The 70,770-nt window shown below is 37.1% G+C and overlaps 9 protein-coding genes and 1 long non-coding RNA gene across 15 annotated transcripts in view; 6 read left to right on the top strand and 4 right to left on the bottom strand.

The window, feature by feature from the left end:
• Positions 1–2,760: 2,760 nt before the first annotated feature.
• Positions 2,761–16,855, top strand: LOC128265382 (probable serine/threonine-protein kinase DDB_G0282963). The gene is given in 10 exon segments (XM_053001356.1): positions 2,761–3,106; positions 5,072–7,616; positions 7,619–9,721; positions 13,849–13,985; positions 14,051–14,224; positions 15,398–15,552; positions 15,618–15,765; positions 16,138–16,317; positions 16,386–16,526; positions 16,589–16,855. Coding segments are annotated over 9 exon segments (5,556 nt in total). The 5' UTR covers positions 2,761–3,106; positions 5,072–5,248; the 3' UTR covers positions 16,739–16,855.
• Positions 10,353–13,594, top strand: LOC128265384 (uncharacterized). The gene is made up of 3 exons (XR_008268856.1): positions 10,353–10,811; positions 12,819–12,920; positions 13,559–13,594. It is a non-coding gene; the product is annotated as an uncharacterized LOC128265384 (long non-coding RNA).
• Positions 16,856–18,706: 1,851 nt separating the features above from the next.
• LOC128265383 (uncharacterized) lies at positions 18,707–19,642 on the top strand. The gene has a single exon (XM_053001357.1). It carries the CDS (start codon positions 18,861–18,863, stop codon positions 19,455–19,457), a length of 597 nt encoding a protein of 198 aa, XP_052857317.1. The 5' UTR covers positions 18,707–18,860; the 3' UTR covers positions 19,458–19,642.
• Positions 19,643–20,743: 1,101 nt separating this feature from the next.
• Positions 20,744–22,609, bottom strand: LOC128265387 (uncharacterized). 4 transcript variants are annotated; one of them, XM_053001367.1, is made up of 3 exons: positions 22,454–22,609; positions 21,640–21,952; positions 20,744–21,315 (listed from the first exon to the last, which is right to left on the bottom strand). In XM_053001367.1, exons 1-3 carry the CDS (start codon positions 22,457–22,459, stop codon positions 20,933–20,935), a joined length of 702 nt encoding a protein of 233 aa, XP_052857327.1. In that variant the 5' UTR covers positions 22,460–22,609; the 3' UTR covers positions 20,744–20,932. The 4 variants fall into 4 exon arrangements, with proteins under 4 accessions (XP_052857327.1, XP_052857326.1, XP_052857325.1 ...); XM_053001366.1 differs by having other exon boundaries at positions 20,744–21,295; positions 21,596–21,952; XM_053001365.1 differs by having other exon boundaries at positions 20,744–21,295; positions 21,404–21,952.
• Positions 22,610–24,521: 1,912 nt separating this feature from the next.
• On the bottom strand, positions 24,522–28,644 carry LOC128265391 (ras-related protein Rab-40C). 2 transcript variants are annotated; one of them, XM_053001375.1, is made up of 5 exons: positions 28,406–28,644; positions 27,186–27,322; positions 26,910–27,103; positions 26,206–26,428; positions 24,522–25,330 (listed from the first exon to the last, which is right to left on the bottom strand). In XM_053001375.1, exons 2-5 carry the CDS (start codon positions 27,316–27,318, stop codon positions 25,113–25,115), a joined length of 768 nt encoding a protein of 255 aa, XP_052857335.1. In that variant the 5' UTR covers positions 27,319–27,322; positions 28,406–28,644; the 3' UTR covers positions 24,522–25,112. The 2 variants fall into 2 exon arrangements, with proteins under 2 accessions (XP_052857335.1, XP_052857334.1); XM_053001374.1 differs by having other exon boundaries at positions 26,910–27,133.
• A 628-nt stretch (positions 28,645–29,272) lies between these two features.
• Positions 29,273–46,427, top strand: LOC128265385 (serine/threonine-protein kinase phg2). Its single transcript, XM_053001359.1, is given in 7 exon segments — positions 29,273–30,002; positions 30,005–30,255; positions 31,312–31,565; positions 42,557–42,766; positions 42,837–42,919; positions 44,233–44,348; positions 44,429–46,427. Coding segments are annotated over 7 exon segments (1,575 nt in total). The 5' UTR covers positions 29,273–29,662; the 3' UTR covers positions 44,750–46,427.
• A 10,508-nt stretch (positions 46,428–56,935) lies between these two features.
• LOC128265381 (uncharacterized) lies at positions 56,936–59,897 on the top strand. The gene is made up of 4 exons (XM_053001355.1): positions 56,936–57,074; positions 57,924–58,138; positions 58,600–58,779; positions 59,190–59,897. The coding sequence occupies exons 1-4, from the start codon at positions 57,063–57,065 to the stop codon at positions 59,464–59,466; spliced, it is 684 nt and encodes a 227-aa protein (XP_052857315.1). The 5' UTR covers positions 56,936–57,062; the 3' UTR covers positions 59,467–59,897.
• Positions 59,898–60,610: 713 nt separating this feature from the next.
• On the bottom strand, positions 60,611–63,966 carry LOC128265377 (larval serum protein 1 beta chain). The gene is made up of 2 exons (XM_053001351.1): positions 63,672–63,966; positions 60,611–62,879 (listed from the first exon to the last, which is right to left on the bottom strand). Exons 1-2 carry the CDS (start codon positions 63,879–63,881, stop codon positions 60,720–60,722), a joined length of 2,370 nt encoding a protein of 789 aa, XP_052857311.1. The 5' UTR covers positions 63,882–63,966; the 3' UTR covers positions 60,611–60,719.
• A 77-nt stretch (positions 63,967–64,043) lies between these two features.
• On the bottom strand, positions 64,044–66,994 carry LOC128265378 (tectonic-like complex member Mks1). The gene is made up of 2 exons (XM_053001352.1): positions 64,756–66,994; positions 64,044–64,209 (listed from the first exon to the last, which is right to left on the bottom strand). The coding sequence occupies exon 1, from the start codon at positions 66,910–66,912 to the stop codon at positions 64,819–64,821; it is 2,094 nt and encodes a 697-aa protein (XP_052857312.1). The 5' UTR covers positions 66,913–66,994; the 3' UTR covers positions 64,044–64,209; positions 64,756–64,818.
• An 887-nt stretch (positions 66,995–67,881) lies between these two features.
• The window catches only part of LOC128265379 (homeobox protein 13), a 22,946-nt gene continuing 20,057 nt past the window's right edge, over positions 67,882–70,770 (top strand). For both annotated transcript variants that reach the window (XM_053001353.1, XM_053001354.1), the window contains exon 1: positions 67,882–68,256. In XM_053001353.1, coding sequence (XP_052857313.1) covers positions 68,236–68,256 — 21 coding nt within the window. In that variant the 5' untranslated portion in view covers positions 67,882–68,235. The remainder of the gene's footprint in view (positions 68,257–70,770) is intronic.

The raw sequence follows: 70,770 nt of genomic DNA on the forward strand, positions 1-70,770 counted from the left end.
GTATTTTATATATTACAACCCGACTCTAGACTCATATTTCTTAGTTGATTTCTGAATTTCAATCTTTTAATTATTTGATAAACAAGAAAAAATGTATCATCAGTTTTTCTACAGTCGACGAGGAAATTGTCAATTAAAATAAACTCTTCCAAAATCGTAAATGTTTCGTTATGTTAATTAATAAACACGACCCATTTAATGTTTCGGTAAAGTTCTCAAAATTCTGTAAAAATACCCAACTTTTTTAAAAAGCCAACAGTGCGTATAAGTAACACAGCTACAAATTGTAATTTTATGACATTTCTGATCTGCTGGAAGTGCAATTAAAAAAAAACTCGCTGAAAATGTGTGTAATTTATTTAATCGTGTCGTAATTTTGTCAAGAAAAACGAGTACCATACATTTTGCAGGTGCATGAAATTCTGCAATATCTTCCTTTTTTTTATTTTGCGAACAAAGGAAAAAATACTTTCACTCGCTGTGTGTGCGATCAAAGCGGAAATAATGCGAAAGCCAGATTAAGCTGAAATCGCTATGTATAATAGACGGTTAGACAGATTGCCAGACTGCATTAGAAATCAATTTATTGCGACTTAGCCAACACAAGACGTGAGAAAACGAGAAAAAAAAAACATGGCGTCTTGAATAAGACGAAAATAGCAGATATTCCGCAATGATCGACTGACTGAATACCCCACAATCTGTATAGCACCAAAGAAGAAGTTTTTTATTGCTGAGTACATGTATAGGTTAATTATTTAATGGAAAATGCATTAAATTTATAAATACACATGCTCGACTATTTATGAGATGAAAACTTTTTTTTAATTCTGGTAACTAATTTTGTTCAATGATTTTGTCTAAATAAAAAATGAACTTTAAAATTTTTAAAATAATAGCTTCGATTGAGAACATAAATAATTACAATAAAATCATTATGGCTTATGCTCGAATAGTTATTTCTTCGACACAACATTAAAATTTAACCACCCGTTATGCATTAAAAACAATGTGTTTTTTAAGTGAAAGACTGTGGCCATGGCTCGGCACTTTTGCAACTGACAGGACAGGAATGCAGTCGCAAAAATATCGCACAGAAATATATATTCCCCCCGTTCACTACAAATCGCGAAGATTAAGTACTGAGGCGGCCAAAAAAAAACAAAAATTTAGAAGAAGAATGAAGAAAAAAGAGCATGTTGCAGTTCTATTTCTAGTTGTTTGGCGCTTTCCAACATTTTCTTCTTCTTGCCACGGGGTCTATAAATGTACTTTGCGGAACCGAAAAGCGTCACCATTAGCATTAGCATGTACGATTTCGAGTGCTTTGGTATGGGCTACCTCTCATGTGAGATACATCCTACGTGCGGCATTTCTGGCATTTGTTTTCGATTTCCTCGCATCGGGGGGATGGACAAATTTAGCCAAACATCTTGATAGCAGGTGCTACCAACAGGCAGATTGATGATCGCCAAGGAGAATCTTTATCCGGCTGCTAAAAGTCCATGTTGGCGAACATGTCAACCAATATATTTGACATTCTTTGAAACCGAATTTTATGTATAATTGTTTCAGTTCTCATTGGTTTTCGTTGCAGTTACAGATTACATTTGTTTATTTCCTTTTTTTTTATTTTAAAATATTCAGAAATGATTGTCATACTTAAATGTTGATCTGAAATAATTTTATGTTTTATTTAGCCATTTTTGTGTCTTGTTATACAGTATTTGTTTTCTTTATCTCTATTTAATGTTTTAGTTTTCATTATGATCATTGTAAAGATGTATACAAATCTTAAATACTTTTGATACCCTTTATTTTGTTTTTACTTCTTTAATGTATATTTTATAAAAATAAGTTTTAATTACTTGTCTTTATTCATCACTTTGTCTAATCTAGAGCATTCGGATTTGTTAGACCTAACTCGTCGCATAAATGAACACTTTGATGTTTGATTACACTTGCCTAATTTGTTTAATTTATGAGTTATACACATTTTAGTGACAATTAATTGGTCACACATTTTATGACAGCATTGCCACATTTCTCGTTCCCTCTTTCTGTCTACTTTATTGGGCCTCCCAATTGAGTTATTTTTTTCCTCGGTTTGAATTGTATTTATTTGCTTGCGAAAAGTTTACTGTTTTACTTACCATTTGCCTTATTATTGCATTTAAGTAGGTTTGTAAAAATGGATCTTTAAATTTATTACACACTTGCCATTTCCTTTATTTTCTATGTATTTGCATATTGTTTTTAATGGCATTTGTGTCATATCTAAAGGAAGAATTTGTTTGTTCTTTCTAGGGAGTTAGACTTTGAATTTGTTTAATGTATTTTACAACAAACTTTATTTAAGTTAATTCTTCCACTACACAAAGATCTCAGTACCTCTGCTTGATTTGCATATTTCCACCTTACCCTGTGTTTAATGTCTTGTAAAAATGGTCTAATGATAGATCTTACTTTTTTTGTAGCGAACAAGTGAGAAATATTTTCCCAACACTTATTTTAGTTAATTGTTTCGCATATTTTATGACAGTCCGTTTTTCTCTATTCTCTCAATTTTCCTGATTTATCTCCCAAATGAGTTTTCCGCTCTTTCGCGTTTTTCGCTTTTACTTTCGATGTGCAAAAACGATGAACAGTATTTTCAAACACGTCAAAAGTGTTTTTGATGCTTTTTCGAAATTCGAAAAACCGCTCGTCTTCGTGTGAAATTTATGGCACTAAATGTGAGTGTGTGAGTGTGTGTGTGTTGAAAATTCTGAGGGGCATATTTCGAAATTGGCAGACACGTTGAGATAATTGAATGAAGAGGAAGATGGTGATCTGGGCCTGTGCCTCAACACGGATACAGATGCAGAAAACACAAGATACAGATACAAGATATACGCAGATACTGCTGCCAAGTTAGCCTCTCTCTCACACAGATGGACTTCGAATTTTCCCGTGAAAATCGACGTGTGTGTGTGCTTGTGTGTTTGTGAGTTCAGGAATCGGAATTGAAAAATTTCTGCGCTGCCTTTCACATTTCAGTAGTTTCCGTTAATGCGTTCGCCACGTCGAGTTAGCTCCTTATTTTTTTTCTGTCGCGCTTTTGACGGTACAAAACCATAACAAACTTAATATTACACCAGAAAGTATTCAAAAAAAGGAATATTCACAACAATAAAAATCACGCACCTTGCGTTTGAAGTGGCTAATAATATAATAATATAATTATAAAACGGTACACGGTACACAACAAAAAAAAATACAAAGCTGTCAGCAATTTATGCGTGGAAAAGCGCTAAGGAAAATCGCAGACAACGACTCGTGAGCGCTTACGTCATGCGAAAAAATTTATCTCCTACATCGGATTATATATCTATTTCTATATGGCACATGTGGGCAAAGGCAAATGCCAATAATAAACATATATCGAGCGAGAAAAGTCCATTGAAATAATTGAAAAGCCATCGATTCCAGCTGACCTTCAACCAATGACAATTCAATTTTAATTCGCTTCCAAGGGTTCTATTTCCGGACTTACACAAATGGATAGGATTTTTTGAAATTATAACAATTCGCTGGAACATCTTCGTTTATATATTTGAATAAACAATTCGTGTTGCTTTCAGTTTTCAAAGCAATATAAATGACTATCAATCTATTTTATGTACGATTTTATTTTCCATCAAAGTTTAGATCTTTCGGGCTAATACCATTAATTTGTTTAATAGAGTGCTGCAATATTGAACAAATTAGTTATTTAGAAAGAGCTTTCTTTTTAAAACAATTCTGAAAAACTGATAATTTAAATTTGGACATACGTTTTAGAAAGTTGTGTAAAGGCATATTTATTTCCCTTATTTAATCAATTTATTTCCCAATCAAAATGAAACGATTTAATATTTTTCCTTAATAAGAAAAAATACTATTGTTCGCACAAAAGAACTTTCTCAATAGTTTTGAATTGATCAATATTTTAAATAACAACTCAATTCACAGACAGTATTTTTTAATCAGCATTAATTTCAATTATTTCCTTAATCGAATTGAAAGTATTTAATAAATTTCCCATTTTTAATTGATTAAAATAAACGCGGAAATCTGCAAGACATTTGGCTATTTTGATTTCTTTTCGATCGGACTGTTCGCTCGATCATGGTAAATTAAACCTTTGGGCCAATTAGGCTATAATTAATGTGACTTCGGTATTGCCAAATGCTGGCGCATTATGACAACCGTTTTGAAATCTCTAAAAATTGTATAATTAAACTGCGGCAGTGTCGGAGGGCGATATATGTAAATCCGTATATGTGTACACTATACATACATATATGCGGCAGCCCCGAAAATACATATTTCAAGCAAGCGTTAACCTGTGAAGAATCAACTGAAGTGCCATCGAATTTATGGGCGAATCTTTGCCCGTTCCCAATCTAAATTTATCACGTTGCCCAAGCGAGTGTGGGATTAGCCTTGTTAAATACCGCACTTGCAATTAAATTGAGTTATTGACACGGGCCAAACGGCCAAAACAGAGCAACATTAAGTTAGCTTAGCCGGAAATCGAATTGGAACTATAACGATCGGCAATTGGATCGGTTTATTTAGTTAACGATAGACAAATGGCCGGGAAGTACAGTGCGTTTCGCAACTGACAAATCGGTATCCAGGTGCAATTTATAATCTTGCCCAATAATTAACAATATCTAGAATTTTGATATAAGGTTAACATGCTACTTTCCCCCACTTAAAATTGAATGAAACGTTTTTTATCTCGTAATATTATTGCAATATTTATTTTGTTATTTGCCTTAAATCACTTGTTACAATTTTTTTAATGACACAATAATATATATCTTTTGGACAAATATTAATATCAAATATGATTAAACAGTTCTAAATAAATAATTTTGATTAAGATTGTCATTAAACTAATTAATTAGCAATAAAGATGCACTATCGATAACAAATATATGAAGGAAAAACAATATGATATAGTTTGATAGAATTATTGTTTTGAAACCAACTGCGACTGTGCCATTTAGAAATATATATATATGTGCCCATCTAAAAACAGCGTAATTAGGATTAAAATATGAGCGCCTAAACGAACCGAAGGAAATAATAAGGCTAAGAGCAGCGGAAAAGCGCCGGAAATAGGAAAACAAAAAACGAAAAGAACCATTTTGTTCGTGTGTTGTGTGACGATAACTTTTTTTTTTGTTTGGTTTTGTTTGTGAGTGCCTGCGCCAAGATGCCCCTGTATTCGGACTCGACGAACTATTACTATAGTGGCGGCAGCAGCCAGCTGTATTCGCCGTACTACAGCTCCGGTTTGGGCCTCAATACGGGCCTGGGTCTGGGCTCCTCGGCCGGATCGAGCTACACATCCAGCTACAATCGCTCGTATCCGGCCAGCTATATGGTGCCCTTGAGTCCCTCCTCGCCGCGATCGCCCAGTAGCTATTCCAGCGGCAGTTCCGCTGGAAGTAGTTCACTTCACGGCCTGGGCTCTAGATACCAACCGAAGTTGACCACGATCACGGAGGCGGGCAGGCACAGTGGTCACAGCAGCCTGATGCCCCTGACCAGAATCAATTCGCCGAAATACAGTAGCTCCTCGGTGACCACGCCCAGTTATAGTTCAACGGGTACCAGTAGTCGGTATATACCGGCTAGACCGATTGCCATCAATACGGCGGATATCGATGTGAGTTCCTCTCGTTATCGACGGGGTGGTGTAACACCCAGGGAGGAAAAGGAAAGGGAAAAGGAACAGGTGGTCATGGAGGAGGTGGTACCAAAGCAGCAGCAGCAGGAGGAGAAACCATCAGCCAAGGAAACCCAGTCGGAAATGGGCGATCCCAATGCCGAGAGTCGACCCCATCGCAGGTCAACCATCAAGAGAAATCGACCCGTGGTCAGACTGTCAACCATACGAAGACGTAGCAAGGATCGCAGTGCCGAGAGTCCCAAAAAGGAACCGGTGCAGGAACATCAATTCCGCGACTTGCCACCCGCCGCGGAGCCCAGTTTGAGTTGGCGCCAAAAATTGGCCGAAGAATTGGCCGCTTTTCCGGCCACAAGCAATAAAAAGTCACCGGGCGAATTGCTACGCGAAAGATTCTACATAAGAGATGAAAAGGAGGAGCAGCCCAGTTTCAACCAGGCCAGAATTCAGCAGCTAACTCAACCACAAAGTGCTCAGAAAACGCAGGAAGTTGAGATAGATCCCAAGAGGGAAAGGGCGGAAAAGGAGAAGAAGATGGAGGAGCAGGACAAGGAGGACTCGGATAAACAGGAACAGGAGGATCTGGAGGAAATGCAGGAGACCATTCGCAGATTGAGCCTGGTGCAATGTCCCACATTTCATGACATTTGCGAGGATATCTCGTCGGATAAAATCGATGATGATCTAAATGCCGGTGAGCTGAGGCGTCGAGCTTCCATCATTCAAGAACAGGAACAGGAAATACTGAATAAGTTGCAGAAATCGAACTCGGGAACCTTTCAGTTGATCCATCTGGAGCGAAGATCCAGTCACGACAGCACCACCACAAACGATGACGAACTCAAGGAAAGATCCAAAAGACGTTCGAAGAAAAGCAAGAAATTGCGCCACAAAATCACCGCCATGGTGGAGATTGAAAACGCGCCTCAAGTCCAGCCAGTGGATCATATGCCCAGTGTTTTGGAGTTGAACGAAGAATCCCTACTGGTGCAGCCTTTGGTTTCCGTATCCGGTTCCGGTTCGAGTTCCACCCCAAGTCCCAGTCCTAAGCCGAAGTTCACCGTGAATGTGGAGACGGTGGAGGAGCATCACCAGATACACAAGGTCTTCAAGTTGCCCAAGAAAAAGACAGTGCCCAAGGAGGAGAATCAGGAGGATCAGTCGTCGCTGCCCGAGGGATTCATGCGGGCAGCTCCCAAAACGACCAAGACATCGCCCCTAAAGAAGGCCAATAACAATAAAGAGAAACATGTGAGTGAGGCGCAGATTTTCACCTTTGATGAGGCAGTCATAGAGCAACAGAATCATCTGGCTAAGCAGCAACAGCAGCAACAGCAAAAACTGCAACAGAAACAGCAACAACAACCCAAGCCAGAGGCCAAAGTCGAGGGCGTGGCCACGCCCAAGCCAATACGTAAGGCTATCCAAAAATCGGAAAGCGGTGAGGACTTTTGGTCGCAAATTGGATCCAGGGAAACGCTCTACATGAGCAATCGCAAGAAGGTCTTCAATGAGCAGCTCCTGGAGGAGGAAGCGCCCAAATCGCCCACAACGCCCAAGGAAGTTAAAACAGAAATAAAGACACCGACCACACCCAAACTCAAGTCCGAAATTCTCATTGAGCTGAAGACAACGCCATCAACGGTGACATCAACAACAACTGGTGGCAAAACAGCAATACAAAAGGTACCCTCAATACCACTTACACCAACGGTAAAGAAAGCAGAAACAAGCGATAATTTAAACAATAGTCGTACTGATTCACCACAAGTTACACCAACAATAGTCACAGTAGATGACATCAAGTCGAAACCAACAATGACAGCAATATCTAAGAATGACTTGCCAAACTTAATAAAAACCGAGGAAGCCAAGGCAACAACAGCAACTAAACGACAGCTGCAGTGCCGACCAAAGTTTCACCAAAAACACCACAAAGTAAGGTAGGAACGCCACCAAAAACTAAGGAGGCAGCACTACAGCTAAAAGTGGAACAACCAACAAGGAAGGCAGCAGCACCGCAATCAAAACCAGATACACCAACAACGCCTTCACCTTCGACACCAAAAATCATTGCGGAAAAAGTTACAAAAGCTTCACCAACAAATAAAGTTGAAACACCAGTAAAAGATTCACCAATGACACCGCAAATAAAAGTCGAAACACCAACAAAAGATTCACCACAAGTACCACAAGTTAAGGCAGCTGCATCGACAACCCCACAAACAAAAGTTGATACTCCAACAACGCCGCAAATCAAAGCAGCAACATCACAGGCAAAAATTGACACACCAGCAACACCGCAAACAAAGCCTGACATGCAAGCAACATCACAAGCCAAAGCAGCAACAGATGAAGTCAAATCAATACCAGCAACATCAAAGACAACAGCAGCACCAAAGACAACAACAGCAAAGATTAACCTGACAACACCGACAGCAACAACAACAACTGTTGCTGGGGCTACGCAATCTGGCAACGCCGTAGCCATGACAACAGCAACAGCAACATCAACAGCAGCAACAGCAACAGGCAAATCAAAATTGAACGAAACAGCAGGGCCAAAAATAAATAGCGGGCAGCCGGCCAAGTCACCTGAACAACAACAGGCAACGGCAGCGGCAGCCGCAGTCGAAACGAAAATAAATAAAACAACGCACAAGGAACAACAGCAACGGGAGCAGCATCAGCAGCAGCAGCAGCAGCAACTGTTCGACACGGCAGCAACAACATTGGTGCCACAAACGGAAACCAAAACGAAATTGACGGAAGCCGCTGCTGAGCAATCACCAACGGCCAAGTCAAAGGTGCAATCACCGAAAACGACAAAGCCAAAAAGTGCCGGCAAAACAAATGTTGGCAAAAAGAAAGCTGCAACGCCAGCAGCAACAGCAGCAGCAACAGCAACAGAAAATGTAACAGATTTGTCTGAGAGCAATGTGACCCCAATCAATGCCGGCCAATTTATATGCCTGGCCCCCACAAAGGCGGCCAAAACATCGCCGAACAAGCAACAAGCATTGCAATTGCAAGTGCAACAGCAACATGAGCAGCAACAGCAACAGCAGCAACAGCGGCAACAGGCCACAAATGCGTCATCGCCGGCGGCAACAGGCGATGCAACCACAACGCCCACAACGATAACAATTGGTGTTGCTGATGTTAATGTTGCTGCTGCTGCTGCTGCTGCTGCCACTGCTGCTGCGATCAACAGCAACAACAGCTGCGGCGAAGGCGTCGGCAATAATTTATCAAAGTTTGCAACAGTATCGAATTTGGCACAGTATCTGCGAGACGTTGATGCCGATCTAGAAGAGGACTATATACCCTCGTCGGCGGAAAATAGCCAAGACGACGACAGCGACGGCAATAGCGACAGTTCCGACGATTATTCCAGTGTTGACGGTTGTGCCAATTTGAGCGCCAGCATGAAGAAGAAGCAGCGCAAGGAGAAGAAGAAGCAGAAGGCGAAAGCCGCCGCCGCCGCCGCAGCGCCGCGCTTCGATCCGCACAAGAAGATCAAAATCGACACGACCAACAAGTGTTATGTGAAGGAGGAGGCGCCGCGCTATCCGCTGGTGGCCACGCCACGCCCACTGTGGAAGCGGGAGAAGATCGTCTACTCGGACGAGAACACGGACGATGAGAGCGGCAGCGAGGAGGGCAGCGGCGGCTCCCTGGAGGAGGAGGAGAGCGACGACGAGAGCGGCGGCGAGGAGTGCAGCTCCACGAGCAGCAGCGCCAGTTCCGAGGATCTCGAGCGGACCAGGGACACGCCCTCCAATGCCGGCGCCGCCTCTGCGCGAAAAGCGGACTCCGGCTCGCTAACGGTGGTCGACTCGCCCAGTTCCGCCGGCTCGAATGCCGGAACACTAAGCGTTTCCGGCGGTGGCACATCCGCCGGCAGCTCACCCTCCATCATCCGGATGAGCACGTGCAGCAACGATTCCGGCTTCGAAGGCGGCACCGCGCCCTCCAGTCCCAAGAAGATGCTAGGTAAGGCCTCCGCATCCCGATTTTCGCGATTTGCGCAATTTTCGCGATCTCCACAAAAAGACAGCGGACAGATCAGTACAATACACCGAGAAAAATCACTGCAATCATAACTTTCTTATATCAAAAAGAATGTATTTGTTCAAAATCAATAACTTTAACCAGTTTCCTATAATATACAATTTTAAAAAGTCTTTTAAAAGCCTATTTAATAGTTGTTTTTTTTATAAAATAATCTTTTTTTTTCATCGAAAACTTAAAGTGTTTTTAAAAACAAAAATGGTTTAAAAAAAAACATATATTTAGGCCTTTGTAAAAAAAAAATTTTATAAATTTGAATTAGTAATATGTTAAATATATAATTATAATAAACTGGTAGATTTTAAAATTGTCAACGACTTAATTCATTATTTTCAATAATTAAAATTTCATTTAAAGTATCAGCATTTGAGATCAATTGCAAAACGGCTTAATTAAACGCCATATTCTTTAAAAAGATTCAAATATTGATATTATTAATTGAATATGATTTACATTCAAATATAAAGTTTTAAGTCAACTGTCATAATTACAACCTGTTGGCTTTTAAATGAATTCTATCTTGAGACTTGAATCTTATTTTTTGTGCCATTATTTTGAAAGTAATTGTATCGTTTTTTCTCTGTGTACATCCAAACATTCCCCTTCCCCGTTTTTCCCAATGTTCACTTGAGTGCGGCACGTGTCCGGATCAAAAAAAAAGAGCTTTCGACTTACTGACTATGCCAGGCATTTCGGAATGCTTTCGTTTTCACAAAAACACCGATCTACAGATATGAGATATAAGATATAGATAGCAGCTAGCCTCAGGCATGCAAACAATTCGGGGAAAATGAAAAATAGAGGCACAGAGAAGTAAACATAGTCATAACGATCAATAGCTAGTATATCATCCGGGCAAAACGATGGCCCGGCTATAAGAATATACTTTCGGCTAGTCGGTGGCATAGTAATGCATCCGAACTCAAAGCGTTAACTAGGAAGTGAAAATACTCGAAATCATTGTTCGCTGAACAATGAGACGGGTTCAACGACCTGCAGCTGGAGGAAAATTGTGAGTTATTGAATAAGCGCTGGAAATGCGCAATTTTTCACTTTTTTTTGTTTTTGTGGGACATTGTTTTTGGGTTACTAGAATTTGTGGATGTGATTTTCGATGGCAGTTTATGAAAACAAAAGTGCGAACTGTTGAATATAATGGAAATTGAATTGTGAATTGGTGACACTTATTTAATTTTACCAATTTATATAGTTTTCTTTTTTTTTACATTTTGTCAACTGTTTCAATCTTAATTTTACCGTTATATTTTTATATCTTGCAAAATTTGGGAATTGAGTTTCTTTATAATGTTGTATAGTGAAAGTTAAGAACCGACTTATAAAATTATACAGGTGTAATATAATTTTTTAAGTCGGTTTTAATGAAAAATCAATATTATATCCTTTACGTCAATCAAATTTTTGTGTCATATCTCTCTTTCTATACGTTCTAGATATATCACATAGAAAAGGGATATTTATGAATTCACAATCTTGTTTATTGGCTTTTATTTGGCATTGTTACTCATGTTGTGCGATAGTGAATATTGCAAATCGACTTCCTATTTCTTTCGCTCGACTCGTGTTTTATGTAATTTTTCGCCGAGAATTTTATCGTTGATTACTGTTCCGTTGTGTTTGGTGTTTCCTTGATGTTTTTGCGAGAATTTGCTAGAGATCCGCTGCCAGAAGCGGCAAAAAGAATAAAGAGTAGGAATCGACAAGTTGGCATTTTACTTTTAGCCAGAACAACAAATGAAAACAAATTGTTTAGGTCATCGTCGTGTCTGTCTCAACAAAGAGAAAAAGCTTTAGTATACGGCTAGGGAATATACGATATATTCGGCTATATCTGCACAGATACTATATGTATTTAGACATTCCCCTGCAGTTGATTTAATCATACAAAACAACGCAGTTATGGACTATAGTCAATTCCCAGATTATATAAAAATTCTCTTCAACAGCGTGTACAATTCAATTTGTTTTGAGTTTATTTTCACCACACTGCGTATACGTGATATCCGGGCATCCGCCTTATTTATTGGAAATTCAATCAAAGTAGGAAAAAACAATTGCGAACTCGCATTGTTTATGCTTCCTACCCGAAATAATCAGCGGAAATTCATGTCTGTAAACCAATTTAGGTGCACTGAGAACAATAATCAGTTGGATGGGCTTATCGGAACAATCGGAATCAGAGTTTTAAAATTTTGGATGCCAATTTATTCTTGCAATTTATGTTCCGGGTTTTGAGTATTTATTTAACATTCTTATATATGTTGAGATCGTCTATTTTATTTAAATCCTATTTTTAAGCTTATTTCTCATATTTTTTCCTTGGGAAATATGCATTTTGTGAAAGATATTATAAAGATAAACCCTTATAACCAAAGTTCTTTAAAAACCAATAATGATTTTTGTCTTCAATTATTTTGGTTAAAATCATTTTCAAAATAAGCGATTACAATTTTTTGCCATTATCATCAATTTAACTTTTAATTAAACACTTGAGCCAAAAAAAGACAGATTTTTTAAACTCTTGAGAATAACAAGCAGTTTCTTAATTTATACAAACAAAATAAATAAATAATATAAATAAGCTAAATTTGTATAGGATTAATTTTGCACAATTGATTAAAACGTAATGTAAATATTCGTATATCTCAACATAATCTTGAAGTTGCTTTAATTGCCTACTACTCCTAGTTATTTATGATTTCTTCGGATTGCACATGTCAAGTATTATCCAAAATATAAGTCATGTTCTTTAAACACAAATGAGTTTAATTTCCAAACGCTTTCGCTAGTATATACTCAAGCTGAAAACATTTTGCTCGAGCCAAAAAAGCGTGTAGCCAATAAATCGCAACAGTTGATTGGGTAACCCTCGCAGCCTGCCGCAACAAAATTTAATAACAATTTGTTTGCAATCAATTCCCCCTCCAATGCGATGCCACAAATGCGTGGGCCCATCCACACATTCACGCCCAAAATCGAATCGAAACACGCGGCGAACCAGAATGTGACGTGAATTGTCACAAGAAATGCGAGCGGCTCACGGCCAATTTATGTGGTGTCAATCAGAAACTCATCGTCGAGGCACTCAACCACGTGAAGCGAGGTAAAAACCAGACAAACTGCACAAATCACAGGCGGAATGGGTAGATTGGAGGCCAAATAATATTCATAATTTGTGCCTCGAATTTATGGGTCTGATTTTGCTCGAACGGAATTTAGAATGCGTTTGTTGCTAATTAAATGTGGTGAGGATATAAGAAGAACTCTTCAACATATGCATTTTTAGGATTTTTAAAATATAACAATTAGTATAAGATTAGAAAACTCCATTGAGCATAAAAATCGATGTGTTTATTTGAAAGTCTTTCAATGAAATATAAACTATTGTCTTAGCAATTTTTTCAATCATTCTTCTTATAATTAGTATGTGTAAAAAAATATTTTATCGGAATTTAAGTTAAAAAATAATAATACTTATTTAGAAAATTTGCATCAATCAGCAATATTATTTAAAATCATGTAAAGAACTAGAGTAAATTCGTACTTTTAAATAGTTAGTCAAGAACGAAAAGTCTTTAAGGAAATATCATTAAAAATCAGTTAAGAAACATAGTAAATTCTTACATTTAAATATACAGCAATGACCAATAAATCTCTAAGCAAAATCAGACCCAAACAGGATATTTTCATGAAGATCATGAAAATGTGGTAGACCGTGACTAATGTATTCAAACAAATTAGGAGCCCGAGAAGCCCGTGACTCACCCAGTACACCGCCCAGTTTGAATCCAGCCTACAAGATCGAGGCCAGCGAAGATCATGGTATGCCGAAAATAAATGACATACTACATAAGCCCCCACATATTTAGCCCTAAATTCCACTCAAGTGACTATCGGAAACGACTCATCAACGAACGCATACTCTTCTAATATATATACTTAACGAGTTTAACTAACATTAATCGTTCTATTTCATGACTTTCTCTATCTATTTCTCTACCTCAACGAATCTTGCTGTCTCGATTGCACAGAAACATCATATACATATTCACAATTCCAAAAATCCGGACGTTTCACTGCGCCAGCAACAGTAATACCTAGATTTAAGAATTATTCGGTAGATGATTTCCACTTTCTGGCCGTTCTCGGCAAGGGAAGTTTCGGCAAGGTGAGTTTAGTGTCTTTGCTTTCCTATTCATTGGACTAATCTATTTAAATATCGACTTTAATCAGGTTCTGCTGGCTGAGCTGCGTGATACGACGTACTACTATGCCATTAAGTGCCTGAAAAAGGATGTCGTCCTGGAGGACGATGATGTGGACTCGACGCTAATTGAACGCAAGGTCCTGGCCCTGGGCACCAAACATCCCTATCTGTGTCATCTGTTTTGCACCTTCCAAACGGAGGTAAGTTTTTAACTATAAATATTTAAAATATAATTTATATGTATCTATTTATGTTCGCACTTAAATTTTAAATTTAAGTTTTGGATTGCATATATCTTAACCATTAATTACAGTTTTTAACCAAGTCTTGTGTTATTTGAATTTTAAATAGTAGCTACCGGTATATAAATTGTTTGTTTATACTTCATGACTCAAAAATGTTGGATTCTTTTAAATAAAAAGACTTCTTGGGTAAAGACAAATTATTTGAAATTTGAGTCATTTGCTTAGTACCTTTGAGAAGGGTCAACATAGGTCAATGACCCCTAAGTAAACACAACAATTGTGTATTAATATTGATATTTTACACAACCAACAATTAGTTTGATCTTAATAATCAGCTACGTGTAGTATAACAAATCTTAATATTAAAAATTACTTTTGATAAGAAATTCTCCAGTTAATAATATTTAAAACAAAAAACACTTGAAACACTTGAAACACTCTTATAGATAGATATTTAGTTTTCATTTAGAGGCAATCCTCAGGTGGGGGTCACCACTCGAAGGTGTGTCTGCTCTCTTGATCGATATTTATCATATAGAACAATCGATCGGCTGGCTATTTTTAGCCAGAGGAAAGGTAAAACGTGCTATATTTAGTGCACTGGGGTCTGGCCATCGATTGGGGCACACGACGTCGATCGGACATCATGTAGATCAGGGTGCCTGTCCGTCCGTTTTGTGTTCTCTCAATCCCAATTTTGCATCTGCTTCTGTTGCAGAACAGCAAAATCAGCAAAAGCAGCAAAATCAGCAACTGCAGTCGTCTTGCATTGACACCGATTAGAAGGTATTTTAATTATTTATGACTTTGGGGGACGATCTCTCAATCTCTCGCTTATTCTCGCTATAAGTCTCTCGCCTATTCTCGATCTAAATCGCTCGCTATATTTTTGTATACTTGTTTTTATATTAAATCGATGGCTATATTTTTTGATTCTAAATCGAATTCTAAATCGTTGGATATTTTTTTCGTGTATTATTCATTATTTCGTTTGCTATATTTTTAATATTTTAAATATTGTCGTTTTATTTTTTGTATATCTTTTGATTCTATATCAATTGCTTATTTATTGTACACTTGTTCTTATGTTAAATCATTTGTATATATTTTGATTCTGTTCTTCCACAGAGCCACTTGTTCTTTGTTATGGAGTATCTGAATGGCGGCGATCTCATGTTCCACATCCAGGAGAGCGGACGTTTCTCCGAAGAACGGGCCAGATTTTATGGCGCCGAAATAATCTCGGGCCTCAAGTTCCTGCACAAAAAGGGCATTATCTATAGGTGGGCATTGTCTTTGAACTATGAGGCATTTTTTTTAACATATTAATCATTTGAATTACCATAAGGGATCTCAAACTGGATAATGTCCTACTGGATTTTGAGGGACATGTTCGAATTGCCGATTTTGGCATGTGCAAATTGCAAATCTATTTGGACAAAACAGCCGATAGCTTTTGCGGCACACCCGATTATATGGCGCCCGAAATCATTAAGGTAATTATATTTTCACTTCAAATAAGAGATTTAGTTTTAATCAAAATAACAATTCAAAAAAAAGCCATAAGCTCATATATAATTTTCGGTATTAATCTCGATGGGAATATATTAAATAATTTCCTAACAACTTATCGAATATATAAAAATAATTTAAATTAATAAATTAAAATTAAATGCTGCCTAGTTTGTTAAATATGTAAACTCGTACTTTCATTTGTTATTTTAATGACTAGTCAAATTATAAAGAACAAACAATTAAAAGAAATTAAAGAGTCATGATTTGTGACATAAATAATTTTCTAAATACCTTAATTTCCGTTTGCAACATCTCTAAACATATTTATTAATATTTTCCTTCCTCATATTCAGGGTGAAAAGTACAATCAGAATGTGGATTGGTGGTCGTTTGGTGTGCTGCTTTACGAAATGCTGATCGGACAGTCACCATTTAGTGGCTGCGACGAGGACGAGCTCTTTTGGTCCATTTGCAATGAAATTCCATGGTTCCCAGTCTATATTTCCGCCGAGGCCACAGGGATACTCAAAGGGGTAATATCAAATAAATTGAAACAATTAAAAACTAGATGAAATATATATATTAAACTCTGTATGGGTAGTTGCTGGAGAAGGACTATACGAAGCGTATTGGTTCGCAGTATAGCCCAGCTGGTGATATAGCCGATCACTTATTCTTCCGCCCGATCGACTGGGGATTACTGGAAAAGCGGCTTATCGAGCCGCCCTTCAAGCCGCAAGTGGTAAGTGCTGAGAGGGCGATTTACTTGTAGGATCCTATTGATCTTGATCTGTTTTCCCAAAGAAACACCCCTTGGATACGCAATATTTCGATAGGGTCTTCACCAGGGAAAGGGTTCGTCTCACTCCCATCGATAAGGAGATACTGGCCTCCATGGATCAGAAGCAGTTCCATGGCTTCACCTACACAAATCCTCACATCACTTTGGACTAAAGCTTAATCAATAACCTAACTTATTATTTAAAGCAACAGTATTTGTATATGTAAATATATATTATGGAAAAAAAACAGAGGACTAACGACCAAAGAATGTTAAAAACAAAACAAAAATCGGAATTTTAATCATTTAGAGTTAAGCTTGATAAGCCCTTTCAAATTTTGAGCGTAATTCTAGTCAGTTAGCTTTACTTTTATGTCTAAGTCTAATTGTACAGATATCCCTCCTCTTATTTACCTATATATACCTATGCATATGAATCTTTTTTTTTTGCAAATTATTTGTTCTTAATTTAAGTGCTTAAGCAAAGGTCTACGTCTATGAGAAATAAAATAAAATAAAATAAAATAAAAAATACAAAATTGAATGAATTTGTGAATGAAAACAATTTGTCAAGCAGCTGGGATTGTGATTTAGCTACCGTTAGCTGGGGTTTCCAGTGATAACGAATTCGTACAGTGCGTTTCGGAAGAGTAAAGCCATTTTCCAAATCAATATTTAAAAGGAAAATAATATATGATATGATATTTGATATGATATATGATTGAAAAATATTTTTGTTTTTAAGTTTTACAAATAAGTTCACTTATATTCGTGTATTCTGATAATTGAAAACAAAACAAATTTATCATACAATTTTAATTCCTTTGTTAAGGCATACCCAAATTTTATATATATAGTTGTACCTTTTATTATTTTTTTTTTATTTATACTTTGCTGTTGACTTTCTGCTTTTGTTTCCTACATCTATGGCACGCACTGTACCGAACTGCCCATATGCAAATGTGGAGCAGTGAGAGTGATCAGTGGAGCATTTCGAGCGCTTGAATTGTCAACTGCAAAAGCCGGCTCGAGGGAAAATTCTGATCCACGCTTCTCCAGCTTGCTAATCTCCATCTGCATAGAGAGTTTATTTTCCTTTCAATGCGGGTGTCTTTTGTCTAAATGCTAATGAGCCGGAGATGTGTGTGTTTAGTTGGGTTTTTTTTTTTGTTTGGGTCACCGGTGGCAGCGAGAGTGGACGGGTTATGTTTTAATGGCCACCGTAATGGGCTAACTCTCGACGCGTGAACCAGTTTGATGTCAATTCAGAAAAGGCATTCAAAGAATTATTCTCATTTACTCTAGCATAAATCAGCTACAAGCCAACACTCACAGCACACACGCTGACTCACTTGATGTTTTAATAAGTTTGTGTTGCCCGCAACATAATAGAGGAAATAATAGAAGAAAGAGCCACAACAAGAGGCCCCCAAACAATAAACGTCCAGGCCTGGCCAGTTATGTTTTTATTTTCAACTCAAAGTGTTGGACATATATGACATAGTGGTTGGGGCACGGTGTATTATAAAAGTATTTAGAAATACATTTTAGAAGAAATATATATTTTTTAAAATCCTGATTTAATATTTACTGATTACACTTGATAAATCAATTGATATGCATTGAAAAATATTTTGAAAAAAATGTAACAGTTTTAAGCATGGGCCAACATTTTGTAGAGTAGAATATAGCTATTTGGTGGATAATTTATACGTTTTTCTTATATTTTAGTTAAGTTGAAGTGACTTAAATATTTTTTATTTTAATTGTTTAAATAATTATAATTTAAACAAAACTTGAAAAATTGTTTAGTAAGATTGCACTTCTTATACGCCAAAAATTTCCTTTTTTTTTTTTACTTGTTAAAAATTTGCTTTAAACTACTTTCAAAGTTCTTATTAATTTTATTTTTCTGAATTGAAAAATCTTTTGAAAGCTAAATAATATCCTTTTAAAGGATTCTATGCTTATATATACGTTTTCATTTATTTTATATTTTCACCAATTTAAGCAAATTTATTTCTGATGCACATAACTTTTGCCCCACTGTGCGTGTACCGTACGGTATTTTCTCTAATTAATTCGCTTTTACGAGCGCAGTCAGCTGGCTTTGGCTTGAACCGATCCGACAATCCGTGTCTCTGAAGTCCGTTCAGTTGGTGCAACACGGGCCTAGAACGCGCTGCTCTTTAGCTCCAGTCTCGTCAAAATAATAACCATTTGTTTGTTTTTTTATTTAAGTGCTTCAATTAAATAGTGATCCTCGTGTGAAATGCGCTAACAACTGCCAGGAAAATGCACTATATTTTCATGATGAGCCTTTTTGGCCTTTTGATTTTGAGTCTTTTCGGCCTGACTGACAGTTATGGCCACCAACCGGTGCTGAGAAATATTATTAAAGTGCGGGCCAGTGGCTTCATGCCCTTCGAATCGGATTTACTGCTGCCTCTGAATATTCTCCGGCAATTGCAGGATCGATCGTCACGGTTTATTGGCCAGAGACCAAAACCCGTTGCCAGGCCAAAGGTCAAGCAGCAAGTACGATTGGAAAGAGCCCACCCACTGAGGGGGGCCAAGGGCGTCCAGTTGTACAATCTCATCGATGACGATGGTGAATTGCTGCTCAATCTCAAGGTGCATCAGGATCCCAAGGGAATGGCCCCACCAGGAATTTATCAAGGAATCGCGCCAGAGGCTAAATACCAAAGTAAATATCAGGACTACGACACACCTTGGATACCCTCGAAATGGAGACCCACCAGCGAATTTCCCCTGGGCGTGACCTCCTCCTCGCCACGCCCACTGCCTCTGCATCAATATGTGGGCCAAAGCAATCGCATCGAACAAAATACGGGGAAAAGACGGCGACAGGACATGTGGCCACATAAATAAAAATTAAAATTCAACGGGAGCTAATTCCAAAAAAGAGATCCATTGCTAACCATAAATTATTTATTAAGTTGTTTAAATTTAAAAACAACAGAGCACATAGAGCACACTCATGGAGAAAAATGTATTCATGATTTGAAATTGTACCTGATATTTATCTAAATCAAGATATTATTATCAAAATGATTCAAAAAGTTTATTAATTATAATACAAATATTAAATGTTTCAAATGAGATTAAAATGCTTATACTAAACATCATAAACAACAAAAATATAATAGAACTTTATAAGTTATTAATTTTTTTTTTAAATATATTTTGTTGTATTAAAAAAAGCATCAAATCGTTATACATTTTACCATCTAAAAGGAAAAACGTTTAATAAAGTTCGATGTCAAATAATATTTTGTATATAATGTTCAAATCGTTGTGCTGCTGTTCTCTGTATACAAACATACAAAAAAAAATCAACATATATCATAAGATAAATATTAAGCAACATCATTTGAAATAATCCGCAAAATACGAAACATATACAAAATACAACACGAAATAATCCATAAGACACAACATCACACTACAACGTGTTCCACAAGACACAAAACAAATTTCGTAGCTTAAAAATAAACTTTAAGATACACAAAATAAATCCATTGGATACGAAGTATGCTCATGAAACACATAAGCTCGGCGATGAACAGGTCGTTGAGCTACCGCTAAATTGGATGACTATGGTTATGGTAATGTTTGGACGATCGATCGGGCTGAAAGTGAAATTGAAGCCCGAATCGAAAGTGGAATAATAGGTAAAATGCTTATTCACACAGCTTAACGAACCGTGAATCGAGGGAATAAGAATGAATAGCGAACGCAGGCATAAAGAATGTAGTTTTAAATTCAGTTTCGAAACCATGGGAAACGATTGACGGCACGTTAATTTGTTATTTTAATCAAAAACAGAAAAGGAAGTCAACTTTTGGGAGTCGAATTTAAAGGTATGGGATTTCATCGATCGATTTTTATAAAATCTTTAAATTATAGGTGATTGTCATAACAATAAGAACTTATTCCAAATCGTAGAAAGCAGTCAAATTCTAATTTACTTATCTTTACTATGAAAAAAATACGAAGTTATGCAAATTATTTACATCCTTGGTACATCAAGATTTTTTTTTTAAGTTGGCAAATATAACCCTTAGGGATTATTTTTCTGTTATCACTACATGGTCATTAAACTGTTTTTTTTTTTTCTGTGAGCAATCCCAGACGACAAACAAAAAGTCAAACAATTTATAATTTACAGATGGTATATTTGTTCAACGAGTGAGGTAATATGGGTACAACATTAAAAAAAAATGGGTAGGAAAAAAAAGGAGGCCTAAAACTAATTAACAAGACTCAAGGATCAGTATGGCTCGAATCGAGTGGAATCAAATCGAATCAAATCGAATCAAATCGAATCAAATCGAATTTCCAACTCACTTCCAGCTGGAGGATGGGGGCAGATATCCGGGCTGTGGAGCGGACACGGGGGGCAGGTACTCATTGCTGGGCGGCAGGTACTCGTTGCTGGGGGCGTGGCCGCCCTCCTCGTGAATGACCTGGATGGTCTTGACCTCTTCGAATCCACCGTGCGAGTGACCGTGATCGTGAGCGTGAGCGTGAGCGTAACCGTGATCGTGACCGCCGTGGCTGTGACCGCCCTCCTCGTGGATGACCTTGATGGTCTTCACCTCCTGGTGGCCACCATGTCCGTGCGAATGGCCGGAGAAGCCACCGGCATAACCGCCGCCGCCGCCCAGGGCGTGTCCCTCCTCATGGATGACCTTCACGGTCTTGACCTCTTGGTGAACTCCGTGACCTCCGTGACCGCCGGAGTACCCGCCATGTCCGCCAGAGTAGCCGCCATGACCGCCAGCCTCCTGGTGGATCACTTTCACAGTCTTGACCTCCTGGTGACCTCCATGACCGCCAGAGTAACCGCCATGTCCATGGCCGCCATGGCCGCCCTCCTCGTGGATGACCTTGACCAATTTCACCTCCTGATGGCCACCATGTCCGTGTCCATGGCCGGAGAAGCCACCGCCGCCAGCATGACCATGTCCATGTGCCTCCTCGTGGATGACCTTAACGACCTTCACCTCCTGGTGACCACCGCCGGAATAGCCACCATGACCGCCATGACCGCCGGAATAGCCACCATGACCGCCATGACCGCCAGCCTCCTGTTGGATGACCTTAACGACCTTCACCTCCTGGTGGCCGCCGCCAGAGTAGCCTCCATGGCCGCCAGAATAGCCATGACCGCCGCCGCCAGAGTAGCCGCCACCCTCCTGGTGGATGACCTGGATGGTCTTCACCTCCTGGTGGCCACCGGCGCCTCCGCCTCCGATGCCATAGCTGTAGCCACCGCCACCGCCACCACCACCACCGCCGGATCCACCGATGAAGCCAGCCGATGAGGTGGCAACCAAAGCAGCCAGGAGACACACAAAGATCTGGACCAAATAACAAAAATTGTAACCATTCAAAAAGTCTGTTGTGTTGAAAATATGCTTAAAAAATCATTTGGAAAAGTCTTTTGTTTAATTTTAGATAATATTGCAAAGTCAAAACTTTGATATTGGGATTTTTATATTGCGTTATAGCTTCGATTTTAAGATTTGTAAAATTTGATTTAGTTTTGATTTTATGATTTTTATAATTTGTTAAGGCTTTAATTCAATTGATTGATTTTAAAACCATTTGGATAACAAATAAAATGTTTTAAACTTAAATAACTTTGACTTTGATAGATAACATTTCTTAATTTAGTGACTTTAAGATAAACGATTTTATAAATTTGAAAATAAAATATTTAATTAAAGAAATATCCATTGTAGGACTAATTTTAGAATAGTATTAAAAAAAACCTTTTGAATTTAATTATGTTTTTTTTAAGGTAAAAAAAAACATTTTTGAAACTGAATATTCTTTTCACTACTGTTCGGAAGACTCACCTTCATTTTTGGAAGTTTCTTGCTTGGGGTTTGAAAACTGGGAACTTCACGTAGCTGAAGAGGAAGCTGGATGCCAACTGATGATCCACTCCAAGCGATGCACAGCTTTTATAGCAGCCGGATTGCGCTGTGTTCCATCTTCGCTGAACTTGCTTTCGTCATCGGGCTCCACTATTTTGACCAGCAACCGAAAATCTGTCCATCTGCTGGCAGTCCAACAACAAAAAACCCGTCGACGGCTGGTAAATGCAAATGAGTCCGGTGGAAAAAAAAATGTAAAAAGCAGTTCCATAATTGGACCAGCCGCCGAAATTAATCCGCCGGGCATGAACGAATCGCTTGATGGTGGTGACCCCGCCCACCGCCCCCCCTCCCGCCGGTCAACTAATTAATGGGTTAGGTCAGTTCAGGTCGGATCGGGTGGGATTAACGCTTTCCCAATGCAGGCTTACATGGGAGAACCAAAATTTTCCATAGCTGCCTTTTCAACATGTATGTATAAGGTATCCGAACTCATTTTATTTAATCAAATTAAAATAATTTGTTAAACGGTAAATACTTAGTTTAAAAAATGTAAGTAATGTCGGATGTAAGCTGTTTACTGCACTTGCAAAATAAATAATAAAAATATTTAAGAATTGGAACTTATGACTTAATAGCAACAAACATTATCTTTAAATATATCTCATATTTAAAAGTGTATTTAATGTGCATAAAAATACTTTTTTATTATTCCAAAAGCTCTCTATTTCATTAGTTTCATTAGTTACTTTTAGTTTAATTAAGTTATTTGATTATTAGGAACAGCTTATCTGTAGGTTTTTTTAGTATCGCCACAAAAGTTGTTCTCGAATAAAGAAAACACCTAATAACGTTCCAATTTTAACTTTTAAATGTAGTTATTACTTATAATTAAATTTCAATATTGATAAAACAAATTGTTAGTAAAATAATTATGACCCATTTAAAAAAAAACTTATCAATTTGCCAAAACCATAAAACAGAAACACAAAAACAAAATGCCACAATAAAAAAAGTGAATCGAAATGTATGCAAATTTGTGCAATAATTTCTCTGTCATTTCGCATTAAATCCTCAGCTGTTCCAATCGAAATTTGAAAATACGTTATAAGTATAACGATTCCACTGCCCCCAAGAGCCCCGCCCCCTTTCGATTGGCCAACCCGGGAGTTGTGTAAAGCAAAATGCCAAATAACCGAAACCGGGGAAGAAATAGATGTCGAAAAAGAAGCCGCAAAATGTTTTAGCTTAAAGGGCGAACCAAAGGAAAGGCAATTTGAATCATTTAAATAATGTTACAATATCAAATTGGGTTTGCAGCGGACCGATTAATCACATCCGACAGGGGACAACCCCGACCAGATGTGGAAAACGAAACAAATTGATTGGGGGCAAAAAGGTTCCAGCTGACGAAGTTTCAAATACTGTGGAAATAAATGTAATATTTTCCGAAATAGTTAAAGATGGAGGAAGAACTTGTCCAAAATATATATACAAATATCTATCTGAAGACCGAACTAAACTAAAGCTTAGCTCTGTCTCTTGAATGATGATTTTATTTAATTTATAAATATAAATTTCTTCATAGATAAGAATGTTATAGAGCTCATATACCTTACGGAGAAATAATTTACCCTTAGATAAGAGAATATATTATTTATTTTTTATCTGTTATACCACTTAATCAATAACAACAAATTCAAAATGCTTTTGCGTTAGATAAGATCTAACTAATTTTAGTACTTAAATCTTTTAAATGATCAAAATCATTTAAGAAACCAATTCTTTTAGTGGGGATTTTTATATAAATTATAGTAAACATTTAGCTAACAATTTATGTAAGCCAATTAATCAAATTCTGTTTAAATCATTTAATGCCATTAGAGTAGAAATTCCCTGCCGAATTGCATAATTTTATAGAAACTTAATTCCAAAAACGAAGCAAACTTTCACCTATTTAAATTGCCTCAATTTCAAAACCTAAATAGAAAGAGACAGGTCATCCAGACAGGAATCAGAAAGGGATGGAACATAAATGAAGACACAGTTTTCTAGTTTTTCATTATGAATTATCTTTATCAATTCGCATTTGTGTGTGCTTCTCTTGCTGAATTATCCTCAATTACAATACATCTCTAAGAATATTTTAAGCCGATGGTAAACAAACAAAAAAAATTTTAATTTTTATCCATATAAAAATCGATTTTCAATTGCTGTTTTTTTTTTTTATCTTTTTCTTTTTGTTATGTTGATGTGTTTGATGCTTTAAATATTAGAATTATACAAACATAATAATATTAACAACATTAGAGTAATGCAAAAGAGAGAAGTAGGGGACAAGGAATTTGGGGTGGGGGCGGAGGTGTGTGTTAAGAATTAAATAAATTTAAGCTTTACTGTGTAAAAAGTAAACATTGTTGGCCACAAATATCAATGTCAATGAAACAAATAAAATAAAATAACCAAAGGGGTGGGGCTTCAATGTGGGTGAGTTTGGTGTTTGGTGTGTGATTTGTGGTGTGTGTTTGTGTGTGTATGTGTGTTAGCCTAGAGTACATAAGTAGAGCTCAATTAAAGTTAATGTCGGTTGGGGGGCGTGGCGACGTAGGCGGCTCGGCGGCGGCCTACAAGGCAACGATCACGCGATCGCACAGCTATTCCGGCTGCCGCTCGTCGGCGTCTTGCAGCGGTTCTTGCTCTTGGAGCTCTGGGTCAGCGAGTTGAAGCACTGCGAGGTGGTCAGCGCGTATGACTTGAGCGTTGACTTCACCGACGGCGGCAGCGGCAGCGAGTCGATCGCATACACGCTCGTCCTCCGCACGATCGTCCTGCAGCACAGCTCCTGCAGGGACAGCACTGCAAAAAGATTCCATTTGGGTTAGTTAACACATTCTACAGATGAATGTTTCTGGAGGAAAAATGGTGCGATTTACGTTTTCTAATACAGTTTAACTTCTAACAAACAATTTAAAAATAAATAGAAATAATACCTCTCTAATGTGTTTTCAAAATCTCTATACTTATTGCCATGTGGAATCGACTAACATTTAAACTAAAAGGTTTTTAAAGCTATCTTAGACCATATTAAAATGCAAATGAACAACATTTTTGTACATCTTTTAAACACACAAAACAGACAATTGTCGGCCACTCCCTGAATTTAAAAAAACATATAAACTCCCAAAAAAATATACAAAATCTTAAGTGACAGTTGTTTAATTGGTTTTTTGTAGCTTTTATCTACATCCATAGCACAATTAATAAAAATTCCGCATAATATACCGCTTAAAATTGGCATCCGACTGCCAAAATAAGATAAATGATTGAAATGACATAATGAACTTAATCAAAGCTGACCTAAACTAAGTAATTATAAAAGCGTCATCTTTTGCAATTTAACTAAAATAGTTTAATAGTCTTGTCGAATTTAATAAAAATCAACCAAACCTAAACCAATTAACCAATGAAGCCTTGGGCGATAGCAAATATGAGTTTGCCAAATTTGTAAACGTTTATGAAAATCTTATGAAGAGGTTGGTTTTATAGCAACGTACAAAGAATTTTTATATATAATTTTCCGAACACACATGTTTCTTAAAAAGCAATTTATTCTGAAGTATTTTGTTCAATCCAACTAATACAATCGCTTTCCAAACCTATTAACTCTATCCACTCCAATAGCACTATTTCCCCTCCGGTCAAAGATTTATATATATATATTAGATAATTACCCTTATTGCTGCGCCAAATGTGCTCCATTCCATTGCGGTGCAACGCCATGCGCGCCAATTCGCAGAAGGACTCGCGGATGTTGAAGTCGCAGAGAGGCGATATCTCGAAGCAGGACATGTTGTTGCGGCTGGCGTAGGTCTCGGCCTGTTTGGCCGCCACCTGTCGCTTGAAGGCCAAATGCAGGCGATTTCCCACCAGCACCTTCGGGATGCCGGGAGCATGCTGAAAACGCAAAACAAATAAAATGTATTAAAATGTTTTTTAAGCTTTCAAGGAAAATAACCATATTAGACAAAATGTAAACTATGTTCAAGAATACAAAGCAAGAATTTCTGTTTATGCTTACAAAATTAGCCAAATTATTTCTTTCAGGGTTTTGAGATCTCTCGTAACCATTTATTGATGCAAATGGTAACGATTTTTCGTAACCATATTATTTAGGCTTACAGTAAGCATAAGAATAAGTTATTTATGTAACAGTATAACAATACATTCTTGGAAAGATTAAGTACCTTGAAACGCTAGTAATTTAAAGGATATATCGACCATAGGTCGTTATTTCAATAAATTAATATTAACAAAAATACTTCTGTGAGCAATTTGTAAGATACTTTATGTCTAAAGTTTAAGTGCTTTGGCAATGCTTTGGTGAGCCTGTTTATGTCAGTAAATGCAAATCTCCTCCCATTCAACCTCAACTGACCTCGTCGACCTCCTTGAGCCAGCGATCGATGCCGTCGAAGCTCCACTTGTTGGTGATGTCGTAGACGAGGATGATGCCCTGGGCGCCGCGCGAATAGGAGCGGATGATTGTGCAGAAGCGCCCTTGGCCAGAGGTGTCCCACAACTGCAGCTTCACCCGTTTGCCCTCCAGCAGGATGGTGGTTGTCTTGTAGGCTACCGTTTGGAGGATATGGGAGGTGCAGTCTATTAGGTTGGAGTGCAGTGGTTGTCGATCGCCGGAAGTGCCACTACTCACCGTTCCCGCTGCAAAAGGGACTCTCTGTGGAGGGGTCCTCGAGGTTCGAGAGGATCTCGTGCTTGCCCACATCGCTGTCGCCCACCAGCAGAACCTTCAGCAAATAGTCGTAGTCCTTGGTCATGGTTCCCATGTGGCTGCAATTAAGGTAAGGTTTTTATATAATTATAGTTTTATTGAGGAATATTTAAGAAAACTATTAGTAAAACACACGGGAAGTATTATTGTTTAATGTATCCTCTTATTTATGTTATTTCTTTAAAATTCAAAATTTGGTATTGAACGATGAGAAGGAATGAGTGGATCAAAAACCAACCGATTGCCTTAAAAATCCTTAGAACATTTTATGAGAAATTCGAAATTCTGATGGGCTTCTAACTAGATATACAGATATATTTCCAACCAAAGAACAAATAAGTGCTTTTAAAAACTAGCTAAGAATTGTATAGTTGTATATTATGTGTAGACCCTAAGTAATTCGACACCACTGATAACTGCTTCGAAAAACCGACTTGTTCTGTGGGACCGCAAATAAAAACAAGAAACCTCAAAGAGTGTAGTCATAAAATGACACTTTATTTCTTTTTTACGTAATTCAAACTGCAATTAGTCGTGGGCTAGGGTTTTGTGGACAAAGTGGTTGTGGTTCTTAAACTTTTTTCTTTGCATTTTTACTAACCGGGCTAACCGGTATGCAGAGTCAAAACCTCGAACCGGCAATATTTGTTCGTTCTATTTTCTGTTAACCCAGTAATCTATTTATGTGAGTCATGCAGCCGAAAATTATAAACATTTCACTTATTTTCAGACTTTTGCACTTGTTATTATGTCGCGCACTGTAAAAGGATTTTCGATATGGCACACACACACACTCGCAAGAAATTGGGTGTGTTTTTGTTTTGCAAAAATTGATTTGCCATTTAATTGCAGACTATTTATTGCTGTTTATGAAACCATTAAAACGGCTAATTGTTGCATTTTATGCACTTTATATATACCAAACAGAAAAACAAAAGAAAATAAAGAAAAACATTTGCGCATTTGTGTTTGCATTAGTGTTAGTGCTATCTTATTTTGGTTGTTGTTGTTGCTGCAAAGTGCAGTGGAATGTTTGCGATTTTCAAAGGCCGCAATTAAAAAACACTAACTTATATACACTGCATCGGTTTGCAGTGTTTACTCTGTACTATTACTAGCCAATTATTTTGGATTTAGCTTACCATTTAGAATGCACGCAATTTCATTTTCGTATTTGTAATAGAGATGAGCAATTCTCCTCGCCCAGGTGACTTCTTTGCGGCTAGTTTTTCGCCCCTGATTTACTCAAATCGAAGCCCGACTATAGCTTCCATTTATCTCGATTCGTTGCTGATTATTTGTGGCTTTTGTGCTGCGAAAATTAAGACGAAAAATTGCAAATTTGCTCATCTCTATAGAGATGGTACCACTATTGTGTAGCCTATATCGATAAGCTATCGATAGGGAGCTAGGTCACGCAGTTAAAAGTATCGATTTAAAGCTAAGGCCATGAAAGGCCATATTAAAAAATGTTATTGTTATTGGCAAAAGTCCAAATAAATCATATCAAATTTCGTCTTTTTTTTTATTAAATTCCCATGAAGTAATGGTCAAATGTTAAAATGTCAAACCTCGCTGAATTCGTCATAAAAAATAGGTCTCGCAGTTTTTACATTTAAATGTAAAATGAATATTTAATATTGTTTTAAAACTGATGTGGTGTTGAAGCAAACTAACTGTTTTTTATCATCGCCCGCAATAATTTCTTTGAAAGTAGTAGATAGAAAATAATTATAAAATAACTTTTTATTTATTTTACAAAAGAAAACCAATTCATTTGTTACGCTGCCTAGGTGTAAAAAAATTTATGTCTTTGTTGTTCTTTGTTCTCAACCCTACCCGAACAATTTATTGTCATAAGCCCATAACTATAATCAAAAATTATTGTTAAATATATATCATGCGCTAGATTACCCATTTGTTTGTCCTACAAAAACTATCGCCGCCAACTATCGCGTGCTGCGCGTTATCGGGCAATCGCAATGACCCGTCGACCTATCGGCCGGGTGTCATCACCAGAAAAGAACAGAAATTGTAGCGCAGCGCTGCCAAATATACACACACGATTGTTCCGATTATTCCCATCCGATCCGCAAAAACAAGAGCAACAGAGCGCGCGCCATCGGATTTATTAAATGCACTTCTATATTTATTTATAAACGCGAGTTTTGAGGCGCCAATCGCGGGGAAAATAAAGTGCAGGTCACCGTCGCCTCTGCCGCCGCCGCTGCCTCAGTCGCAGTCGACGTCGCTGCCTCTTTGGTTGCTGTTTACGGTGCTGCTTTAAATAAAAGTGTTTAATATTCGCCACTGTGTCTGTGTGCTTCTGTTTTTTTTTTATTGTGGTGTGTGCAAAATTCCGATTTAATTAAGAGTGTTAAGGTGTGTTTGTAGCACCTATGCTGGCCCTGGCCCCGCCCACGCCGCCCCCTCGAAATGCCCCGTTAGCCGCGAAATCGAAATCGAATCGTTTTTCTGCAACCGCAATGCTGTCAAATGGCTCTGCCGGCGTCGCTGCCGCTGGCGACTGCGACGAGCGAACGCTTTTGCTAAGCGAAGAGATTGTTGTTGCAACGTCGACGTCCTCTGCCGGCGTCGCTCCAACTGCACCGCCGACGTCGCTGCCGCTGGTGCACACAACAGCAACAACAACAACAACAACGCAACAGACCAACAACAACAATGTGAACAACAACAATAATGCTTCCCTTGTGGTCAGTGCTAAAAACATGGCTAATAATAAAATAACAGCAAATGCAAAAACAACGAGGCCAGCAGCAGTAGTAGCAACAACAACAATGCAGCGGAAGCGGCGGCAGCGTCAGCAGCAGCAACAACAACCGCAACAGCCGAGGATATAGAAACGATAACAACAACAACAGCTGATGAGGACGAAATGTCCAGCGATCTGAGCGATAAATTCCCACGCCCCCAAAAGAAACCCGGCAAACTGAGCAAATTGGGCACCAAAAGCGTCGGCCTCAAACGGTTCGTTATTTATTATTTAATTGTTTACATTATCAATATTTTACTCTTAAATTTTCATCCTCATACCTATTACAATTATGTATTTTATTTTACTCCTAATTTTCGTTTCTTATATATTTAAATTTTGTACCCTTAATATTCCTTTTCTACTAGTTATTATTAGTATTTATTTTTGTACGCCCAACTTCCCAGTCTTATATGTATCTATGTATATATTATGCAAGGAAATCACATTATTCACAGGTTTTTTAATTATTTATTTTAAAGGTTATAAAATACTTTAACTCCATATTAATGGCTGAGCTCAGAATATATCGCATTCTTATATGAAATCCGAATCTAGGAGTTTTTATTAAGGGGTATACATATATTCTTTTCTATACCTATTTATTAATCATTTAACAACATGTTAAAATCACATGCACATAACAAAATTCGCTAAAAATAGTCAAACTTTTATAAAAACCCTATACAAATAAAAAAGTTAGGTGCAAAACAGGGTACGATAAAGATTAGAAAGTCTCTTGCATTTCTTGATTATCATTTTAAAGCAACTTGATCGATCGATTATAATTTGAGCTTGAGCTACTAAGTATCTTGAAGGGTATCGGAAGGATTAGTTTTCGATTATTTATCCAAAGGAAAAATCCATAAATCATGTAATTAAAAAAAAATAAATTGATAATCTCGACCTCACTTTTTTTGAAAGAAATATTATATTACTTAGTATAGCTATTAAAAACGTTTTAATGATAAAGTTAAGTAATGAGGTAAAATAAATTTTAAAATATTATTAATATTTTCACATCAAAAATATTTTTCTGAGAATAATAATAGCCCGATTATAATTCCTCAGCGATTTAATTCAACCATAATATCTCAAGGTTTTTAGTTTTTCAAACTTTTTTTAGGACTGTTTGGAGCTAAAAATTGCATTTTTAAAACATATAATAACTCTTTCAGATATTATATACAGTAAAGTTTTTATTTACTACGCGTTAAGTTAAGGTATCATTCTTGGAGTGCACCCATTTGACCTCTACACTTCTGATTTCCGCAGAGTCTCTTTGGGTCCTCGAAGGGTTCCATGGTGGAGACGCTGGTCTTCGAGACGCCGACGCCGTTGTCAGAGCACGTGGAGTCCACCTTTGGGTTCGCTGCGGCTGGGGACTCTGCCGCGGATACCGCCGCTGCCGCCGCTGGTCAGCCGCAGCTGGCGTCGACGCTGCCGTCGCATCTGCCCTCTGTCGGCGGATACAGTGGAGACTATGCCAAGGGAAACATGGACGACAGCGGCATTGAGGTGCAGGAAGAGTGAGTAACTAACTTGATGTACTATAACTAATGCATTAAAAACAATTCAAGTGGTATTTCGTATAGAATTAATATCATGAACACTTGATATTTATTCTTAACATCATCTTTTTTGCTAACAAATCAGGAACATTTTTCTGAATTATGATCCTGGTATTGTTTTGGATAGCAGTGCTCATAGGAATTACAATATTTTGCACATCTCATGTAGTTTTTTGTCAGTGTAACAAGTTGATTACATTCGGTGGGCATGCAGGGCTTTTATGGTAGTACGATTGTATGTGGCTCAAAAAGGGGCCTACTTTTACCTCATTAAATAATCCGTCTAATGACTTTTTGGCAGCTTTCACTTTTGTTTCGCTTTTTAGATCCGTAGTTAGCCCGGTTTTTTTTTTTTCATCCAAACCATAACGGAGCTGTTTAGCTGATCTGTTTTTCTAAGCCTCAGAGCAAATTCAGCTGTGGAAAAGCATTTTCATCAACCCAAATAGCAAGCGATGAACTCTGTGCTCATCACCCAACCCTAAAACTAAAACCCCGTCGTAATCCCCGCGTTTTTTTTACCCACAACCTCCCCCAAAGGCAGGAAGCTTGAGACACACAAATTTTTGAATCGATAATTACCGCTCACCGTCAGCAGTTTGGTTTAAAAACTTTGCTAGCTTTAACCTACGTACAGTGGCCACTCTACTGATGAATTTTTTTTTTGGCAAATCGAGAGGCATTTTTTTAATTGAATCGCTAGGATGAAGAAGTAAACAATGCCAAATAATAGCGGAAATAATTAAAAAGACATCGTAACTCTGTTTCTTATTGCGTGAGAAGATCATTAACTTTATTTTGGTGGCCCAAACGCATTTAAAACTGCTGGGGATATCTTCGTAAACAATTAAAAACAATTACGATTGAGCTAAATGGATTGGGTAAATTGTAAGCAAGTAGAAATGAGATCTATAAAGAATACGCTTGTATTAATAAAAAAATATATTTTAAACTTAATAAATAAATGAATAAATTAAAATGTATATATTATGGCTTTTAAAAAAACTAATCTTAATTTTTGTTTGTTTCTTCAAAAAATATTATTGCAACAGGAGATTTCCTATAAAAGCATTTTTAGATTACAAAATTTACATTATTAATTTTTAGAAAACATTTAAAATTTTTATTTTTTGAATGTAGAAGGAATTATAAATAGACAACTAATGTCCGGCCAATTAGAAACCCGCCGAAAAGGATTCAAATTGGCGAACTGCCACTGTATTTTTGTTTACCCTCTCGTCCTTTCCATTCTTTTTTCTTCTCTTTTGCTCTGCCCCCCTCTCTACTTGTTATCAGTCCAATTGGAAGATGGGTTTGTTTGTTTGGGTTTTCCTCCGTCTGCTTTTCGCATTTCCCACCACCGAGGGAACTCCAATTGGAGTTTTTAATGCGCCGGCGCTGCAGTTGTTCTAACTGGAATACCGTTAAACATCGTCATCGTTTTTATTACATAATGACCATATGCGTGTCGCCAGTTTGTGTGTGTGTGCATTTTAAAGCAATATATATAAGTGGGTCAACTTCATTCGGTGGTTGTTGACCCACATCTTTTTCGGCTGCATTTTGTGTATCTGTATCTGAACGCGTATCAAATGGATGTGCCGCACCCACGAAATTCGAATCAAGCGCTTAAACTTTGTTCTAGTTGGCATCGCGCCGATAAAACAGAGCACACCAACAAGCTTTACAATCGATTACCGTCGTAGAGCTGCAACCAAAGCGATAACTTTTGATTATCCCATTAGCTGAAGCACTTGATCACTAGAGCATTACAAATATTTAAGGGCGTACCATTTAATTCTTTTAAGCTAACCAAAATTTTAAACGCTGTTGAAATCTGACTTATTTAGTTTTCGGTTTATTTACTGTCAAAACTAAAATAACAAAACATTTTAATTTCATTATTACTTAAAAATAAATTCTAACTAAGCAAATTGCTTTTCTGAAGGTTGGGCTAGGAATCCAGAATCATAATGAACCTAGCTTAGTATTAAACGCTTATAAGAAAATAATATTTCTGAAAAAGGAAAAACATTTAAAAAGATAGTTCCACTTAATTTAATTACATTTTTAATTTTTTCCCGGAAAAGATGCTAATAATATTATTTTTCAGTCTTTAATAAATAGCCCTTGGTCAAAAGCAGCTGATAAGACATATTTAGAAGGTGATTTTTTCTTCGTGATGGCTGTCAAACGGGCATCAAATCAAATTTGCTGACAATTTGTTTTACTCTGTGTCTCGCTTTTCGTCTAGGTGGCATATTCCATTTTCGGAGAGATTAGACTTAACACATGTTATGACCTTTTTGTTGCCCAGTCTCTCCACATGCGTGTTTCTTTTTTATTGTATGTGGGGAGCATTAATTTGCCGGTTGGAGCGTGATGTCATCAGCTTTGAGCTCGCCACTTGCTGTAGAACTTTCTTTCTTTACAGTTAGACAGAGTCTCAAAGAAAAGAAAGAACAAGGGAAAAGAACGCAAAGAAAAGAAAAATCCGCAATCGTGGGTCTGTTGAATCTTCTAATCGATTATCCAGATACACGAGGAAAATATATCAAAAGTTGTGGTGGATTTTCATCTTTTCTCTAACGTTGCTTATATATATAAAATAAATATAAAAACAAAATTTTAATTTTTGTGTGGACTTTCAATATGCTAAAAATGATTTCAAAAACGTAAACCTAGAAACAGTTTTAGAAATGCAATAAAATATAACTCTTAGACCGAAAAAAAAAATTTAAATATTTCTATTTAAATGATCTGGTTACAGTTGTTTTGTAAATATAGTAACGTGCAAAAAAAGTAGATACTTGAAAAAAATTGACCAAATCGAATTTAAAAACTTACTTTTTTACCTTTCTCTCTCTGTAGAACCAAGAAAAGGAGGCTGATTGAACAGCTGACCTCGACATGATTCCATTTCATTTTTTCTTCTTTTATTTAGTTTTTTTTTTATTTTTTGGACTACAGAAATTTGATCGACCGGTAGGCCTTGGTTATATCTATAGCTATTGTGAAAGTACATCTCGGACTGTCCGCCTGTCACTCAGTCAATTGATTTTCCGGTACCCACGGCACACTTGACATGCATACAGCGAACTCATCATCATCATCGTCTCAGTCATAATCATAATCTCATAGTCATAGTCATAATTATCATTATGGGCAGACGGGACAGCCATTGTCACATTGTTGTAATGCCAACAACGGTAATTGTGCCGCTGGCCAGCAGTGCGTGTGTAATTGTTGCTGCCGCTTCTGTGCAGCGGAACAGTGAAAATTATTATTAACTTTTAGGCTAAACAAAAAAAGGCAAGAACAAAAGAGTTTCGATTATGAGGCCACATGGTAAAACAGTGAACATATTTTCCAGACAAAGACTTATGAATTATATGGCATGGATCGGAAAAATCAGAACACTGTTTTATTTCGACTTATTAACAGCATTTGCATTGCATTTAGGGCTGCATTTCTAAATAGTAGCACAATTATAATATTGCTCTCAAACAAAATATGTTTTCAATTTTTTAAATTAGTAAACGTTTTGTCAATCAGAAGTTTTACTTGAGGTTTATAAACAATTGTCCTTTTACTTTGAGATTTAGGAACTTAGGGAACTTCGAAAGGAAAATATGTATTTGTATGTATTCAACATAATTATTGTTTTTTGTCAACATCTAATCACTGCAGATTTTTCTAAACATTTATTTAGCTCTACAACTTAAGAAACTGTGTTTTGGGTAATCAATTCAATTTAAATTAAATTATCATTATGACTTATCATTTTTATAGTAATCAGAACAACTATGGAAATGACATTTTTTTGTTATGCAATATGAAATAGGTAAATCAATAATAAATTTAATATAATTATTTTACATTCTTAATGATGATTAACCTTTAAATTCAATGTTTCGGTCATATCGATAAAATTTTAGCACTCAAACCACCCAACTTCTTAATCAAATTTCAGTAAAGCTACTAGAAAGTGCCCCAATATATTTTATATACATAGTTAAGTATGCCATTCTGAGTACTGTCAATTTCATTGGGAACTGTGCCAATTGTGTATTATTTGTTTGCAATTGTAACGGAAATGGGAAATGTGAAAAATGTGAACTTATATGACTTTGTAAATATTAACTATAATGCTTTCGACGGGTTCCCATTGGCAACAACCAGAAATCGCCGCCATTTCTTTATTTTTGTTACCGACGTCACCATCCATCTTCAAAACTAATCGTTATCAATTGTCAGTATACTTATCACCGCCCAGCAATACCAAAATATTCTTGAATCACTTAATGCCCAAAATATTCTGTGTGCAAATCAAGCAGCAATTTAATCGGGAGTAGTAAATTCTATATTTAGCCACAGTAATGCTATCATATTCAAATTGGACAGCGTTTCTGTGTTTCCCACTGTGCAGTAGCCCTATTACCTATTTAAGTCTGCCAAAATGGATGTCGAGAAAATATTACAATTGATCTATATTACATTTTTTTAAGACCCAAAACAAAAATAATCGAACAATCTCTATAACTCGTGGCATTCCTTTTTGAAATACTATCTGGATACTTAAAACACTTAAAAAATTTTTAAAAGTATTAATTGCTTTTAAATTAAACTACCATTTCTTTCTCCTAGTCGTTTTTATAGTTTAATTTGTATTTAAATCCCAAACTATATATGTGACCACCATTGTGTAAATCAGCCTACATTATTTGAATGCTAAATATCAAACTGTGAGATATTTCTGCGGCACATTATACACAGAGAAAAATGCAGCTATTATAATGTTTTCAAATCATTTTAATTTGCTAAGCCCCACCATTAACCAAATTAATGAATTCAAATATTATCAAAAGCTATTAAAAAAAATCGTCATAAAACGTACAGTTTTTTTTATGTGTACACAATTGTATAAATATTTTGAAAAATGTGAAGTATTTCAATTTCGAATTTCACACTACATCTGATGAAATTGTGCATGTATGTTTTTCGTAGTGTGCTATTCGGCTGACCACAGGTGTGAGTGTGTTTGTGGTTTGTGTGCTGTGTTTTTTCTCGATTATTTTTCTGCTCTTATTTTTCCATTTTTTTCCTATTTTTTTTTTTGGCAACAGTAAATGGGGACCCCGATTTGCAGCATCTCTATGTGGCAGAGGCAACCCTGCTTTAATCAACCACCCCCCTTTCCCGCCGTTCTTTATCCCCTCTCCCTTTCCATCGCTATTTCCAGCAGCTTCCCCGATTTTACCTTTACGTATGTGTGGTTACGTGTTTATGTTTTTCCGTGTTTCCCTTATGCTCTCTCCTAGCTTTTTTTGTTATTATTTTATTTTCGGACCGTTGCTTGTGTATAACAAGTGAGAGAGAGGGAGAGTCGGAGAGAGCTATTACTTTGGTGAGTGCGCAAAAAAGTGATGTCATGTTTGTTGGCTTTGGCAAAGTTGCCAGATGTGGCGCATTTGCGTTTACGTTTTGTTTGTTTTCCCGTTTTTACCATTACAAATCTCGCATTTGCTTATTGCGCATTTATTTGCGACTTTACAACAAAAGATGCCAGCAAATACGTAAATCAGGAAATCACACTCGCCAGAAGGGCACTTTTCCAAACTTAAAATTTTTGTTTTATAATTTTATGAGATACCCTTTTGGTTTTCAGTTTTTCTGTAGAATAATAAAAATAAATTCAAAATTGGATTATACTGGTATATATTAGTACAGCTTCTCCTAAACTTTATGTGTTTCCAAATACACGTATAAGTTCATTTCATTTATATCTAATTTTAAAATATTAATTTAATATTTTGCAAGTATTTTCAAAGTATGTCTAACATTAAATTATGTTTTTCTTTTCTAATATATTAAAAATCAACCAGCTTAACTTTCTTATTTAATTTTTTTTAAATTATGTGCAGTATTAAAAAAAATATAATTTTTTGTAGGATGAACTAAAGTCCAAATTGATTCGGTAAAAAAATATGTCGCGTTGTTGGCTAGTGTAACTTTTGGTTTGCCTGCAGCAGCTGCCAAAAATCGCGATACAAAAGCACAAAACGCCGGCTGCGCTGTTTGTTTTCATTTGTTTGCCCGAAATGTGAAATTTTGTAGCCAGGAAATGCGCAAAATGAAAAATTTGAAATGTTTTTATTTCGCTTTAAATAGATCGCAATAAATCCACGACAAAAGATAGACGTGTGTGTCTGGAGCCCATTAAAAAGCTCATTAAAGAGAATGTTAATTGTTCTTTGTGTCTTCTGTTGTAGAGTGAAACATTTGCGGCGTGTTTCAGATATCTCAAGAGATTTATTTGGAATACTTTGTGTTCTAAACATGAAATGGGTACGGTTTATACTACAGGTTTTTTCTAGTGACCACCAAACGTTGTCTACTTTTCTGCAGCAAAATGATAAATTTTGTAGTTCATTTTTATTTGATTGAAATGTGGTTAACTTAGATATGTTAATTTAGTTGATTTTGGTTTAAGTTAAATGATATTAATAATTAGGGTAAACAAAATTAGCATACTAACCTTGTATAACATTAGGAAATGAAAAATATTAATATGCAATTTCAATTTGGTTTTAAAGAAATGCAAGTCTTTTTATTAATAACTTTAATTCAAAAAGCGCGCCACCACACATTGAGTTAGGTGGCAGCTCTGGCAAAAGTTTGCGAGAGAGCCCTCCCTCTCTTTCTCTCTCTCCCGCTCCTGCGAACATTCGTGCGTGTGAATGCCTGCGTGTGTATGTGTGTGTTGTATCTTTTACTTTTTAGCAGCGTGAAACTCAAACAGTCAGTTTCAGTTGAGTTTTTCAGTTTAGGCAGCAACAACGTAAAAGTCCGAGAGCCTCCAAAAAGAGCGCCCATCTCACATTCAAAAAGCACAAAACCCCAATACGAAACGAAAGGAAATTACGCGCTCATCAATCGTTTCTGCTGCTTCTTCCCGCTCTTCGTGTGTTGTATACTTTTGCAAAAAGGATCTGAAGAGAGCAAGTGCAAAACGCGCGTAATATTTTTTAAAGTGCGTTTAAAACATGAAACAAAAGTATTAAGTTAAAAAAGTGCAAAAGGCCAAAAAGAGAGGGAACAAATACAGTTAACTGCGTGAGAGCAAGAGAGCGGAAAAAGAGAGCCAAAAAGCAAGTGCAAGTGGTTGAAACAACAAAAAAAACACAAAAAACATTTGAATTAAATAGCAAAATGGCAAAACAATGTGAAAGTAATTCTTGCTATTTGGTTCACAAACACACAAGTATTTAAACATTAGTAGTACACTTGTAATTGTTGTTGTTGTTGCGCGCAGTGAGTTCATCGCAAAAAATAATACACACACATACGAGCAGAGTAAGAGAGAGATGGAGAAAAAAGACAACGCCCCCCTCTCCCTCACACGTACACTTGAAAAAAAGTCTTGAAATTAAATAGAAATTTGGACATTTAAAAAGATTGGAAGTAAAATGATAATAATATTTATAGATTCTCTGCAGAAAAAAAGGGGGTGTACTAAAACACAGCTACCCAATAAGTTTCCATATATATTGTTCTTCACAAATAATTTTAATAAATGTAGTAAAATAAAAGAATTCGTTTAAATAAAAATAATCAATTTGAAATTTTTTAGTAAGAAATTTGATTACCGGTAACTGCTTGAAAATTAAAAGAAAATTATTCCACGGATATTAACCATAAAAACTTTTCTTTGTGTGTATCCCACTAAACGCAATTAAAATAAATGTGCGCTGGTGTGTGTGCGTGTTAAAATAGCACCTTGTTTGTACATAAATTAGCCTTAGTCGCTGTTATTTATACTATATTGTATATGCATTATACAATATATGCACATCGGTTGCTCCAGTGTACACATATATATTGAAATTAAAACAACAAATCAACGCCGCACTGCAGTTGCCCTCTCCTTTCCCCTCTTTCTCATCTTCCTACTCTCTGTTTTCGCTTTTCAAGTGCAAAAACGAATTTTCCGCTATTCGTTTGTGTGTGTGTTTTTTTTTTTGTGTTTGCGGGTGGGGTCGCATAATTTGTTAAATTAATTTTCACTCTCCCTCTCGCACTTTATCCCCCTCCCCCTATAGTTTTTCTTCTTCTTGGCCCGTGACGTAGTCCCTCGCGTGTGTGCCCCAAAAAACAAAAGCAAAAACCAAAACTAATTGAAAAGCCGCTGCGCAGCCGGCGTCGCAGTCGAGAAGCAGTGTTGCCATCAACTCGTTTCAAAGACAAAAAAAAACAAGCTAAAATTAAGCTTTTTAAAGATGCTAAATCATAAAAATAAACATATGATTAAAGTGCATTGTTTTTATGTTTTATTTAACAAGTTTTATATGTTTTGAACAAAAACACAACAAAGTGCAAAGTATTTATAAAATCATAAAGCTGCCAACTGTTGTTTTCAAGAATTAAGCTTAAAGAACTTAGTATTTAAACCACAAGCAAATTATGGTTAGAATTGGATACCCACTTATCAGTAGCCGTTTTTTTGGCGGTGAAACTTTAAGTTAAAAAAACACCTGCTAATTTGTACTTTAAATATAGCTTTTTTGTAGCCATTTAAAGACCAAATTAACAGAAACAAAAAAGATCGTTGGTGGCAAGCATAATTAATGCGCTCATCTCCGAGTTCGCTTTTCCCCAGCTGATGCTGCTTCTTCTGCTTCTGTTTCCCATTTACAGTTCATGTTCCTCTCATCTTCTTCTCTTCTCCTCTTCTCCATTATCCACTTCATACTCCAATCTTCTACATCAAAGTAATAGCAACAAGTTTTTCCCATATTTTTCAGTTCTTTAATTAGCAGGGGCACTTAAAGTCGCGTTTATGAGTTAGTGTTATGTATATCTTTAAACTTTTTCTGCTTATACTTAACAAGCTTTGTCCAGGGGAAAAAAACGTTTAATAATTGTCTGGTCCAAAGAAGCTGAGTATAAGTTGTTTTATTTGCCTAAAACTTGTTTTTTCGAGCTTGTAACTCGTGTTTTGTTGATGGTCTTGTTCTTGTTCCAGTTGCTACAGGTCACGCTCGATACCGAAAACTTTACAAAATCAGGGGTATTCACTCTGTAGAGTTAATAGATAAAAACTTAAAAGAGCTTAGTTATTTCTCATAAGAAAATGTTTTTTTTAATATATTTCCTTTATTTTATCATCACCTATTATCAGTAATCTCTTTAAAACTCTAAAAGTATCTATTATTTATGGTTCAAACAAATATAAGTTGCAAAAAGGTCTAAAATATTTTATAATTGAATGGAAAGTTTTATTAATAGTTTTAATTCTTACAAGTAGTGAAACTCTTATAAAACGAAAGGTATTACTGACATTAGTTAACTTCTCAGAGTGTGCACAGTATCATTTTTTTCCATATCAATTTCGGCACATGACGTAATCTTCACATGTTCAACACCAAAAAAAAAAAAAAAAAAAACTACTAATAACAACAACAAGCACATTGAGTTATGAAGTGTATTTGAAATGTAAACAGATAAAAAGCTGTGTTGGGGGAGGTGGGGGACTTTATATAGTGAACGGGTTGTCTGATTCGATTGTAGGCTGTTTATTTTTCGCTACTTCTTCTGGTTCTCAGTTTTCGACAGGTTTCTTTAATGGTTTTCCCACTTTGGTTCAAAGTTCTGGGACAATAAAAGGCTAGAAAGATGTAGATGTTGGGAAGTGAATGTCCCATGGGCCATTGGATTGCCTAGACTGAGATCTTACAAGTTAAATCTTTTATTCTCATTCCCATTCCATGCCGCCAGTGCCAGTTCCCCTTTTGGTTCGTACAGTGCGTTTCGGCTCAGTAAATCTCCGGCTTTTCGCACAACCAACCAGCCATAAATGAAGTCATCGACATAAACCAGTTATAAAGATAAAAAAGTAACCCGTCCAGCAATGTGTGCCATAAAACTAAATTTATATTCTGAATTGATTTGTCAATTGCTGTTTTTAAAAAACTAAATAAAAAGAAATGAGTAAAATAATAAATCAAAGTAGAAGTCCATTGGGAAACAGTACAAGAACAGCAAAAACAATTTGTGAATAGTTTCTTTACTTTGAAAAAATATAGACTTTGGAGAGGAAGTTCCTCTGATTTCAAAGAGCAAATGAAATAATTTGAGTAAATTCACACCACCTTTATATTTTCTAAAACAATCCAAAATTAGTTGAATACTATCAACAACTTACAAAATATTTTATTTCTGGATTAAACAAACTTCCAAAATGTTTTATAAATGGAAAACAGTCTGAGAATAACGAATTGTATTTCTGGAACACAAACATTCTCAAAATGGGTTTCAAAAATGTCTTCGCAAAGGGAAGCTAATCCTAAAATAACGCCAGAGATTCCCAAAACTGGAACACTTCCCCTGTGTCGATGTGTGAAATTATTTTCGTATCTTTCAATTTAATTTGCTTGATCCAGTGACCTTTTGAAATTATGTAAGTGTCAGAAATCAGATTTCATTTGATTTTGGTTGCTAGCAATATGGAACACAACTACAGACCGGAAGATTATTTTGAGGAGGATTTTCGGATGAGGGACCCTATTTCGGACGCAGATAAACACATGATTGAATCGTAAACGAGCTTTCATTTCTATTCGATTTAAGAATTTCCATTGACCAGGCCAAATCGAGCAAAATTTTACAGCGCTGACACTTTCAATCAATTGAATCAGATATTTAGCTGAAAGCCAATTGGCAAATGACTTAATTTAATTGACATTGAGGTGGCTCCTCAGTAGATGACGCACTTGCTCAGCTATTTTAAGGTCACATGCGCCGATGCGTGATTTTGGTGCTTGTGTTCGGTTCATCCCGCCCCCTCGATATAAAACAAATACACACTGCACCTTATAATATAACATACACATACATATACTACATGGCAATTCTCTAATTCGATTTGTGTTTGCTCTGCTCGTTTCCAGATCGGAGCGCTCAATAGTGCGCGTTTCCATTTACCAAAGCAGCCAGCCGCAGCAGATCTGTCCACCGGCGGATTACCTGCTGGACGCCCTAGACGGAGGCTATAACTACAACTGCAACCTCGACTACACGACGATGGCCACGACGGCGGCGGGGATCCAGCAGCAGCAGCAGGTGATTGGCCTGGGAGCGGCCTACGATCGACAGCAGAGGTGGGTACTGGTGTACGCTTTATATTTATGTTTTATAAATCGTGACCAATGCATCTGCATTATCCTGCAGCACCGACTCCGGCTGGGATAATCCCTTTCGTCCAGGCGGCGACCTGTCCAGAGAGGCTGATGAAATTGTCAACATGATTAGAGGTGAGTTTGAGATCGATACAACGAAGCTACCGTGCAGTGAGTGGGTGTTTTTAATCGCACATTCTGAAAAATAGTTATTTTTTATTTTACACAAAATCAGGCAAATTAATATTTAAGAATAAAATACCTCAGACTAAGTTTTGTCCTAGATGGACACTTAATAAAGTTAAATTTAATTGTAATTTAATACCAAATAAATAAATAAATTTAGTTGTTGTTGTATGTGTACTACGAATTTAATAAAAATAGGCAGCTTGATTGAAATAAACACAATTAAAATTGTTTTAAAGACACATTCATCTCCTTAAAATTTTAATTTCATTGTAAAGGGTTTGTAGGCTAAATCTAAGCATGTACTATTAAATTGCAATTTTTCTGCTGATCATGAGTGTCAAGTAATCCCTTTATGCTGGAATTTTTTCTTCATAAAAAGTAAAATAAAGTTAAAGATCTTTGTCCAAAAATATCACGTTACGTTTGGAAGATAAGTGAACGCATGCTTAGGAAAAAATTGTGCTGATTCGATGTTTTTAGTTATAAAATATTCATGATATAGAAAAAAAAACGAAAAGGATTATAAAAAACATACTAATTTTAGCAAGTCAATATAAATAAAACCTATTAAATAAGAAAAATTAACAAATTTCAAGGGTTTAGTTGGTTAATAATCGTCGATAATACTGTCGAAATACAATTGTGTAAAGTTGGTTATATTACCCAAGCTTTATCAGCAATAGATTTTTGTAATAGTAAGTGAAACGCTAAAGAAATATTGTGTTCATAGTTTCAGAGACCGCATAAAAAAAAATGTTTTTAATAAATATAAAAATTATTTAAAACAACGAATTTTTGAAGTGATTTTTAAATTGAAGACTTTGTACTATTTTCTTCAAAAGAAATTTATTATTTTTGAGTAATTTAATAAGCTTGGGGCTAACTATTATTTTTGATAAAAAAAATAATAATCTAAATAAAACTTAATTGTAATTTCCGCCGTCAGCGTTAAATTTTTCGCAACCAAATTTATTTTATAGCCTTGTGTAGGAATCTCAAAGCTAAAAAGCATTTTTTTTTGTGTAAGGGTACACTATGCTGTTTTTATAGCCCAAACATTCCTCTCAGCTGTGGATTCCAGTGAAACTCTTTGACAAGATCAAGTTCAAGTGATCTAAACTTTTTTTTGATTAAGTAATATGCTGTGTTTACACAGCTGTTTCCCCTCCTATTATAAGCCGATGTTCTGGCCATTGTAATTCATGGTATTTCTACCGACTTTAACCGATTATAACCAAGTACCTTTCCTTTTCAAATAGGCGGCAAGCCCATCACACCCACAGAGGAGCGTACAATTGGCAACGGAAGCGCCCAGCATGCGGACGACAATTGCAACGGCGGAGCGGCGATTGGCGAGAGTGTAACCAAATCAAATGTGAGTATCGATCACTGGGTCGGGTCTTTCTATATATAGAAGATGCACCGTCTAATTAAATGTCTTGTGTGTTAAAACAGATCTCGCAGAATCTAGCAACAGCACAAAATGGTACAAATTCCCATGCCTCTGCCTCTGCCGACGCTGGCGCCGGAAAAGCAGCGACGGCGACCGAGCTGAGCGGCGGCGGAAACAACGGGGTCACCTCGCTGGGACAGGTGTCCAAACAGGTGGTTCCGGGACCGACGTCCGCTAGTCATGTGGTCATCGACGAGAAGAAGAACAAGAAGAAGGGCTGCTGCGTCCTGCATAATTGGATATTCTGTGTTCTGTTCGCGGGGAAATCGATAATCGACGGGGGACAAACAAATCGGAGGGGGGCGCGGGCATTTTCCGGCTAGCCGTGTTTTTTGATGTTAATGTTTTTTTTTTTTTTGGGGGAAAATGGAAAGGAGCCAAGCTGTTGATATTTTTCATGCCGCATAAATCGCTTTGCTTAGCTTTGCAATACGAGACGACAACAACAAGAACAACAACAACAACAACAACAACAACAAACCAGATAAAAACACACAAGGATAAACTAGAAAAACATAAACAAAAACCAAGCTCTCTGACCAACAGCAGCAGATAAGTAAGAAAACAAAAAGAGAAGAATAGCAGCAGCAGCAGCCACAGTGAGAGCCAAAATTTAAGCACCCCCAGCAGCTTTTGCTTCAGCTTCAAAAAAGAAAAACCGTCAAAATCCAAAACATGAATTGTAAATCTAAAGTGTACACACTTATATATATTTATATATATTTGTTAGTCTGGAGCCGATGCAAACTGCAATTCAACCTTATTATATATACAGACATTTTTTTTTTTCTTTTTCTGTAATGTGAGTCGAACTGCGTATATGTTATATTAAAACATATATGTGAATTTAATTGTTTTTGTAATTGTAAAATTTAGTGCGGCTTTTTAAAAATTGAAGAGGATGTAGGGACGTTCAAAAGTAAAAACAAAAAGAACAACAAAAAATGAAATAAATAAAAACGAAAAACGTTTTGCTTGCATGCAAATAATGGATACAAAATCGAAAAAAAAGAATGCAAAAAAATTTAACATAAAGAATAATGTATTTATTTTTATTTATATGACGATGACGAAAGCAGATGAAAGTAAATTAAATGTTAAACCTTAAAACAAATATACACACACACACTTACATATACAAAACACACACACACACATACGCATATATACTATACGATATATGAGATGAAATGTATGACGCAATAAAGCAAACGAAATGAACCGGAAACAGTAAAAAAAAGTAATTAAGAAATCCCAAAATGTTCTAAGGCTAAAAAAGTGAACAATTATTTTTTATCATTATATACATGAGACATAAAAAAAGCCGGGTGCGCTGATTTTTGGGGCCCACTGTAGCGGCTGATCAAAGACGAGCGGTGCTTAAAAAAGCGGGTGAAAATGGTAGAAAGAGGGCTTAGTTCTTTGAGTAGAAAGAAAATGGCTTTGAAGAAACCGAAATCCCAAAACAGAAGCTTAGAAATGAGGCCAGAGAAAGTATATAAAAAAAAAAAATGGAAGAACCACCGTTTTTCAGCTTAGTTAAGCACAATACAACCCCCTATGCAACAACACCACCCATTCTCCAACCCCCTTCACTCAGTATTTTTCTCAGTTGAAAACAAATCAAAAGCAGAGAAATAGAGGCAGACAAATATATGCAAAAATAATGTGCAGGTAAATCGAGCAAAGCGAGGTACAAGAAAGTTTACACAGAGAGAAAAAGCAGCAACCAAATAGCAAAAGAACGTAAAGAGAACACCGAAATGGACCGCCACACCCACAAATGACACACCCACACACTCTCAAACACACAACAACACCAACACCCACACTCACACACCTACAGCCTAAGCATCAATGTGCTGCATTTGATAAACGTAATGAAAAAAATAAATTAAATATATATATACACAGATATATGAAATAGCAATATTGTTTCAACTGAAAATAAGCAAATCAACATAAGGGGAATTTCAAATCCGAAAATAAAAAAAAAACAAATCAGTAAACTAAATCAATTTGTCGGAGAGGAGGAGGATAAAAACAGCAGAGCCAGTACAGCAATAAAATCAATATTTAATATTGTAAATTTCCGATTCCAAAAAGAAAACAAAACCTATAAAAAAAAACCAACAAAATGTTAAGTTATTGTATAAAAAAATCCTAAATAAAAAATGAAAGCAAAAATAAAACGAAATACGTATTATTATAGCATAGCTTTTGGGGCTGCAAAGGCAAAGCCCACTTTTAGGCTTTATTAATAATTCAAATGTATATGTGTAAGAAATAATCGCGTGGGATCCAGGGAATGAAAGAGATAGCATGGCTTTTGATTGATGAATGCTTTTAGTTTATACGATCGACGGATAATTGATTGCAATTGTTTAAGGTAAACAAATCGCTTAATGCTTCCGCATCGTCCAAATTAAGTATTCCAATCGATGAACAGAAGAACGAGGAACTGCCGCAGAACCTTTCACCTCATCGGCTCCGATCCATTCAATTAGGCAAAACAAATCTGTAGAAATCGAAATCGTTGCTAGTTAATTAATCCCATGACGCAACTGCATAATAAAATTACCAATGTGCGATTTTGGTGTATTGAAATTGTGGATGCTCTTTTGTTTGTTGTTAGCGCGAGTGAAATTTGGTCAATTTGGGCATTTTTATTAAATTTCTGTTTGTTTTATATCCATTAATCGAAATTTCGACTAAATTTAAATTTGCAAACACTTTATTTACTCATTAAAAACATATAAATGGGAACTATTTATTTTTCCTCTTATAAGTTAACATAATATTAATATTAATATTTGTATTATTTTAACACTTAAAGCTTTTGTTATTTTTATTAGTGAAAACTTATAGAATTATCTTTTACCAAAAAATATCTTATTTATAAAAATCAGTAATTAAATTGTTTTGGACAATAGAAATTATTCATTTAATTATCAATTAAATAAACTTACATTTGAATACGTTTTCCAATTCGAAACGGGATTAAAAAAATATAACAGTAAGCGGCTTGAGTGTTTAACATTTAAAAAGCGATTTAAAAACTGAAAAAAGTTGTAAATTGTAAGACGTCATAAGAATTTAGCCTAACTTAAGTTTTATCAGTCAAGCCATTTTCAATTTTAGAAACCAAAACTTCAAGGTTTTAATTGTAGTTAAATCTACTACATACATACATACACAATTATAGACGTGAATTCTATAAAACATAAAAATGACAATGGATAACAGATTCTTTTTATGTTTATATTCAAATCGAATGCCTCGATAAACATAGTAAAAACATGTGGATATTTGTTGTCCTTCTGAACTTTCTTTATAAAATGCAAGACTTAATGAATCATTCAGATATTTACTAAAGACTAACAGTTTTATGGCATGTATAAATATCATGAACTCAATATTTATTTCATAATTTTATTGGTTTCTACATTTTGAAATAATCCGGGTAGGGTCAACGATTTCCCAAGCTAACTAGCAAGTTTTGAAGTCTCCCACGTCACGCAGTTTTTGAAGATGAAAAACCAGAATTGGTTTTGTTCTTCTATTTTTTTTTTTTTTTTTTGTTATCAATTTGAAGTTGATTTTATTTATGAACTCTACTCGGAAAGACATTTATAGCAATTTATCTGGATTTGGTTTATGGCTTTTGGCTTTCGGCTTTCGGCCATTCCGATTCACATTCGCATTCGGATTCCAATCGAAGATTAATTGGCAACCGCAGAGCTGTCAATTTTTAAATTGTTGCGCCTAAGTAAGCGGAAATGTCTCTGCCTCTCGATCACGATTTCATCGAAATGGACCCAAGACCTGCGCTTTGGATTGGATTTGGATATTTGGGTATTTGGATATCGATGATGTCGCCGTGTGATGGTGATGGTCGTGGTGCTACCCAATGGCTCCCACTCAGAAATGGAGAAGGGGAACTGGATTTTGGCCATCTATCTAATGAAAGTCAGTCATCGTTAATGGACAAACGTGTTTTCTTCTCTATGGGCATATGGCCTGACACCCACAGTGGCGCTTATAAGTCTGTGGACCTCTTAAAATCTAATTCGGCACAGGATTTCGGGGGGTAAACTTCTCATCTTGGTTTCGCTATCTTTAAATTAACAGTAAGAGTTAATAAAAATAAAAATTAATAATATGAGTTTTATGATATTTTAAGTTAAACATATTTTTTTGATTAAATTTAGTGGTTCCTTATGTTTTATAAATATCAGACAGGTAATATGCTTTTCTTTCAGACTGTATTACCAACCTCAATCGCACTTTATTCTACTTTCAACGGTAATTCAATTATCAATAATTTGTTTATTTTTTACCACTTTTAAGCTCAAATAAAAACTTTGATTTAGCTATGAGTAAAGTAGCAACAATTTATAAAAGTGACTGTTTTTAAAACTAAAGCACTTTATTTTATGTTGATAATGCTAGGACGCAAACTTTTATTAGTACTGTGAATTCAAGTCTTCTTCTTAGAAATTATCCTCCACACCCCCCCCCCCCCCCCCCCGGCCACCCAATAAACGCACCTAATTTGCGAGTGCAATTCTCGTGCAGGTGCAAATTATGATGGGACGCAAAAAACCATAAAAGGAAAACAACAAAAGCCATAATAATTTATGGCAAAAAAGTGGGATATAAGCTAAATCAGCTAAAGAAGAAGCGGCAGCCACTGGCGCTGTTACTGTGGGTCATTAAAAATGCGACATGTGTAAGGCAAAAAGTCGCTACGCTGGAGATAAAGATAAAAATCGGTTAGTTAGGCAATGGCACATCGGTCAACAAAAAAAAAAAAAAAAACGACAATCGAAAAAAAAGCTGCGCATGCGCCGCACGCGTCTCCACACAAATACACACAGATGAACGCTTACGTATACGTAATATTGTTTACTCTATACGTATACGTAATATTGGCGCATGTATGTTTAACTGTACAAACGCGCACGCGCTGTTGCTCTCATACTGCCCCGCTCCCTCTCACTGCACGGAGTTGGCCAAGATTCAGCTACTTCTTAGCTGGTTTTAGCCACTTCTTGGCTAAATTAAAAACTTAAAAATGTTGTTTGAGTGTAAAAATTAATTAAAAGCCAAATAAAACCAATTTCTATACGATATACTTTGTAAAGTTAACAAAAAGTAACTTATTAAAAAAATTGGCATATATTACATTTGATTTTGATAATAAAACTGATCAAAATATATATAGTACATCAACCTTTATTATTCAAAAAAGTATTTACACTTTATATATAATTATAATATTATAATATTAAATAGTTATTATAATTAATTATTAAAATTAATAATAGGAATACTAGTAAATCAAGATTAAGGGCATACCCACATCTGTTCAGGTCACAACGATAAGTAATGATACAAATATATATATATATTTTTTTTTTTCTCTAGCCCAGATTTTGGCAGCACTGGCGTCGTTCGATTGAGTCGCTGTTGACTGTGTGTTCATAATGTTTGTGCGATGGAGTCGCGCTGTCTGCGCTGTAAGCGTTTGGAAGTAGAGCAAGTGTCTTCGCCGCCGCGTCTCGATTTTCTCATTTCACGGAGCGTCGTCGACTGGATGATAACGGCAGAGCTATCGATTGATCAGAAGATGCGCCATGCCATGGGTGATTTTATTCAAAGACGAAAATCTCCCATTTCCCTTTGCCGTTTTTTTTTATCCCCTGGATTTCTTGATTTATGCACGATTGGGACTGAATGATCGATTCATCTTTCATCTTAATTGAAAGCTTGGGCAGTTGGCTGATCATTAAGCAATTTAAGAACTTGTTGATTTAGAGATTGAGGCAATAAATGATTGATTGCGAAAATACATAATATGGGCAGCAGGATGGAGAAGACCAAAACAGTGATATCTGTGATATAAACTTTTAAAACAATGTAAGCAGAATAATCTTTAAAACTATAATATGGAATAACATATTTTACGAATATAAGAAAATGTAAAAAAATCTTAAATAATTAAACAAAATAATAAAAACCTGAGACCGCAATAAAACAAAATAAAACTTAAGAAGTTATTTAGCATAAATCTAATGAAATGAATCCTAAATGACACCCTGACACCATAATTGACACAGTTCCCAATCAATTGTTGCCCTTGAAACGGGCTTAGAGTGGACCAATCAGCCCGACTATATTTTCCAAATTTAAAATTTGTATTTTTCTATGCTTTGTGCTATTTTTAGCCTTTGTGCGCACAAAATGCTAACAAGCCAAAGGTTGAAAAATCATACATAAGAAACCAGCTTTCAAAGTGGTGGGGGGTGACCGGATCTGAGCTTTGCGGAAAACTCTGATAAATTATGAAATAAACAAGTCATAAACTCGAACTACGAACTATTAATTAGATGGGTCATCAATGTTCCTTCGGGCTTTTGTTTGATATATCGGTCTGCAGATTTATAATCCCTATAAAAGTTTAATGGAATTAGTGAGGCAGAGTTAATTGAATGGCGGCCATAAATGGTGACAGCTTCAGTCTAATGCGATTTCTTTCAGACTCGCTGGCGAATTTGTTAACTCCAAGTTGGGCTTGGGTCTTGGATATTGGATCTTCGTTTTGCGTTTCTGGATATCTGGATATCTGGACCTACGGGTCTGCACTTGTTGTCACGCCCGGGGGCATTATCTAGCTTTGATCTAGAATAATTTAGAGAGGTACAGTGTGATTCGTGACTGCAAATGGTTCGGTTTTGATTTTTAAAAATGTAAAATGTTTCAGTTATTTCATAAAATATTTAAAAATAATAAATATACAAAATCAGAAATTTGTACATACTTGTATATCAATCAAAAATATTTTTTCAAAAATTATTAGAGAAAAAAAAAACAATGAGAATTATTTAAAAAGGAACTTTTAGATTATGTTATTTAATAGAAAAACTAAAGTGTTTTTAATTTTAAGCTTAAGATTACGTTAATATATTTTTCAATTTACAAATAATCAAAAAAATCTGTAAGTTTTGTTGGTTTTCTTTATTCTTACTAACTCATAAAAAACATTTAATTTAATAAAGAAATCGATTGCCTCATCGACAAATTGGTAGACTTAAAAATGGAATTTAAATAATACGACCCTAAAAAGCTTGCGAATTTAATATCACATTAAATTAAATTCGAACAAATGGCCCACTTAAGTGCATTGTTAAACTCGTTTTAAAATTTGTACATTAGTATAAGTAACGGTTAAAATGTATTATAAAAATATAAGTATAAATTAGGAATATAATTGAATATTTTTTAGAACAGGTAATAGCCGTACATTGAAAAATAACCAACTTAAAGAAAATAAAATCAAATAAATGAATAAAACGAGTAAGTTACGGCATTGCGGCATCTACTTTCATCCCAAATTTTGATGACACTTATACCACCGAAACGCACTGTATGCCGTGCATATATTTAAAGGAACTTAATACTCCCCTAAAACAAAAAATAAAATAACAAACTGGTCTTAATTATACAAATTCAACAGAAACTACAAAAAGCAAAGCGCAGAGACAGATAACTTTACGTTTTGGGGTAAAAGCAAAACGTGTTTAGCTTTCTATTTAAACTATGCAAATTCGCATTGATTATTTATTTCTTAGCTTTTGGCAGAAATAACAAAAATAAAACCCCCACCCCTCGGTGACCAAAAAAAAAATCAAATAAAAAGGTGAAAAAAGGTAGAAAACAGCCATAAAAAAGGAGCGTTCGATCGATCGGCTCAGGTGGAATATGCATAACCGGTCAAAGACCACAGAGAACCTGATCGCAACTCGATTTAGTTGGTTTGCTCGGCAACTTGCGGCAACTCGACAACTCGGCTCTGGGTTCTGGACCGGCAGAACCAAAGCCAACACTGGGGATGGAGATATTGATATAGTCGAGCCGAGCCGAGCCGAGCCGAACCGTACCGTATGGCGTATTTCCTTAAGTTGCCCATAAAATATGATTTAGCCACATATTATTTATGGCCCGCAACCAGATCGCAGTTCTCTGATTCAGAACGTGCAGCCATAACTGATTTTTAATATTCCATTCAGATTCAATCACATGCCCTGGACATGCTCCACTAATGACAACCAGCTCTCGCCAAATTCAAATTTAGGGGCGTCGTCATCGGCCACCTACAAGTATCATATCGTATAATATGTATAATTCCGGGGAGATGGTTGGATAATGTGTACGAATGGGAGGGGGGGTTCCTCCTGCATGTGCCGAAGCCCGATGCAAATTAGACGGACGGATTAACGGACGGCATCGGAATCAGAATTAGAATCAGAATCACATTCAGAATCAGAATCGGTGCCTAGAACCAGTTGCGTAGTGCGATGTGGGCAGATAGATATCGAGTATCCATCCGAATATCAGTTAGGCGATGGGTGATAGCTTGCTCCAAAATGGAGCTGAACAGATTTATGGAACTGTCTATAAGGAGAGGTTCACAAAAAGATCTGCATATCAATAGATTAATAGATGCACTGATAGATACTGCTTAATTTGGCCAATAAATTGAACAAATTATACATAAAGAGATTAAAATGGTTAGCGAAACTATGAATTAGAAACGGTATCACATTAACAAACAAGTAAACACAATAAATCCAGATGACAAAAAGTATTTATAGAAATAAAATTAACTGGTAAAAACGTTAATACAAAAGCTTTAATAAAAGTTATTACACAGAAAAATTAATAATTGCCAGTTTCTACAAATTATTTATATAAATATTTTATTATCCTGTCACAAAGAGATAGTTAAGAAAAAATTAATATCTGTAAAAGGATTTTTTAAAATGTAATTAAATTTAACTTTACCATTTTTGGTGAAACAATTGAAAAAAAGGGTTAAAAATACAAATATTAACAAACATTTATTTTGTAATAGTATTTTGCAGACTTCTATTAGACATAAAACAATTGTGAATTGCGTAAGTCTTCTTTTGACTTCACAAAACTGATATAATTGAATAAAATCTAGCACATTTATAGCCATCAACCTTTTTTTTATCAATGGAACATTTAGATAGAAGTATCTAATGGAAACAACCTTAGTCCAATTCATTTAGCAAAGAATATTAACTCATGCAAATGTAGTTTCCTATCAATTCAAACTACTTCCGTAGATATTGACCAAGGGTATTTTTAAAGCCTACTTTTTGGGTTGTTAAATCAGAACCTTAAAATTGCTGGAAAACTTTTCCACATGTCTCGTTAAACTTTTAATCAAAGCCCCATTTAATGACTGCTCGTTATGCTGGTCAAATTTAGACCCTGAGTTCAGTATTTGTTTTCCAGCTCGAACTATGGTTTTACATAATTTTTACATCATCCATCCCGCAAAAGGCCCCAAGGGCAAAAAAATAGAAGGAGAAAACAGAATCATTTCGAATCGTATGGAAAGAACAGAACTAAATGTTTTGGTTTCTTAGAAATCTCGTTTCTGTCTCCTTATAATTGCTAATTTATTTATTTATTTTATATTCTTTTTTCTGCTCTTTCTTTATTGTTTTGGCTAAGCGTTCACGGGGGAAAAAAAATAGATACAGAAATACGGGATGAAAAGCCCAAACGAAGATTTGAATGCTCTTTGACATTTTATAGAAAATATATGCAACTATAAAACTTTCATAATAAATAAATTTTATATATATTCTTATTTGAAATATATTTTAAACTATTTATTTATTTTAGAAACACTACTTTTATAGTTAGGTATCAAATTTGTTGGTACTTCAATGTATGTAACTACGGATTGCAATGAATTGAAAAGCGCTTTAACTTATACGATTTTTTTTTAGTTAAGTCACACATTATTAACCAATGAATAAAACCTTTTTAAAATTATTTATATATTTATACATTAAATTGCGAATTTCTTCTGAAAATATGTGAGCCTTGTGAAAGTTGAAATACCCTCAGAGTGTAGGCCAAAAATCGAAAATTCGGCAAAATTCAAAGCGCTCAGCGAAACGAGGGAACTGGGGGCTGCGTAACAAGTTGTTGGATCTGTTAATTTGCCAAAGAAATCACTGGCAGGCACGGGCAATAAAAATTAGAGACACAGCACGGGCAAATGAAACACTTTCTTTTCTTTTGTATGCAAATGGCAAAATGTAAAGCCAAGATCCACCAAAATTCGCGCTAAGCGGATGGTAATTAATACGGCATCTGCAGGCTTTTACTTGGAATTAAGGCAATGCCAATTAATGGGGTAATAGGTTGACCAAGATGAGTCAGATCGATTGGGTGTCCAATTCCGATTCCGATTGCGATTCCGTTTCCAAGTGCCACTCCCTTTGGGGTCCGGAGTTAGAGAACTCGTTTGCACCTCCTAAGTGAGACATCAAGATCGGCTCAAAATCGAAGACAAAACTCTGGGGCGTGTGCAAGTATGCATAACAAATGCGATTCGGTATTAAAGACACAACACCAGACACCAGGTTATTTTCCAAGGCGAACTAACGAACAGCCATCACAAAACTGACAAGTCGCTGAAATGGCCAAAATCGAAAACTAAACCCAAAACGTTTTCATTAGGTTAAGAAACCAAGAAGCCAAGAAGCCAAGACACCAAGAAGATCGGCCGGCAACCAGAAGAAGAATCTCGTCATAGATCCACCAAAGCCGATGAAAAATGAATGCCGTGCGGCATTCGTTTAAGTTATTAAGCATAAAACTTAAATTAGAGGCACCATTAGCGATTATCATTAGAGTTGCGTGTCCGGTCCGGTTTGATTCCAAATCACATCTTATCGATGGGAAAGCAAGTTTTGATTGACTGATAGCTCTTTTTCCTTTCAAAATGTTTGTGCACCAAGCACTGGGAACTCGAAATCTAAAATAAATAAGTTCTAAAGTCAAAAGAGAACAAGTTGAAGCACTAATTTACTGTCTTCAATTTCTTGAAATTCAAAATGATTGAGATAAAAATAGATTGAACGAAAAATAATAGATATGTTTTCATATATTTTTGACTGTGTTCCAATTAATATATGTGTATCGTTATATATTTTCTACAAAATATATTTTATCTTTCACACAATCAATAAAAAATGTTTATCTCAAGTTAAGACATATAAATCTTTCGAAAAATCGTAAAATATTTATAGATAATCATTATATATTCGGTTTCATGAGTTTTACATTTTTGTCACTTCCCATTTGGGTAAAATAAAATTGAAAATGCTTGATTTTTTATTATTGTCATATATCAGAATTTGTATAAACCAATATAACACCGTAAAAACATGAAAGATCATTTGGAATGGGCAAAACAATAATAAACGTTAATACACCAAGAACTAGTTCATTAAAGATTGGAATTGGGATATTAAATTTTAAGTAGATATATGTTTTGGAATATTAATAAATATTAAAGAGAAATAAAAGTCAAGGCTTTGCTACTTTTTAGGTAAAGATCTTCAAGATCTTGCCGAAGCACCGACAATGGAACAATTAGAGCTCCTCAAAATCAGATAACATATGGGGCCTTAAATAGAGCCATTAGTGTAACCAATAGCTATGCAAATGATGGAAATACAAGACGCTGAAAAGCTACCGAAACCGAGAACCCCTCACATCCGAGGTTAAGTGCCATTTGTGAGAGCCCAAGACTCCAACAGACACTGATCCGCCAGAAGATTTCGACCACACCAGACCAGTCGAGAAAAAAATGGAATCGCATTTGATAAATTTTGATAAGAGCGAAACGGAACGACTAATTAAGCGAAGGCTGAACATTGATGCATTAACATAAGATGGCCTGAGAATGGGGCAATCTTATCAGAGGAGAAGATTGAAGAATCAGATCCGTTGATTCCATTCAGCAGTACTTTCGGAACTTGGGTGTTCATGCTGCTAAAACTGGTCGCCCAAAATCGACGCATATTTAATTGTTAGTATCAGTATATATATAATATATATATATATATATATATTAAATATATATTCCATGCTTAATAAAAAATTAACGCAGATTTAAATTTACGCACATGCACACACACACACACACACACACACACTCTGTGAGAGGAGAATCATCATTAAACGTGTATGCTAATTTGATGATGGCGGTTTTCTAATTTTGTTGCCCCGAAAACCAGATTTCTATGCTGCGATCAGTCTCCGTCAGCAACGGAAAGCCAGAAGAATTGCCCAGAAGACCCGTAAAAAGTTACATCTTCTAGAGGTCCATCCATCTCTGGCTCTGGCTTTGGCTTTGGCCCCAGATGGATGATGATGATGGCTTACAGACCCCACTTTTTTTTGGACTAATCCCCTCCCCCGCCCCCAAATTTTTTTTTTTTTTTGCTCTGTTGGTCTTAAGCGTTGACAAACTTTGGCTTTTTGTCGATTCTAAGTGGCTAACGTCGACGTCGGCAGAGGCGGCGGCAGCGGCAGAGGTTCAGTTCGTTGTCCGGTTCCTATTTCTGTCGACGTCGCTGCCGGCGCAGCAGATAATACCATATATAAGGAAACAAGAAGTGGCATCGTTTGTATTTATTTGCTAGAATCTGTGAGCATCGGAACTAACCGAGCCGCTACAATATAAACTAAATAATAGTCCTCGTTTCGAATTTTTTTTCGCCACACAAACACACAAAAATGAAGAGTTTTGTAAGTGCCAACACAAAAACATCTACAGCAAATCTCAAAAACAGTCTAAGAAATTTTTCAAATTTTTTTTGTGGTGTCCCAATGGCAAAAGGGTCAAGTGAAAGTGCGCGTTACAAATGTCCTTAAATAATGTGAAGATTTGAAAACTAAACCCATACTTTTGAAAATTAATTTGAAACGGATTTCAAGGCTTCAGAAATCACTTTAAATTCAGAACTACTACTTTCTAAGTTTCGGGAATCACTTAAAAATACTTTAAAGTATATACAATAAATAAAAAAACCTAAAAAAATATATAAAATATAAAAAAACAAGGTTTCGGGAATGAATCCTTTAAAATAAATGAAAAAATAAATACGGTTTGATTTAAATTTAAATAAGTAAAATAAATGAGCCACACTTTAAGGAAAAGTCCGTATCCAAAAACGATCGGATCACCTTGAGCGACTGCACAGCTCATCAACGTCAAAACAGACGCATGACAAATATCGAAACGGTTGGAACCCATTATGATTAGTGCCTCGGCCCGAAACCAAATCAAATAAATCACGGCAAATGAAGAAAAAACATCGAGAGAATCACGAGACAATGCGACGCTATACCGACCGACAGCCAAAAAAAAAAAAATAAATAAATAAAAATAAAAACGCCAGCGAATCGCGCGCGACTTTGATTAATTGTCCGCTAATGCGAAATGCAAGAAATGCAAAATACGAATACGAGATTTAAATCAATTTGAAGCGTTAAATGCCTGTGATGCACACGTCCATAATAGATCTAAAAAACGTTGGGTGATCGGAGTGATATGGAGTACTAACCAGAGATATATCTTTCTTCCCTCCCTTGCAGCTGATTCTTTTGGGTTTCGCGGCTCTGGCGGCTGCCGATGTCAAGCACCTGACAGACCGCAATCTGGACCTCTTTAAGTACAACCCCAGCGACATCTACACCCTGCCCGAGGACATCGATGACGAGAAGCCGGCGGTGCACTTCAGCGGCGACGTGATGAAGGCCAAGACCGAGACGCTCCAGAACTACAATTCCGGCAAGAAATTCAAGCTTGAGTGAGTATCCCATACATACATTCCAAAAGAAAGTAGTAAATAAAGTTCTGGACAAAAAAAGACTTGTTTAGAGTGCCATAAAAGAAAAAACAAAATTATATCCACAATTGGAACCTTCAAAATTATTTATTTGGATTTATTTTTATAATGAATAAATTATATTAATAAAATAATGTTAGTTACGGTTTCAATAGTTGTTATCCTTAAGAAGTTCTGAATACTTTATTATACAATCACTACTGATTACAGGATTAGTTGAACTTAACGATTTTTAAAACGCTTTTTGCTAAATTAAGAGTTAAAAAGTTGTTGAATTGATATATTTTAAAAATATTTTAACCAAATTGAAACGTGTGTGGCTTCTATATAAAATTCTAGTTATGTTATCATTGAGATAATAAGTATTTTGTTTATTTATATTTATATTCTTTTTACTAAATTTAAAACCCAATCACTTACAGATTGAAGACCCAGAACGGCATCGAAGTGAGCAGCGTGGGCAAGCTGAAGGACGACAAGACCTTTGTGGTCAGCGGTTCCTACTCGTTCACTGGCGCCGATGGCAAGCGGTACAGGACCCGGTATACCGCCGATGAGTTCGGCTACCACCCCATCACCGAGCTGGATCTGGACATTCCCGAGTGAGTATCTTACGAACACAACAATTTTCAAAGCAAATTTAACTGAAAAGTAACGAAAACATTATTAAGAACATTATAAAATGTTTACATGAAAAGAAACTAAAAGGAAAGAAAATAAAATTAATATAAAATCTAAAAAAAAATTTCAATAAATTAGAATTATGAAAATATAATTATATAACAACTTTCTCACCCAAATAGTATAAACAAATCGTTTAATTAAAAAAAGACATTAAAAAAAAGGATATTTTAGAAACCTGTTCTAGTAATTTTTCTTAATTGAGAAGGATCGGAAATAAAAGAAAACAATCATTTTTACTTCGAAAATATGTTTGAAAATATACAAAAATAACTAAAGATGTTCAGAACAATATATTCTAATATGTTATTTATTATTATTTATTTTTTAGGCCCCAGCCTTTGGCCGCTGCTGGACAGCGTCAAACCGTGGATCCCAGCAGCCTGTTGGGCAACAAGAACCGCTTCCAGTTCCTGCAGCAGAACTTGGGCTCCGATCAAGGACCTCTGCGCGGCAGTGGACAGAGTGGCGATGACTACAGCTACTCGTCTCCCTACGGAAACGGAAACGGAAACGGAAATGGAAACGAGCACGGAAATGGCTACGATTACCAGCCCCCTAAGGTGCCCCTGTCGACGCCTTCCCGTCTGTATCTGCCCACGGCATAAGCTTTATGCCCCCCTCCAAGAAAAGAAAACACAAAATACCTACCCCAACCCCCAAACCCGTTTCCCGATCCCTGACTTTCCCCAGCTGCAAGTATTTAGTTTTTTAAGTGCAACTCCAACAGGCAAAATGAAGAGTAAACAAGGCAAATCACAGAGCTAGCGAAATTTTTTTTTATCATTTTTTAGTGTTATATACGGAGCACAATTTTATATATGATATTATACCTATACACAATGATATATGTTATGTATCTACCCCACACACACACACACAAAACACACACACACACAAAACAAAAAACACAAAAACTAAAAAAAAAAAACAAAAACAAAAACACACACACAAATCCCGACAAAAGACACAAACGAATCTATGTATATACACTGAGTGATATTAGTAGTAAATAAAATGGCTAAACTAACGATCAAAATCTAAATTGGTTTTAATTGGTAATATTAACGAGATATTTAATCGGTGGCTTAAATGGCCGAGAAGTTGACCAAACTTCTTTATTGAACAGTTAAGTGGGTAAATAAAACAGCACAAACTTTCATTTTCTGTTCCGGCCTTGGGTTTTTCAATTAAATTTGTTAATTGAATTTATATTAAATTAATTTTAGATTAAGATTTGGTATTTCTAAACATAAAGATCACTATCTTATTAAAAGCCTAAAAGCATGAAAATAATGTATTAAATCCTGTATACTTTATATATATTACATACACAAGGAAATTTTATTTATTGGATCAAAAAGACCAGTCTATATCTACTCGTCTGGTAAACAACATTTTTTATATATAATGTCCTATTCACCATGCTAAAACCAACTGCTAACAAATACAATGTTAATCGGATGTAAATTACTCATACGCCATGTTGCTCATGTGTGCGAAAATTTAAAGCTTGCTAAAAGAAATGCCAACGATTATCAGATCGATCTTATGCAACTTCATCTCAATGTACCGGTTTTAGATGAAAGCAAGCCAACTTAGAACATGTGCAAAAATTAAAGACAAAGAAACAAAGAACTCGGCAAATAATTCAAATCGATATGTGGGGAGCCAAATGATAAGCCGAATGGCACCCGATGACCCCTGACCCAAACCCCTGACCCCGTCGTCAAATCACAGATACACCATCTCTTTGTTTTTTTTTTGAAAGTTTATTTCACTTTTTGCTCTGCTTACAAACTATTTACCCGAGCTCATGTGCTCAATGGTTGGTTGAGAATGGAGCATGGAGTACGAGTACTCACAACTTGAAGTACTTGGTGTAGTAGTCGTTGAAGAAGGCGTAGTCGAAGTGGCCGTAGTCGGAGTAGCCCTTGTACTGCTCGTACTTGTCCATGGAGTCGGTGTGATAGATGGTCACATCCTTGAAGTACATGTTGGGCACGAAGAACTCGTACTCGTCGACCTCGCGGTCGAAGGGATAGCCGAAGGGCATGGCGTCCAGGTAGCGGGCACCGGATCCAATGCCGCACGAGTGCGTCTGGTCAAAGGTGGCGAACTGCTCGTGGGACGGGGCCGCGTAGGGCAGGACCATGAAGAACATCTGCATGTGGAGGCCGCTCTTCCAGCCCTTGGGCAGAACAAGGCGATCGGGGAAGCCGCAGTGGGGCTCACTGATGTCCAGCGGGAAGTCGTACTTGCCATCGTAGGCCATCATCACGTAGCGATACAGTTCGGTGTAGGTGGTGCGGTCCTTCACGGTCCAGGTGAACTCGTTCGACTGACGGCTGATCAGGTTGCTGCCGGCCTTCAGCTCGTAGTAGAACTCATCGATCTCCATGAAGTTCATGCGATTGTCGGCCAGCGAGATCGTCCTGCCGAACTCATCGTATTTGGGGCCCAAGAAGGCGCGAATCACCACCTTCTCGACCTTGTCGGACTCAATGGTGTAGGTGTAGCTGAAGGGCTTGTGGTTCAGACGCATCTGACGGGCGAACAGGGACTTGTCCCACACGAACTGACCCTCGTGGAAGACCATCTTGTCGTTCAGCATGTTGCTCACATCAAAGTCAACCAGATCGAAGTAAGTGGTCAGCTCGCTGATCTCCACATGCTTCAATGTAACGCCCGGCAGCAGCAGCTGCTCCTTGGTGTACTTGGGCAGGTGGTGCATGAACTGGAAGTAGACCTCGGCAATCGACTTGTAGAACATGTAGAACATGGGGTCCCTCATCATTGTCTCGAAGTTGAGCATCACATTGGGGTAGACCTCCATCTGCTGGTAGTCGGTGTCGGCGAAGTACATGTGGGCGAGCATGTACCAGAACTGGAAGAACATGTTGTCCAGGGTGTCGATGTTGCCCTGCATCAGGTTGCCAATGAACTCGATGGACTCGGGTTTGCGCAGATCGATCGTCTGGCCATCGGCCGTCTTGTAGTATCCCATTGCGATGATGTTTCGGATGCGACCCAGGAAGCCGGTGATCTTGTCCAGCATCTCGAAGTTGCCGTACGTCTCCATCTCGTAGTAGTTCTTGCGGGCACTGAACCCAATGCCGTTGTAGTAGACCATCTGGGGATCGTAGCCCATCTCGATCTGGTGGTACCACGAGAACTGCGGGATCTCGCCAAGTCCGTGCGACAGACGCTCCATGTAGTACCTGCTGAGCAGCTGGTGCACATTGTACAGCCACCACTCGCCGCGACGGTCGTTCTTCAGGCCGAACGTGCTGCCGTCCAGGAAGAAGGAGTAGTCCATGTTCAGGTAGTACCAGTAGGCGTTCCATCCCAGGTCCTCGGTGAAGTAGGACAGCTGCGACTCCTCGTTGTAGTGGTGCAGGTCGCGGGAGTAGTCCACCGGCATGTAGAACTTTTTCACGTCCTTCATCATCGCCAGCCACTTGCCCTCCTGGTTGAACTCGTAGATGTTCTCGCGCAGAATGTACTTGTCCTCGCTGTAGAAGTGCTCGCCCAGACCCATCAGCTTCCACCACTGCCACGTCTTGAAGTCCTTGATGTACGTGTAGTCCGAGGACTGGTACATGTTTCCGAAGCCGTGACTGCCCGTCTTGTGGTACACATCCAGGTACTCCTTCTCGTACAGACTCGTCTTCATCCACATCTCGTAGTCGAACTTCTCGGCCTCGAACACGAACTTGCTGTTGAAGAAGAACTGCGGGAAGATCTCGTGCACGGCGGGCAGCATCAGTCCATGGAAATCGTCGCGATGGATGACGGCCAGGGTCAGGGCGTAGACGAACATGCCCTCGTTGAAGTGCATGCGGGCAAAGGCCACGTTGGTCGCGAATGTCTCCCAGTCCTTGGCGTAGTAGAAGAAGTTGAACAGACCGCGGGCCTGCTTGGCATGGTGCTTCACCAAAGCGCCGAAGAACTCGCCCTTGGGCAGCAGAGCATGTGCCTTGTAGGCCTCGAAGAACTTTTTCATGTACAGGTCGAAGTGCTGGAAGAGGTGGAAATTATGATTAAAAAGGTGCGCCTAATCGATATAAGGTAGAAGCTATTTACTTGTACCTAGGTACTTTTTTAGATACCATTTTATAGTAGGAAAATTAGTAGTCGCCACTTATTTTGGTACCTAAGCATTGTTTTGTACATAATACAAATTTGAAAAGATGCTGAGCTAGGTATTTAGGTACTGAACTATTTTTAGGAACTGTTTAAAAGTAGCAGATTTCAATTGCATCTTTGAGGTAAGCTTATTCCACCTCATTTGCATTATTTGTTTGATTCGTTTTAAACATTTTCATAAATTTAAATAAATGACAGTGGTAGAGACAGACATTAAAAAAAAAATTAAATCTGTACTTAATATAAAGTATACCTACGCTAGGTGGTGTACCTAAGCTAGGTGGTATATATTAGTACACTGACATAATAAAAAATATCGGACTATTTAATCCCAAATTTTATATTTCATATTTAAATTATATACCAAATCATAATATTAATGTTAATATGCAGGTATTTGAATAAACGTGTAAAATATTAGATTTCAAATGGGTCACATTTCTTTTAAATACATTATATTTAAGTTTAATATGGTTTAAACTTATTTAGTTTTCAGATATTAATATATATTTCGAAAATAATCAAATGAAATATTAAAAAAAATATATATTTTTAATAACTAGAAGCGAAAAATATTTTGATTGAGTATGACAAGTAGTATACTACTTTTTTTTACCATTGCCCCAAAACTGCCCTCTAAGTACTCCCAAACTAGTTATCTCACCGTGTAGTGCGACTCCTCGAAGTAGAACTTCTCGCCCTTCTTGATGTACTCCTCGAAGGCCAGCGGATCCTCCACGCGGTAGACGATCTCGAACAGGAACTTCTGTTTCTCGAGGAAGGCCTTGTCAGCGATCTTGACCTCGTACTTCTGGTGCAAGCTGCTCGCAGCGACCACGCCCACAAGGGCCAGCAATGCGATGGCGAACTTCATCCTGATTTCTCTACTCTCCCTTCTGGACACTCGACTTCAACTGCTCCGGACTAGATGCACCCACCAGTGGATCCAATGCCTAAAGACTGTTGCCTTACTGCCGCCCACAGGTCTGCTTTTATAGCCCAGCTTCGTGCGGGCATCTCTGTGTGTGTTTTTCGACGCCGGGGTCAGGGGTCATCGGGTGTATCTCAGGTGGCGGCCGCACCATCTGTTGCTAGTTGATGCTAGCCTCCAGCGAATCGGCTTATCACCCGCTTATCACTCGCCTCTGTTGGTCCCCACTTATCGAGTCCCGATTTCTATTGCGCTCATTGACATGCGCCAGCTGCAGTTGCAATAAAGAAAGTATAGTAAAAAGTATATGAAAAATCTGGGTTTCATAACCAAAAGTTGATTTTTAATAACTTAAGTTAGTCCAGCTTAAGCTAATATATTATTTAATTAAACTAAAGAAAATTAATATTTTTAAAAAGTAAAATTAATATAATAATAATCACTTATTTCTTTTTACCGCGTATTAGGTTTTAATATCAGCCTAGATGTATGCAAAGAATAATATCAAAATCAAAATTTTTTTTTAGAAAGTACAGACATTTTTATGGCCGAATGAGGTAGCTGAAACCAAAACATTCAAAAGGGGTATTAAAGTTAAGAGCATTTTCCAGCGATCTTTTAAATATATTTAATATAAGATTTTGCAGCTTTCATGGGATATTTTTTTGAAAGTGCAAACTATCAAATAAGACAACAAAAATATATGTTTCTAAAAAAGTATTACACTTGTATAGCCCCCTTAAGTGAATGGGGATTACTAATTTGAGTACTCAAAGCACCTTTGCTTCATTAGCTTATGAAAAAGCTGCCATCCTACCTCGGAAGTATGCAAATAAATTTGTGGAAATGCTGATGATATGAGGGCTACCCTTGGGTGCGATCAACGGGCCTCTAGCAGCGACTCGATCCGCTCCCTGGCCTCCACATAGGCGGCCATCACCTCGTCCAAAGTGGTTGCCCTGGATGTATCCGCATTCGAGCCGGACTTGTCCCCCTCATCGCTGTTGTCATCGCTGCTATCCCCCAGATCCAGATGGAAGTGCAGCTGACTGGAGGGCTCGACATGCCGCTGCTGAAGCTTCTGCAGCCGGAGCAGCAGAGAACCGGTCGTGGTCATGGCCATCTCGGCACCCGCATTGACATCCATGCGGGAGTGCAGGTCGTACTGTTCATGCACATCGAAGTAGGTCACAAAGTCGAAGAGCTGACGACCGCCAATGAAGTAGCGATTGAGGGCATCCAGCCAGTTGCCCAGCGGTCGGACGCACTGCAGCCGCATGGAATCGCAGCTCGACGGGGATGTCAGCGAGATGGCATAGTGGGCATAGCCCTCGCACCGCTCCCTTTGCCAGCCATCGATGCTGACCACCTCGAAGTAGAGATGCAGGAGGTCAGCGGGCTGGTGCTGCTCCTCGCAGAGCAGCGTTACCTGCCAGCAGTGTCCCAGGTGGGCAGTCCTCCAGTCGCCGGCATTCCTGCAGGTGGCCGTGGCTCCCTGCATGGGATCCTCGCCGGGCGCAGCTTCCCACAGGGTATTTGACGGTGGTTTCAGGTAGTACCTCACATGGATGTTGGGGTTCTCGAAGTGCTGCGCCTCCTGCAGTTCCAGCAGCAGGGACACCCTCCTCATTCTCTTCGGCGGCATCTCAAATTGCAGCAGGTTACGCCTTTCGCTGGACGCTGCCCGCCGCTCGTGATAGTACTCCAAGATCTCCAGTGCGGTGGCTTCCTCGGGCAGCTCCTCCTCGAAATTATCATCTTCCAGCTCTGCATCCTGCTCCTGCTCCAGAAATAGATCCTCTTTTAGCACCTCCAGTGGCGTGGCATTCTCGAAACCATAGGCATACAACTGCCGACAGTCGTTATTCCGCTCGATCCGCAGCACATAGTCCAGATCCTGGGCAGAGCCACTGAAATCGGGGTACACATACAGCAGACCCTGATCCGGATCATACTGCAGGCTCACCAACAGAGTGTCCTGCTGCAGTTTGGCATAGATGTACATTAGTTGGTAGCCTTTCTTATGCAGATTTCTAGCTTCCTCCGGCATTATGTCCTCCGCATCGCCGTCTACCACCGTGTGAATAAGACAAGTTCTGGCCGCAAAGTTGGGATCACCGTGTTGCGAGACATCTGACATGTTGGCGGAGGACAGGGCATGGGTAACGGTGCCCAGAGGGACCAAAGACACTGCCGATCTCTGCCTGCACTTCGATTTACGCACCCTGCGACGCACTCGGGTTACGGGTTCCGAATCCCCGTTCTCCTGGTTCTCCAGTTTCCGCAGATATTGCTGCTGCAGCTCCAGAGTTTCCAGGGCCCAATTGTGATAGCGGCGCTGGAGTTTCGATGCACATCCTCCGGGATCGGGCTTATGGCGTTCCAGTTCGGCCCGACTGAAGTGCTTTTGCTGCCAGGATATGCGTATGGTTGCCATGCCACCATTGCAGAGCTCCTTATTTCGTTCGTAGAAGAGATCGCCGCCAGGGCGACTGTTTTCGCTGAAGATGCTCCACGAGGGATTACTTTGCGTCTCAGAATCGGTAAGGGGAGCGGGATCGGGATCGGGATCGGGATCCTCTGCATCCACGACTCCCTCTTCGTCTCTCTCTCTCGCCTGGGAAATGGGACTCCTTCGCCTTATCATTTTATTTCCAAAATTCCCAGCATTTCCGGCATTGCCAATTCCCAAATTGTAATAACTGCAGTAGTAGCCCAAGCGATTTGCCCCACCATAGGAGTCAACACCTTGTGGAACGTGGATTAAGCAATCCTGCCAGATTTCCCCCTCCGATCTGGGATAATGGTCCTGGTGGTCACCATGTCCGCTGGCGGACAGAGCACCCACGTACTCGAACTTGGGCACCGGCAGCCATTCGCTGATGTGCCGCAGCTTCAGTTCCAACTGCAGATCCCCTATATTCCCACTCACGCGATAAACTCCTGTGCGCCTCATGTCCTTTCCCTGCTGCATGACTTCCTCCTTTAATTCCTTTTTATTCTCATTAATTCGCAAAGATCAGAGGCCTTCTTCGTTCTGTTTTGTTTTCGGTCTTTGAAATACCGTTGCCAAGGCAAACACTATCGATGGTTGCTGTGACAACGGACAACGGCTTGGGCCAGGGCTGACAATTATCGTTTGGGGAAATGCTAGCTTGAAAATAGCCAAACAGTTAAATACCTTTCATAAAATTTATATAAATAATTTTCGGTTTTTTTGTGAACATTTTACGATCACATATCAGCTATACGAAAACGGTTAGATCAATTCGAAAGCTGATCAAGAAAAAGTTAAGTTAACTGTGCAAACCAGTTTAAATCAATTTAGTAATTCATTTGTATTATTATTTTTGAAATTCTACAAGTACCGTGTAGAACAATTACGCCATTAATGTTATTTAGGTTTTGTAGTTATTTCATCCAAATACTCCAAATTCCATTACCATAAAATAACATTCTAGGAAAAAATTAACAAAGTTTATGCCACTGTTTTAATTCTTTGCGATGTTTTTATCTTTGGTTTAGAAATGTCAAGTTGGTTTATATAACAACTATGTAACTAATAATATTATAATAATATTAATATTGTTATTAATTTTTATTGTAAGCACATGTATATAACATTTTTATCAGAAATTAATTTTTAATATTGTGTTGCTAAGTTTGGATAGTATTTGGTTAACTCAAGTAACTCCAGATTTAAGCAAAAACTCTTTCTTATATTTGTTGTTTTTAAAACAAATATTTTTATGTTTTATAATATAATATTATTAAAAGTTCATAAAACCAGACCCAAATTAAGCTTGAAATAAGTAGAGTCTTTCATCCCTGGTAAATACTGAAAGTCAGTTTGGTATTTTCGATAGACATGGCGCTGGCGTTATCGATTGTCCGGGGAGCTTTAGCGCTGTGTTTGTGTTATCGTCGGTTGCACTCCACATTCTTCGTCTCGTTTTGGTTTTGCCACCAGTTGTGTTTTCGATTGCTCTGCGTGCTGGTCGCTCCTCCAAAAGTCTCCGATTCTACGATTCTACAATTCTTCGCGCCTACTCCAACTCCTATTCATCCGCCTGTTTTGATTGTTTGTTTTCCTCGCTGCACTTTTTGCGCGCGCGCAACCGCCGATAAACAGAGAAAAATTAGGAGGAAATCTGAAAGTGCAATTTCAATAGACGATCCCGTGAATGTGTCGCAATTGAAACATTTATTTTCGTCTCTTTTTTTTTTTGTAAAATTTTGTTCTGTTAAGTGTTAAAACGCATCTTTGCAGCCAACGCCAAATAAACATTTGATCAAAATGCAGCAGAAAGTTGAAGAGGTTAGTAAATTCTACTACCAAAAGTATTTAAAAATCTCAGTAAATAATTGCAAATATTCAAAATTAATAAACATTAAAATTTGAAATGATTTCCAAATTTTTATTTATTCTACCTCATAATGAAATAATTCATAATTTATTTTGAATATTTATTAAATCAAGATTTAGTATACAAAAAATATAAAAATAACGTATAGAAGACAAAAAAAATTCGGCAGAAATTGTGAATACTTTCTTTTGCCTGCATGCGTTATAAATGTATAAACAAAATAACAATTCTATTACAAATGTTAAGATTCAGTTGGTACACAGTACCCTTAACTGCTTGTGTATTACTTGTGAATTCTTCTCATATTTAAATGATATGGAAAATGTGAATATCTAATTGATATCGTGCTGTTTTAAGTTGGGTGTATTATTTCGTATTTTCTCCGCTATTTTGTTTCTGTGTATTTGGCTTCTTTTCCTTTTCATCCTCCTCTCCCTCCTTCTCTTCGTCTCCCTTTTACTGTATTTCATTGAACTTAGTACGCCCCCGATGCTGCGCAGTCTCAGTTGGCGTCGCTGTCGACGTCGCAGTCGGCGTCGCTGCCGCTGTTCTGCCGTGACGTTCCATTGACTGATTTTCCTGACTTTCCGCAGAAATAAAAAAAAAAAAATTAAAACCAACAACAACAGAAACAACAGGCAAAACAACAAAGCCAACACCAATAACAATGCTCTGGCCACAATTGTAAAATGGTTTTGTTTGGTTTTTCATTTACATGTTGTTGTTCTTTTAGTCTTTTAGTCTCTTTTTTTTTTTTTTTGGTTTTTCTTCTTCTTCTTCTTCATTTACCCACAGGTGTGCATGTGTGTTCCCCATTGTTGTTATTGTTGTTGCTGCTTTATTTGCACAGTTGGCAACGTTTTGTGTTTAATATATTTTTGGAGCCGTCTTGATCTTTCTTGGGGGCCAAAACCAAAGTCATGGTAAGAGCTGTGAAATTTAGTGATCGCCATTGTTTGGACTCCAATTCTCGTAGTACTCCACCTCCACCTCCTCGTTCTCTCTTTTTCTCCTTTTTTTTCCAAGATGAACACATCAAGATCATGAAGAATTAGGCCTTAAGTCCAAAAGTGTGCCACAAATGTCATGTTCGATAAACAATCTGTTCCCAAAACTTACACATCACGGAAAAAAAAAGAAAAACAAGGGATATGTATATTTTAATTTATTGTTCATGCGAACTATATATAAGAAATCAAAAAATGTAGTCTGTAATATCAGAATAAAAAGACAAATGGATCTGTAAATATCTTTGGTTTAGCAGAAGACAAAATAAATTTGATAACTTTATGTCGTTGTTAAAATGTTATATTTTAACTTCAGAGTATATGAAATGAATGACGGGAACAATAATTGACAGCAGAAATATAGGAATATTCCGAAACATAACAGCTATAAAACGATTATTATATCTCTATTTAATTTTATAAAGTTGAAGCTTAATTTCTCTATGTTTCAAAACCCAATAATACCATTTAAATACGTTATTCTACATTAAATGTAATTAATTAAACATTAAAAATTAAACATTTTTAGGCAAAAAAAAAACAAAAGAAAATAATAAATAATAAAAACCGTCTTAACAGCTGTTTTGGCAGCTCACTAAACACCCGAGAACCCCAAAAAAAACGATGATTCGTTTTTAAAAACCAACCAAAAGATGAAACACGGAATCAAAAAGGCTAAAAAAAATGCCTTTTTGGCCCGGCCAATGCCAGTTGCAAGTAAAAGTCGAAAAACCTGTAGATACAAGACCGCGGAGGGGGGAAACGTTGAGCGAGATGACTGTCCATGACCCAAATAAAATGCCTCAAGAATTGCAATGGACAAGTCGACAAATGATCGAGGGGGTCGTACACGGAGGGGGCGATGCAGGGGCTGCCACCTAGAGGGGAAGGGGGATACATGGTCAAGTGATTGAGACTGGCTGATTGGCCATGGCAGCGGATTGAGCTCGAGGATCTCCCCGTTGCGATTCAGGCCAAGCTGAAGATCTGCACTCGATCACCAGTCCGTTTGAGAGGAGCGTTAAGAAAAAAAGATATGAAGAACACAAGTCTAAGTCTCAGAAATGCAGACTCAATTCCTGCTTAACTTGGATACACAATGCTCACTTTTTCACCACCTCTGCTTAAGAAGACTTTTTCATTTTCTCATTAACGTTAAGAAATTAATTCTAAAATGTACATATATACCATTTATTTTCAAATGATAATTCGGAAACATTTATTAAAAGTCAGCATCCAAGAAGCAAAGCAACCAAAACAAAGCTGCACTTATGCCATTTGCCTTTTTGATATAAACCAAAATGTTTACAAATTTACATTTGAGCAATAACGTTGTCTAAACCTTTTAAACATATTATTAATTAAAACTCACAGTTATGTTTGATTTATTATCAATAAAATTCGGATTTCACAATAATATATTATATATTTATTGAGCATCTTCACTTGTTTTTTCCC

Source organism: Drosophila gunungcola, unplaced genomic scaffold (genome assembly GCF_025200985.1).
Source record: "Drosophila gunungcola strain Sukarami unplaced genomic scaffold, Dgunungcola_SK_2 000117F, whole genome shotgun sequence".
NCBI classification, from domain to species: Eukaryota; Metazoa; Arthropoda; class Insecta; order Diptera; family Drosophilidae; genus Drosophila; species Drosophila gunungcola.

Coding starts and splice junctions, on each gene's coding strand:
- LOC128265383 (XM_053001357.1), top strand. CDS start 18,861: ATGCACTATATTTTCATGATGAGCCTTTTTGGCCTTTTGATTTTGAGT.
- LOC128265377 (XM_053001351.1), bottom strand. CDS start 63,881: ATGAAGTTCGCCATCGCATTGCTGGCCCTTGTGGGCGTGGTCGCTGCG. Junction 62,880..63,671: donor TCGAGGAGTCGCACTACACG/GTGAGATAACTA, acceptor CACCTCTTCCAG/CACTTCGACCTGTACATGAA.
- LOC128265378 (XM_053001352.1), bottom strand. CDS start 66,912: ATGCAGCAGGGAAAGGACATGAGGCGCACAGGAGTTTATCGCGTGAGT.
- LOC128265381 (XM_053001355.1), top strand. Junction 58,139..58,599: donor GGCAAGAAATTCAAGCTTGA/GTGAGTATCCCA, acceptor AATCACTTACAG/ATTGAAGACCCAGAACGGCA. Junction 58,780..59,189: donor CTGGATCTGGACATTCCCGA/GTGAGTATCTTA, acceptor TTTATTTTTTAG/GCCCCAGCCTTTGGCCGCTG.
- LOC128265391 (XM_053001374.1), bottom strand. CDS start 27,318: ATGGGAACCATGACCAAGGACTACGACTATTTGCTGAAGGTTCTGCTG. Junction 27,134..27,185: donor TCCCTTTTGCAGCGGGAACG/GTGAGTAGTGGC, acceptor CCAACCTAATAG/ACTGCACCTCCCATATCCTC. Junction 26,429..26,909: donor GGCTCAAGGAGGTCGACGAG/GTCAGTTGAGGT, acceptor TTGCGTTTTCAG/CATGCTCCCGGCATCCCGAA.